General features: G+C 33.0%; 8 protein-coding genes and 1 pseudogene across 21 annotated transcripts in view; 6 read left to right on the top strand and 3 right to left on the bottom strand.

The window, feature by feature from the left end:
* LOC140984337 (uncharacterized) overlaps positions 1-18,900 on the top strand; it is a 41,011-nt gene extending 22,111 nt beyond the window's left edge. For 4 of the 11 annotated variants that reach the window (XM_073451669.1, XM_073451668.1, XM_073451663.1 and 1 more), the window contains exons 2-14: positions 8,947-9,066; positions 9,209-9,263; positions 9,653-9,741; positions 10,044-10,068; positions 10,147-10,185; positions 11,642-11,759; positions 15,464-15,591; positions 15,843-16,197; positions 16,589-16,689; positions 16,788-16,995; positions 17,082-17,876; positions 18,000-18,065; positions 18,283-18,900. In XM_073451669.1, the coding sequence (XP_073307770.1) occupies positions 8,983-9,066; positions 9,209-9,263; positions 9,653-9,741; positions 10,044-10,068; positions 10,147-10,185; positions 11,642-11,759; positions 15,464-15,591; positions 15,843-16,197; positions 16,589-16,689; positions 16,788-16,995; positions 17,082-17,876; positions 18,000-18,065; positions 18,283-18,595 (2,376 nt within the window). In that variant the 5' untranslated portion in view covers positions 8,947-8,982 and the 3' untranslated portion in view covers positions 18,596-18,900. The other 7 variants (XM_073451665.1, XM_073451667.1, XM_073451666.1 and 4 more) reach the window with 7 other exon arrangements.
* Positions 3,013-5,484, top strand: LOC140983795 (GTP-binding nuclear protein Ran1B). The gene is made up of 8 exons (XM_073450934.1): positions 3,013-3,169; positions 3,309-3,378; positions 3,839-3,895; positions 3,987-4,104; positions 4,453-4,542; positions 4,616-4,795; positions 4,906-4,983; positions 5,182-5,484. The coding sequence occupies exons 1-8, from the start codon at positions 3,167-3,169 to the stop codon at positions 5,249-5,251; spliced, it is 666 nt and encodes a 221-aa protein (XP_073307035.1). The 5' UTR covers positions 3,013-3,166; the 3' UTR covers positions 5,252-5,484.
* A 1,858-nt stretch (positions 18,901-20,758) lies between the features above and the next one.
* Positions 20,759-25,991, bottom strand: LOC140985170 (uncharacterized). Its single transcript, XM_073452938.1, has 10 exons — positions 25,956-25,991; positions 24,797-25,413; positions 23,547-24,289; positions 23,374-23,412; positions 23,104-23,290; positions 22,929-23,027; positions 22,424-22,490; positions 21,956-22,124; positions 21,212-21,834; positions 20,759-21,039 (listed from the first exon to the last, which is right to left on the bottom strand). The coding sequence occupies exons 2-9, from the start codon at positions 25,163-25,165 to the stop codon at positions 21,228-21,230; spliced, it is 2,280 nt and encodes a 759-aa protein (XP_073309039.1). The 5' UTR covers positions 25,166-25,413; positions 25,956-25,991; the 3' UTR covers positions 20,759-21,039; positions 21,212-21,227.
* A 7,074-nt stretch (positions 25,992-33,065) lies between these two features.
* Positions 33,066-33,953, top strand: LOC140983812 (ethylene-responsive transcription factor ERF017-like). Its single transcript, XM_073450963.1, has one exon. It carries the CDS (start codon positions 33,098-33,100, stop codon positions 33,929-33,931), a length of 834 nt encoding a protein of 277 aa, XP_073307064.1. The 5' UTR covers positions 33,066-33,097; the 3' UTR covers positions 33,932-33,953.
* Positions 33,954-43,990: 10,037 nt separating this feature from the next.
* Positions 43,991-47,482, top strand: LOC140984515 (3-ketoacyl-CoA synthase 10-like). Of its 2 annotated transcripts, XM_073451994.1 has the most exons (4): positions 43,991-44,583; positions 45,586-46,211; positions 46,376-46,941; positions 47,194-47,482. In XM_073451994.1, exons 1-4 carry the CDS (start codon positions 44,191-44,193, stop codon positions 47,199-47,201), a joined length of 1,593 nt encoding a protein of 530 aa, XP_073308095.1. In that variant the 5' UTR covers positions 43,991-44,190; the 3' UTR covers positions 47,202-47,482. The 2 variants fall into 2 exon arrangements, with proteins under 2 accessions (XP_073308095.1, XP_073308094.1); XM_073451993.1 differs by lacking the exon at positions 47,194-47,482 and having other exon boundaries at positions 46,376-47,162.
* Positions 47,483-48,094: 612 nt separating this feature from the next.
* On the bottom strand, positions 48,095-55,903 carry LOC140984517 (uncharacterized). The gene is made up of 3 exons (XM_073451995.1): positions 55,632-55,903; positions 48,826-51,872; positions 48,095-48,400 (listed from the first exon to the last, which is right to left on the bottom strand). The coding sequence occupies exons 2-3, from the start codon at positions 49,926-49,928 to the stop codon at positions 48,352-48,354; spliced, it is 1,152 nt and encodes a 383-aa protein (XP_073308096.1). The 5' UTR covers positions 49,929-51,872; positions 55,632-55,903; the 3' UTR covers positions 48,095-48,351.
* A 6,019-nt stretch (positions 55,904-61,922) lies between these two features.
* LOC140984972 (CBL-interacting serine/threonine-protein kinase 5-like) lies at positions 61,923-63,770 on the top strand (annotated as a pseudogene).
* Positions 63,771-65,964: 2,194 nt separating this feature from the next.
* LOC140983767 (probable WRKY transcription factor 40) lies at positions 65,965-67,774 on the top strand. 2 transcript variants are annotated; one of them, XM_073450897.1, is made up of 5 exons: positions 65,965-66,221; positions 66,340-66,405; positions 66,590-66,850; positions 67,083-67,199; positions 67,335-67,774. In XM_073450897.1, exons 1-5 carry the CDS (start codon positions 66,141-66,143, stop codon positions 67,689-67,691), a joined length of 882 nt encoding a protein of 293 aa, XP_073306998.1. In that variant the 5' UTR covers positions 65,965-66,140; the 3' UTR covers positions 67,692-67,774. The 2 variants fall into 2 exon arrangements, with proteins under 2 accessions (XP_073306998.1, XP_073306999.1); XM_073450898.1 differs by lacking the exon at positions 66,590-66,850.
* A 171-nt stretch (positions 67,775-67,945) lies between these two features.
* LOC140983766 (DNA-directed RNA polymerases IV and V subunit 2-like) overlaps positions 67,946-71,010 on the bottom strand; it is an 8,125-nt gene continuing 5,060 nt past the window's right edge. For both annotated transcript variants that reach the window (XM_073450896.1, XM_073450895.1), the window contains exons 5-8: positions 70,757-71,010; positions 69,287-70,234; positions 68,812-69,083; positions 67,946-68,711 (exon numbers count right to left, since the gene is read on the bottom strand). The exon at positions 70,757-71,010 is cut by the window's right edge and continues 44 nt beyond it. In XM_073450896.1, the coding sequence (XP_073306997.1) occupies positions 68,210-68,711; positions 68,812-69,083; positions 69,287-70,234; positions 70,757-71,010 (1,976 nt within the window). In that variant the 3' untranslated portion in view covers positions 67,946-68,209. The remainder of the gene's footprint in view (positions 68,712-68,811; positions 69,084-69,286; positions 70,235-70,756) is intronic.

Here is a 71,010-nt window from a genome sequence, read left to right on the forward strand (position 1 = left end):
AAAACAAAGCTCTCTATTTCTATATGGGGACATGCAATTTTACATGCTGCTGCATTAATTCGCATCAGACCAAGTGCATATCATAAATACTCCCAATTGCTGCTTGCATTTGGTAAAAAACCAGACATTTCTCATGTGAGAATTTTTGGATGTATGGTGTATGTGCCTATTGTACCACCACAACGAAAGAAAATGGGACCTCAAAGAAAGATTGGAATTTATATAGATTATGATAGTCCATCAATCATTCGATATCTTGAACCTCAGACAGACGATGTGTTCACAGCACGTTTTGCTGATTGTCATTTTAATGAGGAAATCTTCCCAATGTTAGGGGGAGAACAGAAACATACTGAAAAAGAAATTACATGGTATGTATCATCATTGTTACATCTGGATCCAAGAACAAAACAATGTGAAAAAGATGTACAACAAATTGTGCACTTGCAAAGAATAGCAAATCAAATACCAGATGCATTTACATATGCAAAAGGGGTTACTAAATCATATATACATGCTGTAAATGCTCATGCTCGAATTGAAATTCCAAAGAAACAAATTGAACAAAGTCATGATGTCGTAAAACGCCTGAAGCGTGGAAGGCCAGTCGGTTCCAAGGATAAAAATTCTCGAAAAAGAAAATTCATAGAGAAACACGATGATCACAAATAGAGAATCATGTTCTTGAAGAAACACATGATGATCACAAAATAGAGAATCATGTTCCTGAAGAAACACATGATGATGAAAATGTTCTGTCAGAACCACAAACAAACGAGAATCGTGAAATCTCTATCAATTATATTAATACTGGAAAAATATGGAACCGAAAAGATATAGAAGAAATTGATGATATATTTTCTTATAATGTGACAATTGACATTATAAATGATAATGAAGATCATGAACCAAAATCTTTTGGTGAATGTAAAAATCGGCAGGATTTGATAAAATGGAAAGATGCCATCCAGGTGGAATTGGATTCGCTAAATAAACGTAATGTTTTTGGACCTATAGTCCTTACACCTGAAGGTGTAAAACCTGTTGGATACAAATGTGTTTTTATTCGAAAACAAAATGAGAAAAATGAAACAGTAAGATATAAAGCTCGACTTGTTGCACAAGGTTTTTCTCAAAGGCCTGGAATTGATTATGAAGAAACGTATTATCTCGTGATGGATGCAATTACGTTTCGGTATTTGATTAGCTTGGCGGTATCTGAAAATTTATAAATGCGTCTTATGGATGTTATAGCTTACTTATATGGATTACTTGATAGTAATATATATATATAAATCCCTGAAGGATTTAAGATGCCTGAAGTACAAAGTTCAAAACTCAGAGAATGTTATTCTGTGAAATTACAAAGATCATTATACGGGTTAAAGCAATCTGGCCGAATGTGGTATAATCGGCTAAGTGATCACTTCATGAAAAAGGGATATGTAAATAATTCAATATGCCATTGTGTTTTCATTAAGAAAACAACATCCGGATGATTAATTATTGCTGTATAAGTTGATGATTTAAACATCATTGGAACGAATAATGAAATTCATGAAGTTGTGTCATACTTGAAGGAAGAATTTGAAATGAAAGATCTTGGAAAAACCAAGTATTGTCTGGGTTTACAAATTGAACAAAATATTTGTTTAATATTTGTTCACCAGAAAAATTATACAGAAAAGATCCTTAAACGTTTTAATATGGATATATAAATCAAATTTTTTAAGTACTCCAATGGTTGTTAGATCATTAAACATAGAAAAAGACCCATTCCGTCCATGTGAAGATGATGAAGATATTCTTGGTTCAGAAGTACCATATTTAAGTGCTATTGGTGCCCTTATGTATCTTAAAAATTGTACAAGGCCTGATATATCTTTCGTCGTAAATTTATTGGCAAGATTTAGCACATATCCAACAAAAAGACACTAGAACGGAATTAAACATATATTCCGTTATCTACGAGGAACGACAGACTTGAGACTTTTGTATTCAAAAGATGCTAATCCAAGTATAATTGGTTATGCCGATGCTGGATACTTATCTGATCCACACAAGGCACGTTCCCAAACTGGATATGTATTTACTCGTGGAGGCACTGCAATTTCTTGACGTTCACAGAAACAAACGCTCGTAACAACTTCATCAAATCATGCCGAGATTATTGCACTACATGAAGCAAGCCGTGAATGTGTGTGGTTAAAATCAATGACCCAACATATCCAAATCTCATGCGGATTATCATTCGACGAGAAGCCTGTGATACTATATGAAGATAATGCTGCATGTGTTGCTCAAATGAAAGAAGGATACATAAAAAGCGACAGAACTAAACATATTCCTCCTAAGTTCTTCGCATTCACCAAGGAGCTTGAGAAGAATAAATATATTGATGTTCGTCACATTCAATCAAGTGAAAACTCATCAGATCTCTTCACAAAGGCACTTCCTACGACAATATTCAGAAAGTATATATATAATATTGGGACGCACAATTTACGAAATTTGTGAAGAATTGTTCGTGTCAACATGAGGAGGAGTTTACGTGACTGCACTCTTTTTCCCTTACTATGGTTTTTATCCCAATGAGTTTTTCCTAGTAAGGTTTTTAACGAGCCAGTATAAAAACACATAATGAAGACAATCATTATGATCATCATCACAAGGGGAGTGTTGAAAATTAATATTTAAAACATGTGTATTGAATATTTAAATGTTGAATATTTGAATGTTGAAAATAAGAGTTGTAAATATTGAAAATTAGAGTGTGATGATATAGATAATGATGAATTTATTTTTGGATTATTTGTAAAGATTTTCTATAAATAGATTTCTCATTTGTAAAGAAAATCACAATTGAGTTGAGAGAAAAATATTATAAAATGTGTAGTTTGATAATATTGAGAGTTTAAAATTTTTACTTTTTTCCATAAATTTTTATTTTTTCATAACATTTTGATATTTATTTTGTATTTCAAAATCAGGGGGAGCCAGTAATGTGATAGTTACGTTAGCCCGTCCGATATTTGATCCAACGGTCCAGATAATCGCGTCGGCTCAAAGCTACTCAACTCAGCTCAAATTCAAAAACGCAAATCAATACGAAAATAATCAAAGCAAATCTCTCCATCTCTCTCTCGATTAAGGTTGCTATAACCAAATGGTAAGCATTCTGTTCCGTGATTTGATTTTGTTTTTTCGGATTTTAATTGTTATTTTCTTCGATTTTTTGTGTTTTCTTTTCTTTTCTTTTTTTTTTTTTTGATAAAATTACTATGTTTCTGGGTTTCTGGGTTTTTTAGGCGTTGCCGAATCAACAGACAGTAGATTACCCCAACTTCAAGCTTGTAATAGTTGGTGATGGTGGCACTGGTAATCTTTAATTCTGCTTTAAGTCTTAGAACTTGGAATTGTTGCTGAATTCGAAACTTTCTTCGCCACNCTCCTGTTTTTTTTTTTTTTTTTGCGGATTTTACTTTACATTTGCTTCGTTTAAGGTTGCAAGAAGTAAAGTTTTAATCTTCGCTTTTTTGAGGGCAAAGATAGATCCTTTTTTCATTTCAAAGCTTATTTACAATTTTTGTTTCCCCTTTTCTTGAGTCTGGTGGCTGGTTGAAACCAGAGATCAACGTCTTGGTTGGAAACATTGTATTTACTCCATTGCATTTAATTTGAGTGACATTTGATTGTTTTACTCGAAACCACACCCGAATTCTGATAGCATTTTTCATCTGTTGGAGCCTTTCTCTTTCTGAGTTCAACTTAGTTTTATTTTTAGACCCAAACACTGATAACATATAAACAAACAACTGAGTTACTTTTTTTGTTCCAGGAAAAACCACATTTGTGAAAAGGCATCTTACCGGTGAATTTGAGAAGAAATACGAGCGTAAGACTGTTTGTTGAGATCTTTACTTGAAAACTAGTTTTCTGGTTTTTTTAGTATGGATGTTTTATGAAGAGGTACTGTTTTTTTGCAGCCACCATTGGTGTTGAAGTTCATCCATTGGATTTCTTCACAAACTGTGGGAAAATTAGATTTTATTGTTGGGACACAGCCGGCCAGGAGAAATTTGGTGGCCTTAGGGATGGATACTAGTAAGTGATTTTTATTGGCACCTGTTATTTTGTTTATGGAAATCTCAATGCAGCAATGATTGATGTTCACTTATGGTGCTGAATTTTTGCCTGGCCTGTTCTCTGTTTGAAATACTGCTTCCACTCTTTAATTCTATGGGTTTGCATCTTCTGTAAAAGTGCTAGTTTTGTATGATATTTTCTGATACCATAAGTGAGCACCATTATAAACACAATAATATATTACACATTTTGTTAAGAATCTATCAGTGGATTGGTCTCTGTATATTGTTCATATGTATGCTAAGCTGGTATATTATGAACTGTTCTCCCACAAAAGTTATCTGATATTATTTTCAATCACTGCAGCATCCATGGACAATGTGCCATCATTATGTTTGACGTTACAGCTCGGTTGACCTATAAAAACGTCCCTACATGGCACCGTGATCTTTGCAGGTATGTGCATACTGTTAATATTTTTTTAACATCCTTGGAGTTAAGGTGTCTGAATCTTTTTTGCCAATTTCAGGGTTTGTGAAAATATCCCAATTGTGCTTTGTGGGAATAAGGTCGATGTCAAGAATAGGCAGGTAAAGGCAAAGCAGGTTACCTTCCACCGGAAGAAGAACTTGCAGTACTACGAAATATCAGCTAAGAGTAATTACAACTTCGAGAAGCCTTTCTTGTACCTTGCCAGGAAACTTGCTGGGTAAGTATGTTCACCACTATTAACATTTTCATGGTTACACTGTTTCTTCTTCTTCTTCTTCTTTTTTAATAGCGTTTTTGTGTCCATTCCAACTGTTTCTCTGGTTGCAGTGATGCTACTTTACATTTTGTGGAGTCTCCTGCTCTTGCTCCTCCTGAAGTACAAATTGATTTGGATGCGCAGCGACAGTAAGCCTCTGTTGACAGTAGAAATACTCACCATGCACACACATCCTATTTTACCAGGCACATGAAACACAACACAAACGGATGACATAAACAAGAGGAATGTGCTGACCTGCTTAACCTGTTCTTACCCATTGATCACAACCAATACATTGCATTTCCACTCCTTGTCTGCTGCCTTATTCCCCTTTGATTTTGCAGGCATGAAGCGGAGCTTGTTGCAGCTGCCAGTCAGCCGCTTCCTGATGATGATGATGAGAATTTTGACTAAAATATTTTTGGGAACTTCTAGTTCTTGAATACTATATGTTGATGTTGGATGACCATTCAGGGTTTGAGTTTTGGTCCCCTGCTTCTGGCTAGTATTTTTATCTAAATCTTATCTGTATGTTTAGGTCATATTGGATGTTTCTGTTTTCGTAGGCTTTGGGGATCTTACTTTCCCATTTCCATGTCTCCTCCAATTTGCTTCTGGAATCAATAGTTCATACTTGTGAGCTTTCATTTGGCGGTTGGATTTATATTTCTGTTGAATGGATAATGAAATTGAAATATGGTATTTCACAAAATAATAATAATAACTATTATTTGGCAGTTGCTTCTTTTTACGTTGATTAATGTTTATAAAACATCAATGCATTATGAGGTGGTTAGGCTCGCACACTTCGATCATTTTTAATTTTCATGGATGTTAATGTTTTTTAGTCCATTTTGGATTAAAAAAAATCATTTCCTCAAATTTTCACTACTTCGCTGGATAAGACAAGTATAATTTACAAATCAATATATATGTATATATTAAAAGAATGGTACGAGATAATATTATTTTAAACAATGAATCATGGTTGAACTAAAAAAAAATCAAATCATATTTCTTACAAAAAAAAGTTTGACATATTTTAAGCCCGCAAATCAAGACACTTAACATAACAAAATGATAATTTTATTGAGAAATTAGCCAAACTACAACACCAAATATCGATATAAATCCAACAATAAACTATACATCAAATCCTTGTATTTTTTTTTAAAAAAATACCAATATAAATCCAACAATCAAATATACACCAAATCCTTGCATTTTTTTAAAAATATACAAAAATTCTTTTGTTCATCCTAATTTTTCAGACCATCAATAACAAGCTTATCGTGAAATAATACTTCTTCGGCGTTTGTCTACGCTTTCGGCCACCAAAATTTCTACGTTTTTTCTAGATAATTGTCTTTTAATTCTAAAGTCCATGGTACTTCTTCACAATTTTGAAAATACTTCTTCGACATTTGTCTACTATGAATCACATTATTATCTTTCGTAAATGTAAATACAACAGAGTTTTGGAGATTTAGTGGCCATTTGAAAGGATTCCAAATAAACAATGAGAATATGAGATTCTTCGGCAATATGCAAACCTGACTGATACGTATGCATGAATCAATTAACTTAGCAATAGAGTTTGATCAATTCACTAGCAGAATCACAAGTCGCCAATTTACAGCTTAAGTAAGCGTCAATGTCGATGTATGTATACATGATGAAGATCATGAGTTGCATCATCAGAAGTGAGACCTCTATGATCAAGTATCTCGCCAATGTCGATGTATGTATACATGATGAAGATCATGAGTTGCATCATCAGAAGTGAGACCTCTATGATCAAGTATCTCGCCATGCAATCTAAAAGCCTCTATCAAATGTCCATCCCTGAAATATCCAGCAATTAATGTATTATAAATAAGTATGTGCGGTGATATGATCTTTTTCTTCGTCTCTTCCAGGATCTTGAGAGCATTTTCCACAAGTCTTTTGTTTCAAAGACTAGAACCGAGTGTGTGATAACATTCAGATGAATATTCTTGATTAGCATTTCTTGATAGAAATATGAAGCCATAATGATATTTTCTCATTTAGTAACCTTTTTATAAAAGCGATGTAAGTTTCCAAGCCACCTTTAATATCCTCTTTCTTCATTTTATCAAATAAGTCAAGTGACAACAGGTCGGCTTCAGGGTAGGTTGGCCAAATTTGAGATTCAACCCGCTTATCAATAGATCCGCCCACCATATAGTCTGAACCTTACCGCTTGTCAATTTTTTTTCCAAATGTAAAAGAAATTTTTTTAAAAATTAATTAATCATTAAATTTATTTTCAAAATTTATATCAATAATATTTAGTAACAAATTAAAATCTGCCATTTTTATGCAATTAAAAATTCATTAATAATTTTAAAAAAAATGAGTAATTACATGTTTTCATATTAATATATATTTATTTCAATTTTAAAATATTATAAAATAAAATGATGATTAAAATATTTATTATTAAATATAAGAAAAATCAAAATTATATTAACAATATATATATTTATTTTGTAAATATGTATGGTACGGGTCCGGATAAAATCAGGACCTGCCCCAAACTTGTTTAGTCAGACCTAAACATTTTTATTGGACAAATTTATTATGGAGTCTGGTTTCGATCCCATCCATTACCACCCTAGAAATGTATATAATTAGGGGTGAGTATTCGGTCTGTTCGGTTACCGACCGAACCGAATTAGCCATAATCGAACCGAATTTATCCATAATCGAACCGACAAAATTAATTTTCATAACCGATAAAAACTGAACCGAATTAAAATTGGTTAATTCGATCGGTGACCAAATTAACCGATTAGCTTTAAAAAAATTTGTGATTTAACTTTAATTATATATGTAATTTTTTTTGAACACTACAGTCTACACAAATGCATAAAAACATAAAATCACACATATCACAAATGTATAAGTTTTATTTGAACACAATTAATACATGTTTTTTTAATAAAATAACAAAAATGGACGGACGACGTCTCGACCGGTGATGAGAAATGGATGGGGCAGGAGGATGAAGTCAAGAGTACTGGAGAATAGAGAAGTGAGAACGAGAAAGTCAAAACATTTATAATTAGATTAGAATTGAGGTTGATTTTAAAATTAAAAATTTAAATATATATAAAAATTGACATATAAAAAAATTATTAAATAATAGTATTTATTATATCGGTCAATCGATTTCAAAATTTTGAAAACTGTAATCGAACCGATATAACTGAAATTTTTTATTTTGAAAATCAAATTTCCAAAATGGCCAAACCGAATTTTCGAATTGACTCAGTTCGATCGATTAATTCAATTTAACCGAAATCTTGGTAATCTCTGTACATAATATAATAATAATAATAAATTGAAAAAAGTTCCAAAAGAATCAACGAGGATGAAAAGATCATTTTACTACAAGTCTAGGTCTTTCTGAGGATTACGCGCACATCTCAGTGGAGGAGCAGCTCCTTCTTCTGCTGCAACGTTTCTAAGGTACTCGAAACCCTAACCTACAACTACTGCGTTTGATTTTATTCTTCGAGATTTGCTAATCTGGATTTGTTTATTCGTTCATTTGTTCCGTTTCATCCTCGCCTCGGGGGGAATTCGAGGTCCAAACCGTGTTGTCATTAGTATTTTAGCCGTCGGTTGTTCAAATTACCACTTTTGTATTTCGATTTACTTAATTCGTTTTTTGGTACTGATTTGGTTGGAGTGATAGTACGAGCTTTAGGTTTTCTTTTCAATCAATTGATTGGATACGTGCGCGCGCATATATATATTATTTGTTCTGTAATTAGCACTTGGTTGATAATCGTTATTGTAATTGGGGTTTTCCGTCTCAGTTACCGGTAAGGAATCTGGGTTGTTTTTATTTCAGTGTCCCTGTTGTTTCTTGGTATGGTATTTTGATAAGCTGGGCATATTGTTTCTTTGTAGAAGTTTTGAGGAATATGGTGGTTTGGTGTTAGATTAGATAATACATGGGGAATATCATCTACAATATGGGCTCTCAAGATCTGACAATGTCGAATAAGGATGCTTGTGTGTTTTTAAGAAAATTTTGGTAGATCTGCTAACTCGTTTTCTCTGTTGCACACCTGTAGACATTATTGATTTGGTTAAGTTTGCAAAGTTGGAACATGGAGAAAACAAATAAGAAAAGACCTCTAGTGTTTTTAGATGTCTCTATTGATGGAGACGTTTACGAGAGAATGGCGTTCGAGGTACTGTTGCTTTTTTAACTCAAAATATCTACAAGTCTGTGGATTTTCATTTCAAGTTTAAACTCCATCTTCAATCTTTCAATTCTTCACGCAAAAGAAAAGATGTTTTTAACCTCTGTCATTGTCTTCCGCTGGAATGCAGCTTTTCACTGATGTCGCTCCAAAGACAGCTGAAAACTTCCGCGCTCTTTGTACTGGTAAGCGTTCCCTTTTGTTTTGAATTTAACCTATTACGCCAATGATAATAGTTACTTATAAATCATCTGCAGTTTAATGTAGATATGATGCTCTATATTTTATCTCAATATATAGATATATTTTTCCCACTATTTACGTGCTTGTTAAATTTCTTTTGGGTTTTAGAAGGCTTACAATATTCTCTTTAGATGTTGAAAATCTGAATCCTAATTAGGTGGTTCTTTGTTCTGTTTTAGAAGGATGAGATAATCTTCTTGAATGTCCAAATCTGATAGTATGAATTAGTTTGATTAAAAAAGCTTTGATCTGTATGTGCATGGATATAAATCCTACCGTGATACGATCTACTAACCTTTTGATCTCACATGTTTCAAATAATTTGTTTCAGGAGAAAAAGGTATCAGCTCTAAAACTGGGAAGCCTCTCCATTACAAAGGAACCTTTTTGCATCGTATTGTCAAAGGATATGCAGCTCAGGTATGCTCACTTTTTTATTTGTCCTTTTAGTCTCAGGAATGACGAGCTTAATGCGATCATTCTGTGGTTGTGTAGTTTTGCCAAGTATAAGTTAGAAGTGGCCTTTATCTTTTAGCCAAATATGTTTGTTTATTATGTGACAGGGCTGAAGGTCATGACTGCCTTTCTTGTGATATTGTTTGAGGTTCTATTTTATGGGTTGTCCATTTTTAGAATACACTCTCCTAGCTTAAATAACTTGGCTTTGTCTATTAGTTTATTTTTTTCTGAAAATTGATTGACAGTCTATTAATGTTTTGCAGGGTGGGGACTTTCTTCGGCAAGATGGTATGTTCTCCGAGTGGATAGTTCAATGTTCCAGTTTCTCTTTTGGTTGTTAAAGTTGAATCTTGTTTCACTTTTCAGGCAATTTTGGAGAAAGTATATACGACGGAAGATTTCCAGGTGAAAAACTATACTTCTCTCATTATCTGTTTTGTTATGTTGTTTATATTTTGGGTTAGAATGAATGACCTTCTGCACACGTATATCTGTCATTCTTGAATCCAATTTGTGATTCATTCGATTATATTAAGTAAAAAAGACAAAAGCAGGCCCATTCATATATTTCTTTATTTTCATATTCTTTTTATCTTGAGAGCAAGTGGGTTTCCTTTTGTATTGCCTGTGAAGGTTGAGGCTGACTTTGATCTTATTCTCGCTGCATTGGAGCTTCAATTCAAATGATATTGACGAATGGTAGGGAATCTAAATGTCTTGCCTGCCTTATATGTCTTCTATATTTGTTTTGAATCGTGGTAAATTCACTTTTCTTTGGCATTCCTTTTATTTGTTTTTCACAAATTTGACAGCAAACCTTCAACCGTGGTTTATCTCAGTAATCATCGCCCCCTTTTACTCGTGCCTTACCTTTGAATATGATTTCTTGAATTTTTGGTGATGAATAGAGTTGGGTGTGATGAGCAATGTTGAATGTATGAATTCGAAGTAATGTAGCTTTTTCCGATCCCAATCAATGGGACTTTGGATAGTAAATTTTAATGTGTTTCTTTGCATTTTTTGATCTTTGTTATTGGTGAACTTGTCCAGCACTCCTTACCTGTAGGCTGTATGTTGAAGAATTTTTTCATTGTTGAGTCTAGCTTGAGGTGCTGAGGCATAACAAGCTTAGATGTTGGCCCTTGTTCGTTTAATGGTGAAGCAATTCCTTTTTGAATTATTCGGTAATTGATGTGACTTTTCTATTGATTGAGATGTGTTTCATTGTTATTTGTTAACCTCTTCGAAGTCTGTGTTTATAACATTATACGATGACAGGGAAGCTTATGCACAAATGACAAATATGTTGTTTGTGGAGTTTGATTGTTGTAAAGTTTAAGTTAGTTATCCCCACCATATCTTTCAGGGGTCAAAGATGTATTGCTGCTTTTTGCTGTCCTTATGACAGTTTTGTTAGACTACAATGCACACCATTTTCTCGAAAAGTTGGATTTGGTGTTACTCCGATGGGCATTTGAGGTCGATAACTAATGTCCTCTGTAATAATTATTGCTATTTTATTTGTAGGAAGGTGGAGCTCCAAAATTGACCGAATGATGCAGCATTTAACATTTAATCATTTATTTGTGTGAGAAATTCTAATGGAACATTCAATTGGTGTTAACAAATATGAGCCATTATGCATGGGATTGTTGCTCTGTTTTCTGTGGTTTAGTTTGACTGGAGAAAGTTAACAATGCACTGCAATCTGGTTTTGTTTTCATGCATGCATACGAGAAACTTGGAATTTGACTGCAGCTTGGGATTTGAGAAGCTAACGTCATAAGCATGTGAATTATTCTAACAGAGTTACTATTCTTGCTCGAATGTTTACAAAGTTGGAACTCTTTATATTTCCCAGATGAATTTCCGAAGCTGAAACATGATGGACCTGGTTTATTATCTATGGCAATTGCTGATCGTGAAGAACGTGGCTCACTGTTCAGTATCACCTTAAAAGCTGATCATCATCTTGACAGGTTTGTTTGTTTTCTCCATCTGTTAGCTCTTTGATTATTTATTTATTTTTTAATTTGCTACTATGGAAACTTGTTCATTTTTATTTTATGCCCGCTCTTGTGACGTGTCATTAAGAGATATCCTTTCACCTCCAGCGAAAGTGAGTCTTAGTTATTTCTTGAAGGATGTGAGGATACATGGAGTAAGGATAAGACCGATACCTCTAAGTTATTTGAACTCATGGAGCGAGGGAAGTACTCAGAGAGGCTAAAGGGAAGGGATGATGCGACAAGGAAACATGGTGGTGAAACAATGAGGTGCAACAAGCCATTTGAGAAAAGAAAAAAAAGGTTCAAGAACTGGCATGAAGTTAGAGACCGAGGATCGTATGAGCTATATAAACAAGCCAAGAGAATCAGTGTTAGAGCAATAGGAGACGCTAATAAAAGAGCTTATATGAATTGTATGATAGGTTAGGTACACAAGAAAGAGAGAAATATATTTTTAAAATAGCGAAAGCCAGGGATCGAAACATTAAAGACTTTAGCGATGTCAAGTGTATCAAGCATGAAGATTGTAAAGTTTTAACGCAAGATAAAACTATCCTAGATAGGTGGAGAGATTACTTTAAAAACTTACTTAATGGGAAAAGTACGGAGGATTTAAGCATGGTAGACATGAAATGCAAGAAGTAAGACACAGTGTTCCATCGTAGAGCTAGTGCTATGGAAGTAACAGAGGCACTGAAGATGATGAAACCGGGGAAGGGAGTTGGACCGGATGATATACCAATCGAGGTATGGAAGTGTCTAGGGGAAGTTGGGATCCAATGACTGACTAGACTCTTTAATAGGATTCTAGATACTAGGAAAATGTCAAAATCTCGGAGATAATATTGTAGTATCAATTTATAATTATAAAAGATATATACATGACTTCTCAAATTATAGAGGGATTAAGCTTATGAGTCATATGATGAAGCTGTGGGAGCGAGTGATAAAGAGGATACTTAGGAGTATCTTTATTGTATCAGATAACCAGTTTGGTTTTATGCCGGGTAGGTCTACAGTGGAAGCTATTTTTTAGACAAATGCAGAGAAATATAGAAAACAAGTGAAGAGCCTGCATATGGTATTTATCGACTTAGAGAAAGCGTATGATAGAGTGCCTAGAGAATTAATCTGGTGGGTACTTAGAAGGCAACATGTGTCTCGATGCTACATCGAGATCATTAAAGATATGTTATTAAGGTGCCGTAACTAGTGTTAAGTTTGTTGGAAGGATGTCATGTGAATTTCCTGTGGTTGTATGAATTCCTCAAGGATTTGTTTTAAGCCCTTACCTCGTTGCTTTGGTCATCTGACGGGATATATTCAAGATGAGGTACCTTCGTGTATGTTGCTTGCAGATGATAGTGTCCTGATAGATAGAACTAAATGTGTAAATAAAAAATTAGATAAATGGCATGAAGCTTTTGTGAGTAAAGGTTTTAGAACTTAATCGCTCAAAAACAGAATATTTATCTTGTAACTTTGTCCAGAATCTAGACTTATGTTATGATGGATGTATGGAAAAACACGCAAGACATAATTAGGAATGAAAGGATTGAGACCTATTTAGGTGTAGCACTCATAGAGGATAAGATTAAGGAGATACGTCTAACATGGTTTGGTCATGTGAAGAGGAGACCAAACATTGTCTCAATCTAACATATCTTAGATTGCCATGTTAAAGGAAGAAGTAGAATGAGGGGTATGACGTTGAAACTCGGATAAAGGTGATTAAGGAGGATATTTTAGATCTTGTTTTAAGAGATAGCATTTGGGAAATTCGCTTAGTTTGGAGAACTAACGTCCATGTAACCGACCCCGCAACTAGCGAGAATTTGTTATGATGATGATCTTTTTTACCTGTTGTGTCTTATTATTGCGATGCGTCGTTCAGAAATAAAGACCAGGTGCAGCGAAGCATGGCCCCTGGACCTGGGCCTCAACGCCTGGTTCTGTTAGACATGCACTTTACATGTTCTTTCACTTTACATGTTCTTTGGGAAAAAGGTTCACACCTTACATGCGCCATGGGAAAAGCTCAAGGTGCCTATGGGCTCCTTTTTGAGGGAGAAGATGCTTCAGTTTGTTTTGCCAAAATGAATAAATAAGTAAATAAAACATGGTTTTGAGGTGCTAAAAAATGAGATAAAATAAAAACCATATCACTCTCAACCTATTGTTACCAGTGCAACTTTCTTTTTAGTGAATCCACAAAGGCGCCAGTTACGAAAGCTCCATCTATTCCTCTCCCATTTCTAAAACTGCAATTGTGCTTCTGTGTTTTGTTTATAATTGAGCTTGGAATTCAGCAAGTTTTTGAGGTCTTATTTATGAGATTGGAATTTGGAACTCCATTAGTAGACCAATAGGACAACAATAGATAAGTGAGACGGCAAAGAGGAGAGAATAATTAATTTAGAGAATGGGGAAGGGTGATGTAAATAGGTGACAGAATAGTACCATATTTGAAGTGCTTCTAGACTCATATATACAATTATTTGAGTGTTCAGCAATGAAACAAAAAAATTGTGAAATAAATTTCGAACAAAGCACCACCTTTTTATCTTATTATTTTTTTGTATATTTTGTCAAAAATTGATATTTTATTCTGTTTTATATTTAGATGATTGAACTTTTGTTGATTGATTGATTCTAATTCCACTAGATAATTAATCTGATGTAAAATGCATATAGACAACAATTCATTAAATATTTGATTGTACTATGTTTAATGTTTTACTTAGTAAACATTCGATACTACACAACACATTTTCTTTTCAATCTGCATATTTAGGTATTGTTATCTTTCTGAGCCTTAGTTTAATAAAACACGTGCATTGACTTGCTCCTTTTTCCCAGGCCCTAGAACACCTTTGCACCTTGGGCTTTTAAAAATTTTGTTTTTAGTGCAGGTACTCTAATTTACTAGATTATAAGATTTAGCCACATTTATTACTTTGTTAGATGTTTTAAATGTAAAGTTATTTTTCCAATCCTTTTTTGTCTGCTTAGTTTATCTTTCCATTCCAAGCATAGTTGATAATGGGAACACCTAGACTCTGGGCAGCCAGGCGCTGCCATGAAGGGAGCGCTTAAGATGTTACACTGGTACTTCCCAGCAAGTTACAGCGGCTAATTTCTATTCTCTTGCTTTCTTCTGCAATATATTTCCAACAGCATATTTGATTTCTACTACAAATTCCCTTCTTTCTTTTTTCTTCTGCAATTTACTTGCTACTGCATATTTAATTTCTAAATCACTTCACATCCTTCGTAGCACTTTAATAACGCTACGCATTTACTAATGAACCTTCGATGTACATTATTATTTAGTATTTTGTGAAATTTATTTTCTGCAATGTTATAATTTAGTAATACTCACTTTATATATGTATATCATAAAAAACCATGTTTGGTGCACCTTACTTTGATATGGCCCATACCTTGCCTTGTGCCTCAGGCTCTACTACACCATGCGCCTTAAATTACTATGTCTCCTAGATTTGTTTCAACAGTACTGTTTTTGAACCAGTTATTTCAGCTATCTCTGCCCCTGTAGCATGAAATAGTCGAATTCCCTTTATGTGGTTGAATCTCCTTGGTTGCACATAGTTAAATGCTGATATTCAATTTTCTCCCTGGCCGTCAACATGTTGGTAATTTTTTATCTACAGGAAATGTATCGTTTTTGGTGAGCTTGTGGATGGGAATGATGTGTTGAAGAAGATTGAGAATGCTGGGGATGAAGATGGGAGACCTGCCGTTACTGTGAAAATTATTAATTCTGGAGAAATAAATGATGGTTTGTATCTAAAAACTTTTAATGGATATTCTTTGTGCCCGTGGAAAAATGTTCTGGAGTAACTATATTTATAACAATGTTGCTGTGTTATGTTGTATGAATTTTCTTTTGTCCCGTTGTTTTTGCCTTTTTCTTAGAACTATTGCGTTTGTAGTTGCCTTCGCAAGTGTCTCTCACTTTTCCCCCCTTTTTCCCATTGAATCGGTTCTTAATGCTTTCCTATGGTTTTCACATGTATTACATGCACACAGATAAAAGGAAAGGCAATAAATTGAAAATGGTGAAGGACGCCATGGAGGCAAACAATCACGAAGTAAGGCGCAAGGGGAAACACAAGAAATCTTCAAAAAGGAGGAAAAGGAGAAGACGTCATTATTCGTCCGAATCAGATAGTTCAACAGATACTGACTTGGAGTCTTCAGAATCTGATAGTGATTCTGACTCGGATGCATCCTCTTTAAGTGACACTAGCTCTTCTAGTGATGAAAAGCGTAAGAAGAGGAAGAGATCTAAGAGGGATAGACATAAACGTGGAAAGGGGAAGGATAGGCGACGTGAAAAACGACGCAGAAGACGAGATAAAAAATCTAAACGTAGAGCTAAAAGGTAGCAACTATATAGTCACATCATATTTTAGTTGTCTTCTGATATTTTGTTGATAGCGTATTATCAAATACTTCCCAGTTATTTGAATTTATATTTTAGTTGTCTGATATTTCATAGATGCTTAATCAAAATCTTCCCAGTTATTTGAGTTGAATGTGCCCAAGAAAGATATAATTTCTCTATTTGAGTTGAATATGTAATTCAGTTTGACTGCAAGTAACAATATTTCAGATTGCTGGTCAACATATTTGCGAAGACATGAAACTATATAATGTTGCTTCGTGAGTGCAGACAGATTATATCTGTGAATCTTGGCTCCACATGCTGGAGTAAACACTTTGGATTTCTGTGGTCTATAATTTAAAACTCGAATTTTGTTGTAATATTGTAGGGACAGTGTCTCTGATAGTGAAAGCAACAGTAAAAGTGGAAGTAGCTCTGAAGAAAACAATGATTCGGTTGGAGCTTTGGATAAGAAGCAGAAAAGTGCTGGTGCGATAGTTATTACTAATTATTTGACCTTTTCATTTCTTTTGTTGTCGTTTTTATTAGTTATGTTCTGCAATCTTCCTGTTGGCACCCCACCAAAGGAAATCAATCTTATCTTGTTGAGAATTGGGAAACTGCTACTGTAGATCATAGAAAGGGGGATGCAGCTGACATGTTCGATACGGAAGAGGGTGAATTCCCCATGGAGAATGGAGAACATCAAAACAATGGTGTTGGAATAGAAATGGGACCAGACAGAATTAATGACAGACACCCTGATGTAGTAGACGATGGTCCTGGAAATTCTAGGTGCATAAGCCCTTTCTATGGTATTACCTCCTTTTATTATTCTCTGTCTTCCAAGTTCCCAAGGTTTATTGCTAGTTGATGCATAGGAGCCGAAGCTTAAGTCCTAGAAGAGCCACGAGTAAGAGTATGAGCTTAAGTCCTCAGAGAAGTGCTGGAAGAAGTCCTAGTGTTGGTGCAAAGCATAAAAGGAACAGGAGCCCAGGTGTTAGCCGAAGTCCCCAGGTGCAGCAGATCTCTGGTAAGGGCAGAAGTACGAGTCCAGTTAGAAGTGGAAGCAGAAGTATGAGCCCAGTTAGAAGCCCCCCAAGAAGGCAGGACAGAAATGCAAGTGTGAGCCCCCCCGCTAGGTCTCAGTCGCCAAATAGTCGTAGTAGAAGTGCCACAGTTTCTCCTCCCAGAAGAAGAGTTGCGCGGAGCCCACTCAGAACTTCATCCAGGAGGTCATCATTGAGGTCGGCGAGTCGCAGTCCTGTGAGACCTGCTCGACGCAGTTTAAGCAGGAATTCAGGCAAACCTTCTCGAAGGAGTTTAAGCAGAAGTCCTGTTAGATCATCCCGGAGAAGTGTTAGCAGAAGCTCTGGTAGGGCACCCTCCAGAAGAAGCCCTAGTCGTAGTCCAGTGAGGGCACCTATCAGGACTAGGCGCCGAAGCTACTCAAGGAGTCCTGTAATTGCAGGCCGGAGGGCAAGATCACCCGTTTCTAATCGTGGTGGTAGTTCTTCAAGAAGCCCTTCTGCTGATGGATCACCCAAACGGATCAGAAGAGGTAGGGGTTTTAGTGATCGATACGCTTACGTACGGCGTTACAGGAGTCGCTCCCGCTCTCCTGATCGTTCTCCCATAAGGTCATATCGATATGATGGTAGAAATGATCGTGACCGGTAAGAAACAATCAGATCTCTCCTCCCCCTTGACTCAAGCTTCAAGTCCTGAATTCCATTTCCCAGAATTTCTTGATATTGTAGTTGGTAACTTATTGCCTCTATGTTTTTAATATTTGTTAGATATTCTAATTTTAGAAGATCCCCAAGGCGTTATCGGAGCCCACCTCGAGGAAGAACTCCTCCAAGGTACATGATATTTGTCTCCTACTCTTTTTTTGGTTTCCAGAATAATCTGGTTTCAAAATAGTCATAAGCTTTTTTAAGGATAAGTCGCAGCTTATGAAATTATTTTAACATTTCATTGATGCCTCTGAACTTGAAACTATCTCAAAATTATGTTGACTGTTCTTTCTTGCATTATACGTATATGCATTCAAGCTCATGCTTATATGGCATCATACAGATTTAGGGGAAGAAGAAGCAGGTCTCGTAGCCCCAGTGTGTCTCGTAGTCCAATACGCCACCGCAACCGGCGTTACAGCCGGAGTCCTGTTCGAAGCCGCTCTCCCGTGGAGAGGTATCGTGGGTCCCCACGTGGTGAGAGGCGAAGATCACCTTCACGTAGCCGAAGCCCATCTGCATCAGAATCCCCTCGTGATTCACAATCTCCCAAACGTGCTACAAAAGGGAACTCAAGGTCGTCATCTGGTAGCCCTCCCAGGAAGACAGGTTTGGTTTCTTATGGAGACGTGTCACCCGACTCTGGTCGTGAATAACCACATATCCACAATGATTATTATGGTAAAGTCTCTAGCTAGCCCAGTACTTTCAAACTTGTAGATCTTTTGTGAAATTTCCCTTCTCCGTTGATGTTCGCCCGTGCTAGAATGCTGGTATGAAATTTTATAGACGATTTCACTTGTGGTAACCGACACAGTCCTTGAATTAAACTTACGTAAGTGTTTGGGAGTGTTTTTAGTTGGTGGGAATCTGCCCTCGTTTGGAAATGTGCTACTCTCCTGATTGTTGTTTTTGGACCCATTTTATTTGTTACTAATATGATAAAGATATTTATCAAGTATACATTATTGGTTTCTTAGCTCCGAAAATATTAATTGATATACGCAAAAATATTGTGATTTTAAAATGCAAAATTTGGTTTATGCTTTTATAAATTTCATGGCCTGGTGGCCCTTACCTGCGCATCAAGGGCCTATAGCATTCGCCTCGGTTAACCATTGAGGGCCAAAGGGCCGCCACAATGTCTTACGTTAGGCGTACGTTGTTCAAGAGGTTAAGCTCCTTTTAAGGCTAAAAATGGATATATAAGACAATTTTCAATCAAATTAAATTAATAACTACCATTTTTTTTAAAAAAAAAGCTACCATGAATAGTAAGTAGCAAGCGAGTGAGTGTACGAGATTGCTCTTGTTCGAAAGTCCATTATTAGAGATACTTATATGCCAATGGTAACATTTCAATTTAAGACAATAAAAAATTCAAGTTAGTTCATATTTTGTTTGTGTGATAATTTGTTATCCTCATTTAGTTCATCGTTTCAATGATATATTTCATAGAAAACATATTTGATATAATTAATGTTCTTAATGTATGACCTAGAACGAAATAGTAAAATTAGAAAACACGTGACTTCAAATTTTGATAAAATAAAAAATACGGTAAAGCGGGTAGACATAAGTACATAAGGCAACCCAACATGACAACGGTTCGAAACAACTGATTCGACGACGGTTCTCAGTGTGTGGTTCATGAACCATTGGTTGCGGTTGCATTAAGAATGAATCACAACATAAAAGGAAATAAATTGAAATGATTACTTTTGAAGCGGGGTCGTGTCTAAATGCAGCTCAACTGTGAAAAGGGTAAAGAAAAATAAATTAAAATGATTACTTTTGAAGATTAAAATGATTGCCACGTTTTTCGGCATTACGGAAATAGGCACCCGTACTTGATTAACTTGAGCTCGATTTTCAGTCTTAGTGGCTGGCTTCCATGTTCAATGAACGAAAATTATCCCTTATGCTCCCAATTCATTTACACTGCAAAACAATGTCATTTTTTACGTTGTAACTTATTGTTCTTCAGGACGCTGATGAGGAACCAGATGGAAGCATCCAATGAAACTATTAGGCGCGCGGCATCACTGCCCATTTTGCGTTGTCATGGCACTGGTACATACATCTTCATGTGCTTTTACGATCGTAGTTGCCACTTTCATCTAATAGTTGCCGTTTACAACATGTCGGCATGCATATGGACTAAAGTAACAACTGAAACTTCAGTGTGGTTCAGCGGAAAACAAGATTCATAATGATTCTTATGTTAAAATTCATCTGATTGATGTGTAACACAATCTATTTCTTGGTTATTTTTGTATTTCAAGGGACGATGTTGTGGCTTATAAACACGGAGAAAATTCAGCTTCTACTTTAAATTCGGCTGGATTTCAAAATCTTATGTTTAGAACATACGAGGGGGTAACCATATACCCAAAAACTTTGCCCACAGCGCATTCCATGATTCAAATACTTCAACTTTTATTCATTTGTGTTTTCTTGTTCTTCCTATCAACTCAGGCTTGGGCATTACACAATTCCTGAAGAGATGGATGAAGTTTGGGAATATAGCATACAAATAGCACAAGTATGAAGCTACATTCTAATATCTTTTTGCTGTTTGTTTGGGATAAACGTCGCGGTGCATTCCATCAATATCTTGATGTCGTCTGAGGCTTTTGGACAAATTTTAGAACACACCAATTGGGGTTTTGAGTAATCACAATAACAATCATCCAAAGTTGATGATTTTTATGTTGGAATGCAATTTTGTTACGCTTTTTTTTTAGAAAAAAATTATTGTCATTCAATATAATCTTATCTTTTTGAAAAATGAAATTGTGATAAACTAATTAGTTTTATTGGTGAAAGGCAGTCGAATTTTCAAGATTTAAGGTCGTGCGACGCGATTATGCTTACATATGTTTTAATAAAATAACACGATGTTCTTTTAAAGATTGATCAAACTTCAATGCAAGAAAATAATTTCAAATCGTTGGTACTACTAGGTGGATCTTCTACTATATCATGTCTCCCATGACTTAAAAGACGGCTAAAGACTACTACCATTCTTTAAGATGTTAGGAAAAAACTGGACTTCGTCGAACCTTTGGCTTGTTATTATCGTCTTGTATGCGCCTATCTGCGTGTCTAGGCACACCATCATATTGTGCAAAAAATACGAACTTTTCAGACCTGGAGCAACTGATCATGCGAGCTCAAGATTGCTGCCAAAAATAGATAAACATATTTGAATAGAATAAACAAGATGATATATGTTACTCACTATTTTGAGCTCGAGTGTCAAGATTTACCTTGAAATGGTGTTGCTCATTTGTTGCCACCTCGATCTTGAGGATCTTTCATCTGCTGAACCGGGGATGCAGGAATCGATTTCGGCAAGCCTACTAGTGAGCTTGAACCAAATTCTTGAACGGGGTCACGAAGAGAAGATACTCGTTTCTTATTTTGGGAGCTTACTTTAACGGTATTGAGAGACATGGGAGGTTCCTCAAGTGTCTCTGGCTGGTTATCTTTCAAGATGTTACCTGACTCGCTCTCATAGGCAACCACTTGATCAAGTTTATTCCCTTTAAAATCAAGCAGAGGGGAGATTTGTGAACCGTGCCAATTTTGAGAACTCGCACAAGAATAATGACCACTTCCTGAGGGAAATGGAAGTGCTGAGCTATTTGTCCATTCCATATAGTTAGGTACTCCATAAATAGTATCTGTTTCCTCAGGTTTGTGACATGGTACTGGGAATTCGAATTCGTCCTTTGTTTCTGCATTACCAAGATCAGGTTCCTGATGAGACCAAAGTGGATCGAGAGTTTCGTTGGCTGGGACACTGTCATTGTTATCTAAGTGGAGATAAGGGTGAGACGACTCGAGGGATTCTAAAGACGTCCAAAATTTTGATTCGTCATCTTCTTGGCTGTGTACAGCAAAAAAGAAAAAAAAAGCGGGAAAAAAGTAGCAGTCATGACAGCAACTCAAGTTGTAGAAACAAGGAAATGGCAAGCGCTATCGTAATACTGGAAGGAAATATATCTTACTTCGAGTGCAAAAATGGCGGTGACTGCGGAGTCGAATTCTGATTGGTACCAAGATAAGCATTATGACTATCATTTGTAGGTGCCGGCATATTAAAGCTATCAAAAAAAGAGGAGTCTGTTCCTTGGTTATTCTCTTCTCCACTCAAGGGGCCCTTCCTAATGCTTTTTTCTGGGAGAAACATTTACCATCAAGATCAATTCGGGGGTGAAGGTTAGTAAATTATTTTTGGATGTAATGAAAAGAATAGACAGTTTGACTTCGATGAGCTTAATGATATCACAATTTCAGTAATATCAATTTGTTTCTAAAATATACTTTTGATTTTGCAAACACTCAGATAATCATTGTTCGGTCCCTTAAGTGCCATCACAAGTGAAGACACCATTTACATCAGCAAAGGCATTAGATAGACGAACTAAATTCAACTGAAATTATTTTTAACAATAAGATCTTAGCACGAAGCATACCTCCCTTTTGGCCATAGACATTTTGGCACCCTTCACAACGGCATCCATCAGAACATCCCACTTTCGACTTTTCAAAAAAAACAAAAACAAAAACAAAAACAAAAACAAAAACAAACTTCTTCATCATCAACATTTGGAAGACATTTACAGTTGAAGGAAAAAAGAAATCCCCTTATCCCTCTATTTCAAACTATAAAAAAATGTAGAACAAAAGAAATGTACACAAAACGAAAGAAGAAAGGCAACACGACATAATGCATCCATGAATCTCGCAAGACCGAGCATTTTTCACTGTATGAAAAACTATGGTTGGTGGGTAATAACATCACTTAAATCTTTTAAGTAGTACAATAGCTCAAGCGTTCTTTTATACCAATGTGCCTCTAGACAGCCACAGAGAAGAGTAGAGTACACCGACAGTCTCCTCCCAACAATTGTATTAACTTGCCCCATCAGAATAAACACACGACCTTCTAGTGCAGTTTATGGGACCGACATCACATACCTGATAACAGTCACAGTACTTTTTGAGACACATCGACTTCTTGCATTTGCATCCTCTTATGTGCCTTGCAGAAGATGGTGGCAAACGGGTTCCATCTTCCTGAATGAATTTTTAAGCATTCAATCAGTATATCACAAATATGCAGCATGATTGTAAATTATGATTGTATCCATACCCCATAACCACTTGCAGATGGCTCAATGCTATTCTGGACCACTTTAGGTGCAAATGCCAGAGGATTGCGAGCTTCAATTAATTCTCGTGCTTCATGAACTTCATCATCACATATTTTTAAGTTGAAGCAACCTTGGCAAGAACAAGCTTCCGTACAATAGAAACGAGCAGCAAAGCACTCGCAGTAACTGGAAGGAAACAGATTACAAATATGTATTGCAGAAACTTTTTATGAAAGAAAAGCCAAGTTTAAAAGGCGTGATATACTTACAGTTTCATGCATTTGGTCTTCTTACATTGGCAACTCATCCTGCAATTATCATCAAGACTAGACTCAGATATTTGTTTTCTTTAACATCGCAAACAATTTATTCCTGAAGGCGAACACAGAACATAAAACCGAAAGCATGGTGTATTCTACAATCTTTATGCAATATAACTCACTGGGTTTGCCTTCCCTTTTTGGGGTTCGGCCTGTGGAATGCTTCTCCATCCCCAACATTTTCAGCGTTGCGCTTATTTTTATCTGCTTGAGTTGATTGATCTTTCATTTGATTCAAGACAACAGATTTGTTTGATGACTTCATAAGGTAAGCAGACAGTAAACTTTTAAGGATTGAACCTTCTACAAGCTTGTCATCATCAGTGCTTTCCCTTAAAAGAGACTCGGCCACGGAGTTGAACAAAGGTTTCGACTCCTTCTCTTGCACTCTAGAACTAACCATCTGAGAAGATTTCATGTTCACGATCGCACCAGAATTGAAAAGGTTATTTAGTCGTAAACCTGAACTTGAAGGCTTGGTCATACTCATGATAGGAATAGGATCCAAATATTGTTCAGGATACGAAAAGGGTTGGATAGTGTTGAAGGGAGTTTGTTTTCTGGCCAATGATAGTGATCTCGCCCCTTCACCATCTGAATGAATCTGTGAATGCTGATTTGTTTTTAACTGGTGTAAACCTGAACTTGAAGGCTTGGCAATACTCATGGTAGGTGTAGGAAGAAGATATCGTTTAGGACACGGAATGAGTTGGATAGTGTTGAAGGGAGTTTGTTGTCTCGTTAATGATAGCGATCTTGCCACTTCGCCATCCAAATGAGTCTGAGAAAGCCAATTTGTTTCTAATTTGTTTTCAGCATCTTCAAACTGGAGATAGCTCCCACACATCTCATGTTGTTGAAAAGCCTATTAAGCATCGGGTGTAAGGTTGCACATTTGATGCAATACATAAAATTTTTTTACGTGAAAAACCAAGACCATCATAAACAAAAAATGGCGAAAGAATAGCTTGCAATCAAATCATTGACATAAGAAACCAAACTTTTCAGGAGATTAAAAAAAAAAAATCAATCCTTAATAGCAATGCATCCACCCAAGTAATACCAATGTTGAAATTTGACTGCTAAATGTCAAGTAATACCAATGTTGAAATTTGACTGCTAAATGTCAGTTAAAAAGTTTCCATAGGCTTCTTCATAAATTCTTAACTATTAAGATTTCAATTGGCGGAGCTTGCGGACAAGGAAATGCATACATGGTTAAAATATATCGTTCCAGAGTAAGGCAAAACAGGAACTAAAAAGAATGCAGGCAAAACATGAACTAAAAAGAATGCATAACATCCTAAACTACAGTAATTTCTAGACAAGTATCAAAAAACTAAAGAATAAAGTTGTTCTGATCAGCACTGACCTCAGTCATGGAATCTCCTGGATCCTGATTGATAAAAGCATGAGGTGCCAAAGTTGGCTTTTCTACAGTTACCCTGGTATTGTATTTATGTTCAAGTTTGAACACATTTTCCCTCCCCGCAACATCATATGGTGGTTGATCAATTTGAACACATTGTTTTCTAGCTGAATTGGGTGAATTATTTGGATTTAAAAAGTCCATGTTCACGTTATCTGCCAAGGAGTTGCCAGGATTTGCTGAGGGATTCTCTATTTGGTCATTCCCAGAGCCATTGACAAAAGGAAGACTATTATTGCAACCTTCATCCTGCTCAAATTTGGTTGCTCCCGATGGTTCAGTAAAATTTGTCCTACTTAATGTTAACACCATCCCAAAATTATTACTTGAATGATATCATTAACCATGCCACTGAAGAAGAAGACAGTCAAAAGATATTCAACAAAGAACAAATCCACTACACACCTTAGAAGAGGAGTCCTCTGGAAATTTTGTATGTCTGGTGGTGACATGAATTGATGGCCATGAGAATTGTTCCCGAAAAAACTGTGTCTATATTGAGGCACATTGAAAGTCGGTGCGGGACACAGGTCGATAGTTCTACTAATGATCGGTGAGTCCTGAGATCCAGGAAAAAAAACAGGCAAGAAATATACAATGGAGAAAATGTATATGACTTAAAACATCACAAATCTCTGTATCATCATATGTTTACTCCCAAATAAATAGAATAAGAGATTCCTCAGAAGATCATATCACAATTACAAAGTTGAATGAAACTGGAAGCTTATAAGCAAATGTACGAGAAGAAAGCAACCATCTCATTCTAATTTCAATAAAAAAAAAAATTTCACATAATACACTAAAACCAACTCAATACCATATTCGAAAAAATTAACGTCCGTAAAAAAATCCCCATATCTCGCACATGCATATCTGTACAAGCTAGAATACCTGAACCAAGAATGTTCATAAATCACAAAACCAAATTTCCAAGAAACATGAACATAACCACAAAATCCACCACACCAAATTCAGAAAACGATAAAAAAAAAACCCGAAGACGAAACCAATATCTGGCACACGCACGCATCCCACAATCAGAGAGAAATATACACGACCAACACAAGAAAAACAGCATGCATGGGACGAGTGAAAGTACCTGGGTTGGATCGGCGGAATCTTCGGGAGATTCGGTAGAGTCCATCTTCAGTGAATTCAGTCTTTGTAGGCTACATAATCTCTTTATATAGATCACTACCTCTCTCCATCACACAGTCCATGCAAGTTATTCTTCTTCTTTTTTTTTTGTTAAAATAAATTAAATAATTAATTTGACACCAAAATCACAAATTTATTAAAAAAATTTCATTTTCGAAAAAACTCAATTATAATAAATATTTATCTCAAAGCTCAAAAAAATAAATAAACTAATAAATAACAGTATTTTTCGTATCGGGATCATAATTCGTAAGTTATATTTTAATATATTTAATTGTTATTAAATAAAGCTCAAGAATATAGAAATATTTTATTTTATTTATCAAGTTAAGAAATATGTCAATATTAATTACTAATATATATATTATATATAAAATAAAATATATACATTGGTGGTTTTGGAAAATATATGGCGGGAAAATTTTGAGCTTAGGGATAATAATTGTGTACATCAACACGGTTTTTGATTTTTTTTGTAATCTAAATCTGTTAAACTATACCGTCAACATCTATTCCCCACCCCGGATTAATAAAAAGAAGCACAGGTAAAATCATACTTTTGCTCTAGTATATTCGTTTCTTTGTATTAATTTTGAACTTTTATATTGTCAAATTTCAGTTTCGATTTGTTATGTTTGTTTTTGTAATTTTTTATTTTTTTCCTGATGTGACGCTGATATGTGTCGTACCATATCTGCACTCACGATAAATTAAAAGACACATGAATGAGTTTGTAGCTTATCTCACACGAATGTCTTAAGTTTGAAACAAGATATCAGATTCGAGACTCAATTATAACAATATTTTCTCTCAACTAAAAAAAACTGAAATTGACTAAAATAACAACGAAGCAAACATGCATGCAAAATTGTAATTTTCCAAAAAAGCATGTCAAATTTAAGGTTATGTTTTTACATGTTTGGCTTTGAGAGCTGAAGTCTTATTGTCAAGAGAATCCTCCAACACCATCAGTTCTTTATAGTTCAAACTTGTGATATATATCTTCTCCTTTCAGATGCCTAAACATAATTTTAATAAATAAAATTTAAATAAAGTCGAAGATGAATATGATCTCAATAACCTTCTTGATTCTGTTGATTTCATTGTCCATTTGCTATATATATATATATATATATATGCATTTATTTGAAAATTAAATAATTTGCAAACTCAAATACAAGTCAAGTCAACATGTAAAATTAATCATAAGATGGCTTAAATCATCTCATCAAATTAAACAAGAATGTATTCCATCTAGAGTTTTAATAACTTCTGTAAATGATAGATTTTTGTGGAGTTGATAGATTTTTATTGATTTTATAGAATATTGATTTTTGTGGAATTGATAGATTTTTATTGATTTTATAGAATATTACAGAATTATATAAAAAAATTTATTTGGATTCTTGCAAATTTTTTGAAAGATTTTTACTGATATTTTAAGTTTTTTAATGAGATTCTATAGATTTTATAACTTAAACGATGTTGAATATGATAATAGTTTTAAAATTATAGTATATCGACAAAAATGACATATCTATGTATCCTAATATGTTTATTTTAAATTATAATAATCAAAATATAATTTTTAAATCAGCAAGCATCAAGCAAACATATCATAAGTATCAAGAAAATCGTTACCGTTGTTAGCTGAGAACAAAAGAAATTTTATTTAAGAAAAAGCCAAATTATATTAATATTATTAATACATAAAAACCAGTGTTCTAAAAAACACGCTTAAGCTTGAAGCTCGACAAAAACGCCCCGCTTCGGAGAAAACGGAAAAAAGCGGTCAAACTATAGTTTGACCGAATTAAGCTTGATTAAGAAATTTAATTAAGCGTGCTTAAGTACAATTAATCGTATCTGTTTATTTTTAAATTTTTTTATTTTGAAGGTATGTCTTTTTATTTTAAAATAATGAATTATGTTTATAATTTAGATGTTTATTTTTAAATTTTAATTATGATTAAGCATGTCCGACAATGATTTGACAAATATTTAGGATTTTTTAATGTGGTCTAGTTGCAAAAATAAATAAATATTGTAATTTTGAGATTTTTATGTTTTTATAAATATGAGAATTAATGCATCAGACTTAAATTTATCATATCTATGTATTATTTTATCTATTTATTGGTTTGAGATAATTACAATTACAATAAAGATAAAAAACGCTTTTTCACGCTTAAGCTTGTGTTAATCTCGCTTAAGCTTTAAAAGCTTGGAGCTCGACATCCTCGCTTCGGGGCGCTTTACGCTTTTTAGAACATTGATAAAAACACGATTAAACACCGTAATATTTTTCATCACAAATTATTCTTATTTCACCAACTAAAGAAGATGTAAATACTAGGTTACATTTTCATATATATTCTAACATAAAAAACAATATTAATTTTTTAGTACAGCATAAAATAAAATAAAAAAAATTTACTGGCTATGATTTTAAATAAATTATCAACAAATGAGAAATAAAATGCGATACCAAACATTTCAGTTTTTCATGTAATTAACATAAATAAACTTTAAAAAATATAAAATGATTAAATATTACTTACTGTGATACAATATTTTAATAAAAATAATTTTATTTAATAGTGTGTAAAAATGATATTTTTAAAAAGTAAACGTAAATAAAAATTTAAAGAGAAGAATCAAAAAATGATTTAATGGAAAAGAGAAGATTTTTTTAATAGAAATTAAACATAAGTTATATATCAATTTATATTATTATTTTTTCATTATTTTATTTTTTTTAATATAATTTTAAGAAATAATAAACTGAGAGGACGGTCTACTTGTGAGATTTGGAGAGGTAAAAAAGATGATTTATAGGTATTTTTAATTAGAAATCTCTACAAATCTTTGGCATGTGGTGGAGAACTTTTAACTTTTCATAGTAGTACCTAAGGTTTCAAAATTTGTACTAAAAAATTTCACATAAGTCATTAAAAATTTATTGACATTTTAGATATCTACAGGCTTTTATAGAGTTTTTAAAAGTCAAGTTTGAATAAATGCATGACTTTTTAAAACTCTACGAAATTCATGTTGAATACCACTACACTTCTGTACAGTATATAAAAGTCTAAATTAATTAAATATATCTAGATTGAATATCGACCATAATGCTCGAATTTTTTTCGGATCATTAGCTGTCCCGTGGTATTTATACATATATTTTTTCTCCTCATATCTAATTTTTACAACAATCTTGACTAAATCTTTACTCCCTATAAAATGACTTGGGAGCTAGATACCTATTTTCAAATCACTAGCTATACATAAAGTTAACTAATTGTAAAATCTTGAAGTTCCCTTGGTATTTTTTTACTATATTTCAACCTTAGAACCAGAGAGCAAAAATAAGTTGGATAAAGGAGCTCAAACTTTATCCAAGATCTATATATCAGCTAGGGCATTTTCAAAACATTAAATTTCCTTTAAATGTGCTAAGAATCTGAAGTGACACTCGTAGGTTGTTTCCTTAATCTTGCAACATAAAGATTTGCCATTTTTTTTACCAGATCTGTCAACAGATGTAACATTTCTTGCAGTTCATTAATTCTTGTGTTCTTTCATGGTTAAATTATTAAAACATGGTTTTGAAAATTAGAGAAATTATAAAAGATCAGAACAAATTCAGATCTAGCTAGAAAAAGGAAAATCTCCTAATATATACGTACTTGTAATGCATCAAAGTGTCGAGAAACTTCACATTAATTTCATCTAAAACCATAATTAATTCCTTGATTTTCGAAAATCTAATTAATATATAAATATATATAATTAGTTTGCCTCATGTTTAGCATCCCAAAGTCTTTTCCCAGAGAGTTTATGATACTGATCCAAAACGTCAACAAATCTTCAGATCAAGAATCAAGACAACCCTAATCACAATTTCCTCGGATGCCCTAGAAAGAACAAAATAAATACCTTAAAAAATTAACACCAGCCATAAATATATTTATTTCTCTTTCTTTCTTAATTTTTGGAGAAAACTACGAACTAAAGACACGACGGTCGACGAACATACGTTGTAGAAGGGCTGCAAAATTCATGCATCTTGCAAGAATTAGCAAATATTATGACAGAAACTTGAGCATCACAGAGAACACTAATCTCCTTGCCCTTCTTCATGGACCCATTTCTTCTTTTCGAGTAGGTAACAGTGACCTGTCTGTTGCTAAAGTTCTCGATCCTCTTGATCTCAATCTTGCCTCTTCCCATGTTCTATTATCAACAAAAGAAAAGCAAAAATCGCAGAGGAAAAATTTCTCTGTAAAACAACGAAAAGAATGGTTTGTAGATGAACAGAGTTGCGCCAAAATATTAGAGGGTACGGTGGTGTTATGGCATTTTCCTTACAAGGTTTGAGAGACAAGAAACTTTAGTTAAAGGTTCAGGTATTGATATTTGCAAGCCAACTGAGACAAATTTGGTTTGATCCTTAAAGTTGCAGCATCTAATTACCCATTGGTTTCTTTTGTAATAAAATTAGTGTATTTTAATGATCTTTTGCATGTTGCAAAAAGATTCTACCATGGTTACATGAATTATAATATATATATTTATCCCCAATCAAATACACACACACAAATATATTGTTTTAAAAAAACGTTAATATAATTACATCATTTTTTAAAAACAAAAAATCACACATATCCAAACAATAGCTACAAAATATTAAATAATAAAAAAATTATTTACCTTCAATGGAGTGTCCGAATTGGTGGAGTAGGCAGTGACGGAGCCAGAAATATGGCTCTGTCCGGACTAAAATTTTAAACTCTAGAATCTTTTAATGTTTTAAATTGATTTATTCGGGCTAATATCATATTATTCCAAAATTACACAAAATTTACATATAAAGTTTTTTTTAAAAAAAATTGGACCATCCGGGCCATGCATGTGGCTCCGCCACTGGGAGTAGATGAGTGTTTAATCCGTGATCAAGAATTTGATTCTCCATGCCAATAACTTCTCAGGTGAGCAAGCCTTATATAATTTATCTAACTAGCGTGGTTACTAACAACTCCATTAAGAGGTTAGGGGGAGCTACCCCTTAATTTTTAGCATGAAATTACCAAATATCCTTAGTGTTTTAAAATTTTATGAATAAATTATTATTATTATTATTAGTGAAACAATCAAATATCTTTCGAACCTCTCCACCACTAACCAGCATCCCACTTTCGAAGAGGAAAAAGGAATTATTTTCTTCCTATTACCAAATTGAGATTTTATTCTCACAACATTTATGTAAATTAAAACCCTAATTAATTTTTTATTATGAAAATATCTTGGTTGTTTTAGGATTTTGTTATATGTTTGTTGATTATAGTTATTCAGTTTTACTATTTATCTCTTCAATTTATTGAATTTTTTTTAATGAAAATATCTTGGTTGTTTTAGGATTTTGTTATATATTTGTTGATTATAGTTATTCAGTTTTAATATTTATCTCTTCAATTGATTGAATTTTTTTTCAAAAAAATTAGTTGATATGTTTAGATATTTTAAAAGAAAAGAGATAGAATTTGTGATATGGGCTATCTGCCCGTCCCTCCCACAAAATTTTCGGATCTGTCTGTAAGCGTAATTTATAAACTATTGTGTTATTCTAAGAGTTTACTCAGTCTACACCGAATAATACCAGTTGGAAGTTTCATCTAAAAAAACAATTATTTTCAATTTATTTTAAAGTCGTAGGTACGTCCAATAACACTTTATCCTACAAGTATCATGTCCAATAACACATATCCCATGTCCAACGTATGTAATACCACGGTTTAAAAGAGAGAGTGTCTATTGTAAACAAAAAGCTCTGACCATTGACCAAATGTCAACAAAATTGGCTGCTAAAATTTTACCTAATTTTTATGTACGTTGATGACTTTTTAAAATTTTACCACATATAATTTTGACTGAAGAATCTGAACATGAACTCGAAAATAGTAAAATATCAACAACAAAGTCCATATTAAAAAATATATATAAAGTCAATGTAATTATTTATATGTAATAAACAAATAAAATTTAGTCAACGAGACTGAGACACCTAGCTCTAATAAGAACTTTCAACATATAAAAGTAGTGCAGGACGACTTTAAAACTTTTTGTTATGTCTGAAAACATTTAAGCTCTTTATTTAATTAATACACAATATATATTATATAATATAATTAGAATTGTGGTGAATATATATATATATATATATATATATATATATATATGACTAAATATTACTTTTTAACCACTTACACTGGAGAAATGCCGGTCCAGTATTTTCAGCCGTTGATGGGATACCGCCCGCAACTCCAAGAGTCAAAACCCAGATTGATTAATAAAGTGGGTAATGATAGTGATAGAGGTGGACCAATTTATTTTTTATCCTTATTTAATTTCTTCTATTTAAACACACATTTCAATTTACAAAATCGAATCCAGCCGCAATATCAAGAATAATTAAATATTTTTGGACCATATCTGATCTCGACATTTTCGAACATGTTTGTGAATTATTTCAAAGTATATTTCTTTTAATATATAATGATTTTTATCTATATATACCATTAAAATTCAGCTTTCTAAAATACGTACCCTTCTTTTATTTTAATATTATGTTATTTTTCCTGAAATAATTATTAAAAACTGAAGTGTTATGATGAATAAAATAATATATTTAAAATATCAAAAATTCATTTTTTTAATATTTATACACGCTTTAATAAAATATCAAAAATTGTGAGCGGGGTTGCGCTAACTATGAATCAAATATTTTGCGTTCGAATAAAAGTATGAACATGTTCAAATTCGTGAACCATTTAAACATATATGCTACGTATTCATGAAATCTTCCTCAAATTTAATACTAAAAAATCTGGAGATTGACTTGAAAAGGACCACGAGATCCCTCGTGTTCATTAAAGCCCGACCCTACGGCGTCGTCATGTTCCTATCGGCAATGATGCGATGGATTCTGATTCCACTGTTCGGCCCACTCGCTAGCTAGCTAAATCTACGCTCATTTGGACTTTACCCTCTCCTTTGTTTCAACACGCTGAAACTTCACTTTTGATGTATGAATCATCAATCAATTTTTCATCAGCCGTGGGGATTCATGGACTGTGCATGCGTCTGTATATATATACGTACACACCAATTCTCTCTGTCGTCATTCAAGGAACTGAAACCTTTTTTGTGTTAACCTTAAATTCTTTCCTTTTTCTTTTGATTCTTGATTTACCCTCATCCGAAAAAACAAAAATGGTTAAAACGGGAGATTCATCTTCTTCCCGTAATGGGCCGAGGGTTAACGAGGTGGAGTTCAAGTACACGGGTGTGCGGAAGCGGAAGTGGGGGAAATATGTGTCGGAGATACGGCTTCCCAACAGCAGGGAGAGGATATGGCTCGGCTCGTACGACACGGCGGAGAAGGCGGCGAGGGCGTTCGACGCCGCCCTGTTTTGCCTTCGGGGACCTAATGCTAAGTTCAACTTCCCTGATGACCCGCCGAATATCCCCGGCGGCACTTCGCTGTCACCTGCTGAAATTCTTGTCGTTTCGCAGCAGTATGGCAATAGCAACTGTTCGGGCCTGCCAACTGGTGGAGATGCTGAGTTTCAGGCTCAAGTTATGGCTGATCAGGAGATGGAAGGGACTTCACCGTCGTCGAATTCGGAAGGAGATGGACCTATGAATTCGATCGATTGGTCTTTTCTTGATATGCTGAACTCATCAGATGAAAATGGTGGCAGCGGAACTTGGGGCCATGTTTCAGATTTCGAGCTTTTTCATGAGCCCCGTGATGATGTTTACTTGCCGCCGCATATCGCTACCGGAAATGATGACGACGACTACTATGACAACTATGGAAATGAAAATGAGCCATCTTTTCTTTGGAATTTTTGAGGAACATATACAAGTTAATTTCGTTGGGACGAGACAATAAAATTTTAAAATTATGCATAAACACACACATATATTTTGAAATTTTCATATTTCGTAAATAATGCATATTTTTTTGACATAATTTTGAAATTTTCATATTTCGTAAATTATGCATAAACACACACATATATTTTGAAATTTTCATATTTCGTAAATAATGCATATTTTTACAGCGAAACATATGTTGAAATAATAAAAATTTGAAATAAAATTAGTTAACTCAACAAAAAATAATGATAATAGTATTATAAATTTTGACAATTCTTGTTAATTAACATATGTAACTAATTTGAAAAAAAACATATTTTTTTAATTTTAAAAAAAGATTTGGACTACTAAAATTTTTCTCATATCTTTTTTATCATATTGTTTTATTTTATTATTTGTCATATTCTCTCAATAATGCATATATTTTATTATAATATTCAATTATTACAATTTTTTTTGACAATCAATGATTTGCAATTTTTTATTTACCATGTTAATGTTTGATTATTATTCTCTTTAATGTAAATTGACAACAATTTCTACTGGATGCTTTTACTTTCCTAGTCACCTTTAATTTATTAGACACTTATACTTGATAACATATAAACTACACATTATTATTAGGGGTGAGCAAAATTTCGGTTAAACCGAATTAACCGACCGAATCGAGTCAATTCGAAAATTTGGTTTTCAAATTCAAAAAATTCGGTTATATCGGTTAATTCAGTTCGGTTAAGATTTTCAAAATTTTGAAATCGACTAATCGAATTAACCGATAAAATAAATAATATTATTTAATACATTTTTATTATTTATCAATTTTAATATATTTTTTAATTTTTACTTTTTAATTTTAAAATCGGCCCTAATTCTAAAGAAAAATTTGTGATGTATGTGATTTTATGTTTTTATGCATTTGTGTAGACTGTAATGTTAAAAAAATTACATATATAATTAAAGTTAAATCACAAATTTTTTTAAAAACTTATCGGTTAATTCGGTCACCAACCGAATTAACCGATTTTATTTTGGTTCGATTTTCATCGGTTATGAAAATTAATTCGGTCGGTTCGGTTATTGCTAAATATTTCGGTTCGATCTTATTATATTAATTCGGTTCGGTTGGTAACAAAACTGACCGAATGCTCACCCCTAATTATTACAATAATCTATCATTATATAAAAAGTACTGATGGATTGATTTAAAAAAATATTGATTAAATGTTGTCATTTATTTACAATTTATAATAATAATATTTTTGACAATAAATCATCTTTTTACTGACTCTTATGACACTTATTTTAATATTTCATATCAACTCATAAGTATAATTAGCACAATCAAATTACTAATTATGTCATATTGATATTACCTACAGAAAAATAATATATTTAATTTTTCTAATTATTTAAATATCTTAACAGGAACATTTGTGTACCCTTATCTTGAGAAAAATTCATTGCATTTATAAAGTTTGAACGGTAAATATAACTTTATAATATACATTTAATTTGAAAACCGAATTCATTATATGACAAACACTTCTTTCATTTCTATTTTTTTGTGTAACCCAAAAGAATTAATATTTTTTCTCTTTTATCTTCTCCAACTCACTGTAAAAAGTTATAAAAAAAATATTTATATCTAGAAAAATATTTTTATTTATTGTTTTTCTTGTGTATATATTTTGTTATATGTAAACATATATTCTACTTCATTGTCTTAAATGTTATATATCTTTACATTATAATTTGTGTACATTGAAGATGAATAAGTTCATTTTGTAGTTTTTTATTACCTGGACTTAGGTTGATATATTAATATGTGATATACATAAATATAAGAATTTTTAAATTCAATTTATTCACAATGATTTTTCATAACAAAAACCAACTCAAAATAATAAAATTTAGGATTCATAATTATTTTAAATATGATATAAAAATAATATGTGGAGACTTTTTTTGACATTTTAGTTACAAAATACAGAGATAAATGCATGTAGGTGCATTATTTCATTGTGGCAATTATAACTTTATTTAAATATATTATTTCACTCAAGGATCAAAATTTGTTTATTTCTTATTTTGATTATCGACAAATCCAATATTTCATTTAAATATTTTTGTTAATAATATTTACATGAGTTTTATTGTATATTTATCCAATTTAAAAGGGATAAATTATAATTCAATATATAATAATATTTGAAAACTGTAGAATGCTTCTAAATTTAAAAATCGAGTAACATGTAAGGGATTGATTCAAAACTAAAAGTTGATGCAACCTGTTTCTTCTAGCTTTACAAACGAATAATATAGGATCGAGCGTTTGTCGATTTACCAAAAGCTATAATTGATGGTAACTATGCAAGTCAAATCTTTAATTAAATCATACAACAGCTCAAACGCCTACCCATCGTGGATAATTATTGCACCAAACAATCTATCTCCTAATAATTGCACCAATTGCAATGAATGAAAATCAAAGTCGCGATCTTGACTCTGATACCAATTGTAGCCTCAAGCGTTTACTGTTTTATTAAAACCTGTAGATTATATATGGTAACAGTGCAAATCAAATATTTTAAATAGTACAACAGTTCAAGCACAACATTTTAATTACTCTACACAACACGATCAATTATTGCACTCAACAAATAAGTTTATGAAAATAACCTTTTACTATATCATATGAATTTATAAGACATTTAAGTAGAATATATACTTGATATTCTACATAAGTAGTATGAAAAAAAATCATTTTTCATTTATTTGAAAATTTATATTTTAAAATAAAAAAATCAGAATATATGTCAAAGTACATCATTTTCTGATTCCGAATAACGATCACATTATTATTACGTTACAATGATAAATAAATTATTATCTTTGGTTTATCATCATAGTATTTAACTCAATAAACACATTTTTGAATGTAGGATGTTAAATTTAATATTGACATTAGATAATTATAGTATTAATTCTAACATTCTTTTTTTATTCTTCTCAAGATATTAATTTTTATATCTTCAAATATATTAATCTATTTATTATTTTATACAAAGTATAATAATTATTTGGTTAATTGATCACATTTAAGGTTAGATGTTTAGAAAAAATTCTAATATATCTTTAAAGACCAATAGATAATGAAATTAAATTTGAAATCAAGAGAAAAATTAAGAAAATGTAGAACACTACAGTGCATAAACTTTCGCTTTGTACAGTGACAAAGCATAAGGTAAGACCAAGTGAGATACTAATATATATGAGTCTTATTCAACTTAGTCCCATTATAATATTTTTATTAACCCACTTCGTTTTTATTTAACTAACTTTGCAGTGTAACTCATTCAAACATTAACTTTTTATTTTTTTAGTACATAGTGGCCTCCACTCTCACCGATTTCAATCTTTAGAAGTCGTCATTAGTAGTTTTTGGTAATAGACAATTATTTAGTTATTATTTTCTGTCTTTTGATTAATTGTGTAATTTTTTATGTTCTACCTAATTCATTTTTAGAATTTTTATTGCATTTTTATAATCATGATTAGAAATGTTGCACGCAAAAAACAATATAAAATTAATATATTTTAAAATGTTAATATTAAAATGTCGAATAAATGTATTAAATCATTATTTAAGAACTGTTAGAAAAAAAATATACATCATAATTCAGATTTAAAGATTAACATACAAATAAAGAATTGCGATAAATATCTTATAAAATAAATGGTGTTAGCCCAAAAAGATTAAATATGATTATTGTAAAGGAATCTTTCTTAATTAATTAAAAAAATTTCAGCAAATGCGCTGAATTAATTAGAATGTTTTCAATATAGTATGTCGATAAATGTTTTTCCATATGAGTTAGTGATTGAGTCCTTATGAACATTTAAAAAAATGTGTCTTTAGTTATTGTAACGGTTTCTTATAATTTAAAATATTAAATGAAACAAAATATCAAGATAAAAAATTAATTAAGAAATTCAAGAATATGTGATTACTCAATTAGTTTAATTGACACGCTCTTTAGTTTGCTGATTTAATAGATGTTAAATCCACAATCACTGAGTTTGACAAGAATTCTTGTAGAATAAAATACAATTAAAATAAATTATTTGATTGTATATGTAATAAAATTTTGTATATTTCATATATGTATGATTTATTTCATTTATAAGGTTGAAATTCTATATATTATGATATAAGATTTGTTATGCATCTTAACATCGATAAATTCATTAAAAATTTATTGGTTTATATTTTAATTCTTGTTACCACATAATTTTGGTTTCGCCCCAGACTTTGTGTATTCGTTTGCTTGAATCTAATGTTCCACATTTTGCTAAGACTCAGAACATGTCAAACATGAAAGTAGATATTAATTTAAAGATATGATAATACTTATTTATTTTAATAAATGTGTTTATTATTCACGATACTGATAAAAATAACTTAAAAATAATATGTTGATGAACATATTATCAGGAATCCAAAAACACATTTCAAATGTCAACTTTGACACTTGATTTTCAGTGACTACCAAAATATCTGAACAACCCACAATTTATGGACAAGATACTAACATCTTAATTTTAAAATCAATATGATATTCTCCTTTTTACATGAGGAATTCGTAATTGAAAATCGACAATATTAGATATATAGATATTTAATATAAACCCGTGTGAGCTCATTTAGGCCCACCTTTAAATGGGTTGACTAAATTTCAACCCAACACATTTAAATTGTTTGGTGGTGTGGGCCAATAGACGGACTCAACTCAAATTGATGAGTCTAATCACAACGATCCTTTACCTTGTTTTATTCAAATAATTTATAAATATAAACCGCCAAAAAATATTGGTTGAATTTTTTTTTATTTAAACACATAAATTCTAGCCAGCGGTTATAAGTAAAGAGATTTAAAAATTAGAAACTTTTTTTTTATATAAAAATGGTATATTATAATAAATTTTTTTACCATATTTTATTAAAGTAATTTTAAATATAAACCTTTGCAAAAAATATTTTTTTAACTCATAAGTTATAGCCAACGTCAGAAAAAAATAAAATAAAATAACGAGCACATGAAAAAAATATAATAAGACATAAAAAAAAATTCACAATTCAACAATGAACTATTTCTAAACTTTAATTAATTGAATTGACATAATGAAAAGATAAATAAAAAAAACTAAATCATTGGATTAAAAATAATATATAGTAATGTGGGTAGACAACAATAAAAGCAAGCAATTAATAGTAACATCATAATTTTAAAATCAAGATGATAATCTTCCTTTTATACGAGGAATTCGTGATTGAAAAGCGATAATAGTATATATATTGATATTTAATACAAACTCGCTCGGACTCATTTAGTTCCACCTTTAAATAAGTTGACAAAATTTCAACCCAACACACTTAAATTATTTGGCGATGTGGGCCAAAGAGACGAACTCAACCCAAATTGACGGGTCTAATCGCAACGATCTTTTACCGTGTTTTATTCAAATAATTTATAAATATAAACTATAAAAATGTTGGTTCAAATTTTTTTTATTTAAACACATAAATTCTAGCCAACTGTAACAATTAAAGAGATTTAAAAATTAGAATTTTTTTTATAAAAATGGTATATCACAATAAAGTTTTTAACCATATTTTATTAAAAAAATTTTCTTTTGCAAAAAATATTTTTTAAAACTAATAAGTTATAGCCAAAGTCACCAAAATAAATAATGAGGACATGATAAAAAAAATTAATAAACATGATAAAAAAAATTAATTAGACACCAAAGAAAATTCATAATTCAACAATGAATTATTTTTAAATTTTAATTAATTTAATTGAAGTAAGAAAAAATAAATAAAAAAAATCTAAATCATTTGATTAAAAATAACATATTATAATGTGAGTAGACATAAAATAGATCAAATACTAATTTACATAATAAAAAATAAACAAATAAATCTAAATTGATAATGTGAGTAGACAACATTAAAAACAAGCAATTAATAAGTTAGACAACATTAAAAACAAGTAATTAATAAAACAAGTAATTAATAAGGAGATAAATGGAAATTCACATATAAAGTCACATATTTATATGTATAATAGAATAATAGATATATATATATATATATTTGGACAATATTTAAATTGTTAGTTTTTTTTATAGATATATTTACCTTGTTTATTCAAGATTCTAGCTGGACTGCCTTTCGGTTCAAGTCTCAAGCTACTTCCAAGATTCAAGTTAGCTTGCTCAAGCTAGCTCCGATCCATTTGATCTCCAGCTGGTATACTTGCAGATTAAGTTACCTTTCTCACCTACCAAGCCAGATTTGTCAGAAGATCCATTTGATCAACCATGTACAATAGTCGATGTCTTCCAGTTATTCAAAAATATCACATCAATTTTTCTCTATTATGAATAAACTTTAACAGAAGCCGTTAGTTATCATATTTAGATAGAAGTCAAGGTTTATTAATTGTAGCGTACTATGAAACAAAAATAGATAAAAGGCATGTTGCTTCTGCGTCGGTTAAAGATTTCTGTTGATCGTTAAAGAAATTTGAGCATTGCATGCACTAGTTCAACTGATAAAGGGAAATCTCTTCTTCATCAAATATTGACTGAAATATCCAATGTTACTAAGAAACAAGATTTCGAGCACTCTAATTTGAATATATTCTAGCTGCCCACTTCTGCACATTCTTCAAGAAATATTTAATCACCAAAGATCATTATGTGCTACACAATAACTCAAGTTGTTCCTGACAAGCTATGTGTTCGACTGTTGTGATATATGTTGAATCTATATATTCGCAACATCTTGTGTTTGTATTTGTTTAGTTTGAGACTAGGAGTTTCGGTGAATAAGTTTTAGATGAATTGGATTGTTACAAACTGTTGTAATATCTACTAATTGCACCAAAAAAAAAAAAAAGTACCAAATAAATTACATAATATGATTGGGGATAAAATGTTTTTTTTCTTTTTTGAAAACGATAATTTAGCCAAACATGGGGCATATAGATGAAATGTGAGCTAATACTATAATTTAGAATTTGGGACCAGATCAACCTTTTTTTAATGACTATGTTTTGCCATATACTTGTCAGCCGTTGAATGCAACTTTCAAACATATTGAATATACATACAAATTCTATGGACGGAGATATGTATATATATGAGTGTGTGGATGAGAGGCTGTTAGCATATATACTAGTAAAGATGCACATGTGTTGCATATGTTATTATTATTTTTAATTTGATCAAATAATATTAAAGAATTAACACGAAATTATTTTCATTTAAAAGAGTTGTTTGATTTAAAAAAAAGTTTTAATTAGATTTTTTTTATGTAAAATATGAAGTTACTTGAAGAGGTTTTTAGTTGGATAAGAAGGGTAATATAAAATTAAATATTTTGGTGTCCTCTAAAGTAGTTACTCTAAGGGTCTCACACTTAATAATATAGTGTGTATATATATATTACAAGAGTTAATTTGTCACCGTCCAAATGACAAGCAGCTTACAAATATGAACTCAATCTCTTGAATAATATTGCCAAACTTATAATAATAAAATTCCAAATCAAGCTTCCTCGTATTTTGATTTTCGTTTGTTTTGGAACCACACTTGTTTTTATATATGGGAAAGGCTCCAAATAAGTACTTTATTCCATGTCCAAAAAAAAATGTCAAGCAACCACTAATCGTACGACCACCAATTAATTCACCGGCCACTTCCTTCAATCGGGGAAATTCTAAGACCAGTTGGGGGTACTGATAATGGTTGATTTTCATGGACCTCAAACAATGGCAAATATCGCATCGGGTGTGTTTCATCCGGTGCAGCATAGAATTTCCTCTTTAATTGCCAATAATATTACAACTACGATTAGAGAAACACTAACGCACAAAATTATGTGCGTGCATATATATATATACACACACATTCGTCGAGACATGTGATTATTCGTGCGCATAGATTTTTCGACTGAATTAATTATTTTTTTAGAAATTTTTAATCATTTCTTGTTATTAAAATTAAAAATGATAGATAACATAGTTTTATGTAAGTTTAAAATTAAAGATAAGGATAGAAAAAAAGATTTTAAAACATTTTGGAATTTTTTTCGAAAGGAAATATTATTGAAATTGAAATATGAGATATGGTAGTTACGAATTTCCCGGAATTGATTTGATAGCACGTACATTCTTTTAAATTTTTCTAAAAAAATACTTTAAATGATTTGAGAGGGGCATTTTTGTCAAATGAGTTTTATTAAACCCACCAGGTCGGATCAGGGTGATTAAACTGAGCACATCTGGTCTTCCATTTCTCAACAAGTTTTTAATGGACCTGGTCCATAATGTGATTCTTCGTGGGCCTAAGGCACTAAATGGGTTCGGCCCAAATTCACTTGGCGAATCCGCTGGGCAACCTATCATCTCATCTGTCGAGCCAATTTACTATTATTTTATATGTTTAATTAAATCCAACTTTTTTCAAATTATATTATTAAAAAAAATTAAATTTGCTTTTTCGAAAAATCAATTTGAAAAAGTGTTAGTAATAGTTTAAATTAAATGCCACCCACCATTGTAATCACATGCACGTGGGGATAATAAAACTAGCTTTGGTTAGTATCGGTGAAAATATAATTAATATTTAATAATGCCAGCTCTTAGCCATTCTTCCACTAGTTTTACATCAAAGTTTTCTATTTTAGATTTTAAATTAATTTTTGGGTATTAGGTTGAAATCGTGCTAGATGGGGATTTTTTACGAACACTTGTATTATTTATTCATAAGAATCGAACTCGAGATTTTGTAGAACGAATATCAAATTACTTGCCATTTTGATATCTAATAAATGTGTATGTTAGCAAATAAGAATAATAATATGGATATGCTTCGTTTCAATTAAGAATGATATAGTTACGTTGTTATAGAAAAACCTAAGCTTTAATGTTAAGCTTTATCCAATTAGTCATTTAGGTTTTAGGTCAATGACTTTCATTTTCTAAAAGGAAGATAGCTAGCTTTCATTGTTTTGGACCATCTTTTTAATTTCCACGAAATCTAATATATGCATATTTTTATTAGCTAAAACCATTAATTTGTGATTTTAATTCAACTAAATGTTGTCTTTAAATCATAATATTTCAATAATTCAACAATCAATCGGCCATTAAATATGAGAAAGAAAACTAACTTTATTACAACGCATATAATAACATTATTATTCATTATAAAAGTCACCTGGCCATTTTTTGGTAGATGTAGTGTGAAACGATCTCACATATTTTTATCTATGAGATCGGTCGATCATATCCATTTTAATAATAAAAAATAATATTTTTTCATGAGTAATCCAAATAAGATATATGTATCATAAAATTGATCTGTGAGACGTTTCACATGAATTTTTGTTTGTTTTTTATGTGTTGTAAGTACAATAATAATGTGCAGTTGCGTTACTTGATCTTGCATGATTGTTCATCTGTCACTCTATGGATAACTAATTCTATGATTAACTCAAGGTAAACATACGATAGTTTAGTGAACTGGTCTGCAAATCATGTCAGTCGGATAAACTATATTTGACAAATCTTATACGACAAACTAGATCAAGAAAGTGTTAGCAGTCGGAATCAAACTCATGGCCTTTTGGTCTCGTTCTCACTTATTTCACCAATTCAAACAATCACGAGAAGCTTCACATGTATAATCTTCATTCTTATCTTACATTTATATATTAGATGTTATTTACATTAATGTTCTAATAAATGATTAAGTACATCATATCATATAAAAATTTCATTTACAAATTACCATATAAAAACTTCCATTTCTTTCATATTTCATCAGTTTCTCCTATAAAAGTATAAAACTATGGCTAGTATTGAGACCAAGTCATGCATAATTTTATGTTCGGATATATATATATATATATATATATATATATATAATGTAATGTAGGCCAATTAGGGTTAGATTTGAAATGGGTTCATAATTTTGCCAGCAAAGAAAAGAAGAAGAGATGCCAGCAGGCTCAAAACTTTCTAACTACTCACAGTAAATGCAAGAATTAAGGAAAACCATCCAACTGCCAAAAACCTACGCATTTACTCTCGATCCATTTCCCATACAACTATGTTTTCAAACTATATATCATCCTCAATCTTCAACAAGCAGTAGCGTGAATGATCATGGCCAGAGCCGAACAGCACTTGTTGTCGACCGAAATAGTGAACCGGGCCATCGATTCCTCCGTCAGGGTGAGGCGGCGGCTGCCAGAGTTCGTGAACTCGGTGAACCTCAAGTACGTGAAGCTAGGATACCACTACTTGATCAACCATGGAGTTTACCTGGCCACCATCCCGTTGATGTTGCTGGTGTTCGGTGCGGAAGTGGGGAGCCTCAGCACGGAGGGTCTGTGGCAGAAGGTCTGGGAAAGCACCGTGAAGTACGATCTCGCCGCCGTGGTGGGCTTTGTGGCGCTGTCCGTGTTCACCCTCTGTGTGTACTTCATGACTCGCCCACGGGCCGTATATCTTGTTGATTTTGCTTGCTACAAACCTCAAGATGATTTGAAGGTATATAATAATTATTTATTTCTATTTAATTAATTTTATAGTTTTTTGAAAAATTATATTAATTATTCCACCACGAGTTCATTAGAAGCTTAATTACATGTTAATTAATGGGATGAAATATTAAGATTCCTTGTAATTAAAGTGAACCACAGTTAATATGTATGCTAGCAAATCCTGGATTTTCGAATTGAGTAGAAGTGGTCGGAAACAAATTACATATCTTTTTTAAAAAAATTATTATTTATTTTGTGAATTTTTTAAAGCTTTTATATTTTAATTAAAAATAAAATAAATTATAAAAAAATTAACAAAAAGTAAAGAAGTGGTTGGGGAAAGATTTTTAATTTTTTATTTTTAAAAAATTATTTATCATCGTTACACCGTTAAATATACTCTTAAAAGGATAATATCTTGTTCGAGAGTGTAAATAATTATACCAATCGGATTTTTAATTTTTTTTAGATTTATATCTAAGTTTATCTTCAGCTGATTATTTAGCGAGTTGAGTTAGTTTATAAACGATTGTCTCACAAATCTTTATTCGTGTATGAGACGGATGAATCATGTTTATATTTACAATAAAAATTAATATATTTGACATAAAAAATAATATTTTTTCGTGGATGATCCATATAGAATATTCGTTTCACAAAATTGACCGGGTCTCACATGAGTTTTTATGTAAATAAAATTAAAATCTTCTAAAACAACTACTTAATTATTTCGTTTTACCAATCATAAGAAAATAAAAAAAATTATGTATCAATTGATAACAATACAATCGTTAGATAAAAAAGGTTCTTAAATATATTCTGGTGAAGTATGAGATGAGACGATAAATTGAAAAATTAGAGATGCTCTAACTCAAATTTATCGTAAAAAATTGAATCATCGAATGTGAGATGATATAAAGATGTTGAATTTGATTGAACGCGAAAGGTGCCTTTATATATAGTTATTTATATGATAACGTTAGCATGAATGTAGTATGCCTGCATGCAGGTGAAAAAGGATCAATTCATAGAACTTGCAAGAAATTCAGGAAAATTTGATGAAGAAAGCCTCGAATTCCAGAAGCGAATCCTCCACTCCTCCGGCATCGGGGATGAGACCTACGTCCCCAAATCCATCGGCTCGCCGGAGAACACCGTCACCATGAAAGAAGGCCGAGCAGAAGCATCCACCGTCATGTTTGGCGCTATAGATGAGCTCTTCGAGAAGACTAAAGTCCGGTCGAAAGACATCGGCGTCCTGGTCGTCAATTGCAGCATCTTCAACCCCACGCCATCTCTCTCCGCCATGATCATCAACCACTACAAGCTGAGGGGAAACATTCTGAGCTTCAATTTGGGGGGCATGGGCTGCAGCGCGGGGATCATTGCCCTGGACTTGGCGCTTGACATGCTTATGGCCAATCCTAATAATTATGCTCTGGTGGTGAGTACGGAGATGGTGGCGTACAACTGGTATCCTGGGAACGATAGATCGATGCTGATCTCTAATTGTTACTTAAGAATGGGTTGCTCCGCCGTGCTCCTCTCCAATCGCCGCCGTGACTACCGCCGTTCGAAGTACCGGCTGGAGCATATAGTTCGCACCCATAAGGGAGCTGACGATCGGAGCTTCGGGTATGCATTTATCCCTTCGTTTTTATTGGTTTGAGTATTTGAATGCCACTATTACGTATCCTTGCTAAGGCGTATTTTATCTTCATACTGTTGTGTGCTTGTACGTAGTTTGATTTTGATTTTGATTTTTATATAGCTATCATCATTCACTCCCTTCTTTTCAGGAGCATCCGGCAAGAAGAAGACAGCCAGAGATTCAGAGGTATAAAAATCAGCAAAGACTTGATCGAAATAGGAGCAGATGCCCTCAAAGCCAACATCACCACGCTCGGCCCTCTCGTGCTCCCGTTCTCGGAGCAGCTCCTCTTCTTCTCCACCCTAATCTGGAGGATCCTATCCCCCAACAGTGAAAATTCCAAGCCCACGAAACCATACATCCCTGACTACAAGCTTGCGTTCGAGCACTTCTGTGTGCACGCCGCGAGCAAGACTGTGCTGGACGAGCTGCAAAGGAACTTGGGACTCAGCGACCAGAATCTCGAGGCATCTCGTGCTGTGTTGCACAGGTTTGGTAACACATCGAGCAGTAGCATTTGGTACGAGCTGGCGTACCTGGAGGCGAAGGGACAAGTGAAGGGTGGCGACCGTGTATGGCAACTCGCGTTCGGGTCGGGTTTGAAATGTAACAGTGCTGTCTGGAAGTCCCTGAGAGGGATCAAGAAGCCTGTGAGGAATCCATGGATGGATTGTATTGATAGGTATCCTCAGGCTGGTTTGATCCCTTCCCTTGGTAAGAAATTTTTGGCCAATTTCAAGAGTTGAGTGGATCTCCGTCTTGGATTGGTTGATTTGATTGTTGCATTTGTTTTAGGTGCCAATCACAGGATAGTATCACCACCGAAGTGGTGGGCATTTGTTCTGTTATTTACTAATTGCTTGAAATCTTTGTCAAACTTTGAGATTACTTTTCCAGACATTGGTGACTGTAAATTTGTTGAGATTTGGTCTGCATTTTCATATGTTTTTGTGTTTGTCTTTACAGGTACATGACGAGCAATGGGTTACCCACAAATTTGAGATTTTACGTACAAATAACATTTAGTAGCTACTTTTAAGTTTGTGTGTGGTTTGGAAAAATAGAAATACAAAATTGCAGATTATAATATGATCTTGAAATTGATGGGGCGAAGATGAAATATATGATGATTGAGAGGTGAATTATCATTATACATACATTCTAGTTGTACAGTATTTCCCTCGATTTAGTTTTCTGGATGGATAGATGAAATATATAATAGCAAGGAACGAAACAAGATTAAATATCGTGTTCAAATCTTAAATAATTATTTTTTGAGTGTGTATTTCAAATTCTTCTTTTAACACGTAGTCATTTTAGATCTTGTTCTGATATACTTTTTCTCGAATCTAAATCCTTCCATCCTATAGCAACTTGAAATCTTCCTCCAAATTAAGGTAATTAGATGTGAAGTCTCCATCAAAGCAAGGTTGCCCTTCGAATTTGATATATGAGACTTGAGAAAGGATTTGAGAAGATAGTTTCAAATGATGTTTCATATTTGGTGTATTCGAAATCTGCCACAGTTATTATTAAATTGTTCGACTTGGAATAAACTCGTTTTTAAATAACACTGAATTTCGTTCGGCCAAAAAATCAAAGAAATTGAAACAATGGATTCAAATCCATCAAACCACGTCCAACACAAGAGATTCCAGCAATTTCACTTGCAAAAAGTGGAAAACATGAATATTTTGTAGCAAATGCTCACTGAAGCAAAACACACTCTTCCCTACACCACAAGCAAAGCTCAATTAATAACATATTTATCACACAATACCAAATGGGAATAGGAATGAACATGAAAGTTAATGGAAAAGGCTCGAGTATGAGAACATACAACACAATAAACAAACAAATTCAATGAATAAAACTTAATTTTAAGAAAACCACACAAAATTTTGAGAGTTATTTTCATTACAGGAAAACGAGAATCGCCCCGACAGACAACATCAACTAAAGTTACAGGAGAGATAAAGGGATAAAACAATTTCCTCTCCATATGCAAATTTATTGTTTTGCTTGTTCACTACATACAAGCAAGTATTATTCAAGGAGAGCAAAAATTTTCATCGTCATCACACGTTAGTCTCGATACGGAACTAGTTTTCGGATATATCTTTTTCAGGATAACCAGTCGTCATCCATTCCTTCAATTTCCTCAATGTCCATGCTGCATTGTCACAAAGAAAGAAATTGGAAAGACATTTAAATTGTAAGATATCTTAACTGATAATAAAAGAAAAGGAATACAAAAAATGGCAGGAGCTATCAGGTATAAACCAGAAAATTTTACACTACAGTATTATACAAATTCTCTGGTCATATCAAACAATGAAAAATCGAGGGGCAAAATTTTTTTAGGACGTCCCTATAAAAAGAGGAATTTTACAGGAAATAATTTAGTAATACTTAGTAAATAGATTTTGGAATCAAACTGTGCCTGGCCTAAACAGGAGCTGGGCAAGAACCTTTATGACGCGATCAACCTTATGTGTCCATAATCCATATCCAACCGATCCAAAATGAAAACAAATGAAAGATAATTCCAACAAATTTCAGGTGACTATTAAATTATTTCTCAAGATTAATTCTTACCATGGCAAAGCAGGATCTTGCAAGTATTCATCTGAGCAACAATCGTTCAGATTGTGCAAGCAGCTCTCGTTTGCATTCAGCCAGGCAGGATATTCCATAACTTCATCATCTGGCTTACTTTCCTCCAAGAACTTGAGCCACCAAGCAGAAGTCACCAAATTCATAGTATCATTCCATTCCATCTGGTACTGCTCCCCAATCGATCTAATCTCTGCCATCTCCTTGTCATCCATAGCTGGATGCAAGCCAGAATCACCAAATTCGGTCACCTCAGCCGCGACCACAGAAGGTGGCACCGCCATGCTTGGAATTTCCTCAGTGGCAGGGGAAGAAGAGGTTGATGCGGAAGAAGAGGAGTAAACTGATGAAGATTTGCTTATACCATTACAAGGGGTCTCCAAAATGTTGAAATCTTGAAGATTGAGGTTGAGACCTAGCGTTTGGCTTGGTAGGACAAAATTGAGATTTTCTTGAAGAAGTAATGGAGATGCAATTGCTGAAACAGGCCAAGAATAAGGGGAACACAAGCCTTGTGAGTAAGATAAATGGCCTAGATTCTTGATCGGAAAATTGCTGGAAGTAAAAGAATTTGAAGCATAAATTCTAGGATTCCTCCTAGACATTAATTTGGCCTCCCTTCCTAAAGAAAGTTGCTTAGATAAGGGCCCCAATGGCGGCATTTCAGGCCCTGATCCGAACTGTTGCTGATGTTGTTTTTCATTTGCTTGTTTCATTGCCGCTCTATGGAATTTAAGAGCGGTAACAATTTCTCTTCGCGCTTCAGCCATATTTAGCAGCCTTTCTTGGTAAGGCCTACTTGTGTGAAGCCTTCTCCTCACTTGTTTTTTATGCTGTTGTGGAGATTTTTCTTGTTTGTGATTAGAGAATCCATCACCAATTCCAGAATTTTGGTTGCTGGAAACCCCTTCTCCCTCTGAATTCTCAACCACCTTATTATTCAATGAATCTTTGGTTCTTGAAGAGGTTAATTCCTTAACAAGGGTACGAATGTAAGCACCAGACAGATGGGGTTCTTTCAAATTTTCAAGACTATCTGCCTCCAAGAATCCATTTTTCGATTTTGGAGAAAATTTTCCCCTCATTTTCTGTGCTAAATTTGGTTTTCTAGTAAATAAGTTTAGATGGAAATGAAGGGTAGGAAAGTGGAAAAGAGGTGGTTCTGAAAATAATTTTGTGCACTTTATATGGGGGGCCAAAGAACAGAATGCAGAGACGGTAGAGGTCAAGATGAAAGAAGTGCTCGTGGCGGTGACATGATCTAGGGTTTTTAAACTCTTTTGGAGTTTTCCCTGTTTTGGAAAGCTACCAGGTTTTTAACTCCCCCTTTTACTGCCAGTAGGTGGAGATTTCACAATTCAATTTGCCCTCTTTGGTTTTACGTTAAAAAGAATCTCTATACTCGATTGTTATGACGATAATGAAGACTTGTAATCGAACAAACTGTGATAGATAGATAAGAGAGATCTATCCGGTGGAATTCAACTAATTATAACCATGAATTGCCTAATCAACATGGGTCACAAAATTTATATTAGCCCACCATATCATTCACTCATTTAAGTTGTATAAGAATAAGATGGGTAAACATGACTCCCAGGTACAATCCCAAGCATTCCATCATATTACTATCTTAAGGCAACCCCAGGAACACAAACTATCTGGTCTTATGCAATCAGGTAAACATTCGGTTCTTAATTCTTGAACGAAGCTTAAATTTGTAACAAGTTTTAATTTTTGTATACACACGTCAGGCTGGTCCATAAATAAGCCAATTTACATAGGATGCCTAGTCTTTTCCATTGAAAGCATTTGGCAAGTCCTAAAGTTGGCTTTATCCTTATCTTTGTTGCTTACATGATCACAACAAACCGACCCCAATATTTTAGTTAGCTCATCTGCTCTATTTCTCAAGAGCCTATACTAAGGCAAAGGATAAGGGAAATCTGGGAGTATGAAAAAAATAATGCCCTAGAACATCCAAATAAGTTTTACAAATTATATAGTTGCAAAGCATTTGGAGGATAACATGAACATTACAAAACCCACTAGATCAGAGTCAGTTCCATGTGTGTAAAATAAAGGCTGTGACTGCATCTGGATTCATCTAGGGGACGACGTAGGAGGGAAGGTCATCCTCCCTCTGTATTACTCGGACTATAAAAAAAAAATGTAAACAATAAAATTATGAAGGTTCTGTTATATTTTATTTTCATTACTTTCGTTTGAAACTTGCCTAGAATGTGTCTTGATCCTTTAAACACTCCAAACATGTGTTTTACGATCAAGGTGCAAGCTTATTTGAAGAATTGAGCCTTGACACGACTCTCGCGCAAGCCCAGTGTTTCACGATCAAGGTGCATGCCTATTATCTACCCGTATCTTTTCAATTCAAGGCTTTTTCAGTAATTTACATCTTGTATATCGTTAATGTTTACTCAAACAATATCTTGAATAATTAATTTCACGTATATGATTTTGATAAATTCAATTTTGTGGTATACACCATATGCAAAGGGACTAGGCTGTGAAAATTCCAGCACAAAGTGGTTACAGAAACTGCCGGAATTTTTTTTAATAGTGCACTTGCTGATATATGTATACATTTCAATTCTCAGACATGTACCATTAAGTACATCTTGTATATATGTTTTATAATGCCATGATTATTTACACATAAATATAATATTCGCTGCATCATACATTGTCGCTTTCTCTACAAAAGAACAGGGAAAAAATTTATTATTTTGTTTAGCATATAAATGATTTGATTCTCCAACATTGCATATTTTAAAATTTTAAATTCCGCAACATTGTTATAGTCAGATCAACATAGAACTTAGACCTATAAAATATAGAACATTATAACACGTAATATGTAACATTTTATAATAAAAACACAGCCTGAAAAAAGAGACTGGCGCTCCATACCTTACTCTCCATGCTTTAAATTTCAAGCTCCTTTTTTGCTAAACAGCTTTCAGCTCATTGGCTTATGAGTGCCTTGCACACACTTTTTCAGCAGCAGGCTGTAGCGAAATCATGTTCCCACATGAGAAAAAGTATTCATATTTACAGAATCAAAGTGAGATTAACCTTTTGTCTAAAAGTTGACACTCCGAAATTAATGCTAACTAATAAAGTTCCAAACCAGTTATCATTTCTTACATGAACTAGAGACACTACTATGTCTTGTGTATCTCCTAGCTATTTAATTTGCGTTCAACTATAGTTCACTATAAGTGAATTTTGATCTCCCTCATTTTCTTGTAGTAAATTACCTTGAGTGAAATAAACTCATGTTAGGTGCACTATTAGTTTGAACTGAATATCAGGTAAAAGTCGAGACAATAGTTATACTTAATGTCCTTGAGAAGATATTCCATCGTTGATCGTAGTTATGGAATTCGACAATTGTCTTCCAGACTTGCTTGTATTAGTAGCACTACAAACTATAAGAACTGCGAACTTAAAGCATTTAAGAACTCTCTCTATAGATACGACAAAGGAAAATGAGTGAAGAAGATAAGTGAAAACAATATTATGCAATGGTATGGTTTTGAAGAATCATGGGGATCTATATAGTTTTCAGGAGATATCAATTCATGAAACGTTACAATTTCTAGACCCAATTCAATCTACTTCGTTCAACCCACATCACACTAATCCATGAAGTTACACGACATTCAAGACTTTTGGATCATATCGGATAGATTGAGACTTAGACCTAATTCAACCCAAAAAACTAGGTCAAGAAGGAGAATTGTCCAAAACTATCCTTCATGCTCAGGAACGAACAACTGAAACGTGAAGCTTACAAGAAATTATCGGGTGACTCGTAGAGCAGTCTCACACATAACGGCGAATCTTGGTTCAGATACCACGTTAGAATTGGGACTTGGACATAATTCAACCCCAAAAGTTAGCTAATGGGGAAGGATTGTCCAAATCCATAAATACAACTCTCAAAGACTTAATTCAGCCGGCGTGAGATATTTAATACACCCCTTTATGCCCAAGAATGAACAATTGAAGCATGAAGTTTTACATTATCGGGTGACTTATAGGACAGTCCAACACATAATAATAGATCTGAGTCAAGATCGGAACATGTCTCTGATAATATGTTATATTGATATTTAGATCTAACTCAACTACAAAAGCTAGCTCAAGGAGAGGATTGTCCAAGTCCGTATATACAACAACTAAGGACTTAATCCAGTCAATGTTGGACATTTGACAAACCTCCTCATGGCAAGGAATGAAGTTTACAATAAATTATCGGGTGGCTCATAAGACAGTTCAACATATAGCGTTGAGTCTTGACTCTGATACCACATTATAATTGGGATTTGGATCTAACTGAACTAAAAAAATTAACTTAAGAGAGAATGATTGTCCAAATTTATATATAACTTCCAAAAACTTAATCCAAGATATTTAACGGATAACAATTCAACAATTATGATTGCACTCATCTGTGAACGTGTCTCTTTGCAATGCCAGACCATCAATTCAATCCAATCACACCCCTCAATGGCATCTATGCAAAGGTGTTATGCCATGTGGATGTTAACTGCACCACTATGCCGCATCATCAAGCCATACATGATGTTATGTCACATAGAAAAGTTTGCAAAATCATGGAGACTAAATACCACGTCTTTGAACCAGTTCAAACCATATTTCTCCAAAACATCATCGAGAGTAAAAAAAAGGACTCCTCAACTCCTCATGATAATGCTTGCGAGGGGCATGCACGTCCTAGGGCTCGGGTTAGCTACACATATACTTGTAGACTGTTGAAATCGCTAGATAAAATGATCACTATTGGAAACTTCACTTGATCACTCCTTCCTTGCTATCTCACTTTTCGCTTTGGGAATGGTGTGGCTTTAACCAACCAAAGTCTATTCAAGCAGCTCACTCCGGCCATAAATGTCTCGTTTATCCAAAACTGGTTAATAAGAAATTAAATATATTAAACTTGTCTACATGTGATGCAGATTAATTTTACTCGGTTTGTTTCCATTTTTGTTAAACAGAATTTATTTTAGTTATTAATCAAAACAAGGTCAAGCAGTATTCGAATATATTCGAATTTTTTTCAAGCTAAACTTGAGCTCACATAATCTTGTTCGATGGTTCGCAATTTGCCCACAAACTTTAGTTATTTATATAATATATTATATATTAAACAAATATATTTTGAAAATTTCGATTAATAATTATAATAGCTTCAAACATGTTAAAATATTTTAAGCTGAATTCGAACTCAAGCTCTAATTTGAATCAAATTTGAGCTAAATTTTTAATATATTTGAGCTTTGAATCGAGCTCGAACGCGAATATATCTAATTCGAATTGAATTCAAGCTTTAAATTTTCTTAATATTTGGTCTGATTCGATTCACTTCCACCTCTATGCTAGACTCGTTATAATTCAACAACTCGATACCAATGACACACCTTCATATTTTTATTTTGATATTATTATTATTATTATTATTATTATTATTATATTATGGGGAGTAGAGAACTTTTTGCTATCACAAATGATGAAAACCAGATTTATTCTCTGTTGAGTGTGGTTTATAGTTAGAGTTGAGCTTGTGTCGACCCGCAACCCGCCACAATCCAGATTCTTTACAGAAATCTCTTGAACAAATTTATTCGATCATTCGGTGGGGCTGATTGGCTCGCAACTCATCAGTTAGCGTGGCGAGTCAATCCAACGAGCTCAACCTATTTTGACAGCTTTGTGTATAGGCCTACCTCACTCGTGAGATGGCATCGTGCTATCATTTTGGCCACACTTAACATTGTTAATCATTTGCACATAGCATGACCATCATAAGGATTAAAAAAAGGACTAATTCATCGAATAGCCTATGGCTTCTGACTCGGCTAATATGATCTGTCCAATCAACTGCATAAAGAGAGACTGCTCAGAAGCAGAGTTCCCAGTGATTCAATCCAACTATAAAATTACTTGTCACATAATTTTTTTCATAATAATTTACTATTTCAACCACCTTCGAGTATGTTTTATTTTGAATTGACACTAATATATGTCAGTTAAAAGTGTATAGTTAGAAATTCAAGTTATGAAGTAAGCATCTATTAACTAGTTTTAATCAGTAATTTAATTTTTCATAAAAATGGAATTAATCTCTTAAAGCTCTTAAAATAAACTTGCTTACACGTATAATCATGAAATTGAATCTATTATCCACAAAAATTAATTACAAGATATTAGTACCAAGGTTCTAATAATCACGAATATTTATAAAACATTTTCAATCAAAAAAAAAATGAAATCTTGCAAATGAAATTAAGCATCGTCTCAAGCGAGCTATTTAGAACACTGTTCCTACAACTTGTTTGAAATCGAGGGGACAATCAAGAGAGAGTACTCCAAATTTGTCCATTTTAGGGAACATTTCATCTCATATACTTCGACATAAGTTGTTTAAAACACCCGTGAAGATAAGTTTAGAGACACAAATTCATTACATATTAGAATCAAATAGAAAAAGAAGATAAAATGATATTGCTCTACCAAAATCCAATTTCCCAGATTCACAGATTTGAGGCATGTGGTGTAAATAGTTAGACTAATGGTACATTAATTATCAAGAACCAACACAAAAAACATATCAAGATACAAAATGTTGAAATTGTTGAATAAAAAATCAAACATTAAAAAAAAGTAAAATAACTGAGGTAAAATCATGAACAATCATTGATAATAAATAAATTAATAATGGAAATGGATAGGAAACATGCCTGGATGCATCCAAACACAAAGCGTCATCCTGAAGCGGCGGCAACTTCCACCAATCCCCTTCGCCCTCCCGCAGATGTCTCAGATTGGTTCGCCAAATCGCATTTTTCCATTAAATTTTCCGCATCATATTTATTTAAAAATCAGCTTCGATTTCGTGCCAGTAGCATCGAGAAAACGAATTTATTGAGTGATTACAAAGCAAAAAAATTCATCCAGATATGCAATATGGGAGATTTTGAGATATAAGAGAAAGTAACAGCTACCTGCGCATTTGGCCAGTCATTTTTTTTAGTATCATAAAATATTAATATTTTTTAAATATTTAAGCATATAATTATAAAATAGTAAATCTTGACAAGCACTTATATTCAATTTAAAATAAAATTTTTTAGTGAAAATTTTAAAATTTTAATTTAATTTATGCATATTGCATTTTTTTAATCTCATGAATATGGATCCGTAAAACCGTCTTATATAAAACATACTCAAAACAAATAGTCGTCATACAAGTATTCCACGTAGTAGATGAAGTAAGGTGAATTTATAAAATTTGTGATTTTGGAAATAAAAATATAAATAATATAAAATGTAATGTAGATATACTATACTTCAACTTCTATTTTTTTTTAGATAAATCATAATTGACTATATACATCAACCACGATGAATAAGAACCTCACTCCAAAACACAAGTGAAGAATTAGACAGAGCAAATTGCCCAAGGCCATGGTCACCTTATTCGCGCATTTATTAACACTATAATTTTATTTTTTGTCTCCACCAGATTTAGGAATATCTAAAATATCATCAATAAGAAAATCTTGAAGATTAAACAGATCCGAAAAAGAGTTAACCGCAATGTCGCAGTCCCATAACACCCACACATTGTTATATGAAATATGATATGCAAGATATGTTATTTCGAGGATAATGTGTATTGTTGATGAGTGATTTATGTAATTTTTAACTTGAAGGTGATAATAGATTCAATCAGATGTTGGATAGAGTGTAATGTTTATTTTGACATTTTAAATGAATATATATTTTTCAAAATCGAATTTTGAACTCCTACATTTCCTTTATTAAAAGGTCTTTTTAGTCGAAAATATAATTTGAGTGAAGTGAAATATATTTTACAATTTTTTTTTCCTGGCGGATATATTAAAAATTTTAATTTACTTTTAAATTAAAATATATATTTTTATATATAAATAACTCTTTTACAGTGAGTGAGAAACAGGGGAAGAAGTGGTCCCTTTTTATTTAATAATAATAATTGCGGTAAATTAAATAGGGTTCAATTTCTCAAGTCTAGATTTTGACCCTTTTTAATAGTTCGTAGAATCCCCACCTAGCAGAGACCGGCTTTAGCCCAATGGTCTCATCTAGCAGCTTAAGTTGGCTTTCTTTTCGAGTTCAATCTCCATCTCCAACGTGCGTTGTAAAAAAAAAAAAAAAAAATCCCCACCTAGCCAGTAATGAATGAACCAACCGATCCTATATATTAACTTAAACGCAATTTATATAATTTCACTTTAAAAAATCATAATTTAAAATATATTTGTTATTTTTTTGCAATCGTCCAAAAATATTGCTGACAATTTTATTTTATCATATTTGTATTATATTATTAAAGTTAACACAAAAAATCTTGTGAGACGATCTCACAGATCAATTTTGTAGGTCGAATATCATATTTGAGTCATTCATAAAAAAATATTACTTTTTATGCTAAGAGTATTATTTTTATTATGAATATCAGTAAGGTTGACCCGTCTCACAGATAAAGATTCGTGAGACCGTCTCACAAGAGACCTATTCTAAAATTGAAGGAGTTTAGAGTAACTAAATTTGATGTCATTGTATTTTTTTTATAAACCAAAAGTACTATTTTTCTTAAATTAAAAAATATTCTATTTTTATTTAATAAAAATTTCATTACTCATTAAATAAAAAAATTATCATAAAAACGTTGTTAAATTTTAAAGTTTAATATAATATCTTGAAATTCAAAAAAAAAACTCAATTATTTAACATCAATTGTAGGAAATGTTTTATAAGTTTTGAGAAGGAATATTTATGAATTGGTAGCTTTTCAATTTTTTTTCCCTAAAATTTAAGAAGAAATAATAAATAATAATCTTGAATCACCCAAAAGATAACTTCAAAATTATATTAAATTAGAAAGATAAATTTATATAGCTCAATCTCTTCGATCAAAATGCAACTTGGTGAATTTGTTAATTTAAACTAATAATTAAAAAAATAGGTGAAAAAATATAATTTTTTTATATAAATAATAATAAAATAAAAGTTGGGACCATATACAAATAAATGTCCGTTAATTGTTCGGTCACTGTCCGCTTTTAGTGACCCATTGGGACCATCTCATGCTTATAGTTTGCCCCCACCTACCTCACAATTCATGCACCCCCTTTCTCATAAAATAATATTTTATTTTATTTTATTTTTTTTAAAAAAAATATGAGTATTTTTGGCTATAGATGCTTCTTTCACCCAAAAATAAAATTTATGGCTTTTTTTTAAAAAAAAATATCTTAAAAAATACTCCAAAATTGACCTATGTTTCTCAAGATCTTCATTTAGTATTGAAATTAAAAAAATAAAAATAAAAACTTTTCCAATTGGGGCACTTAATAGTTGAAATCAGACTGGACCAAATAGAAGCCCAATTTGTGATCCAGCCCGATTCTCATAAATGACCCGTGATAAGATCCAGATTGGAGCTGTATCGACTCTTTACTTTCACAGGATACAAGTTGATGATTCTTTATGACAATGGGGTGTTGATACCTAAAACATTTTATATGAACAAGAACTTTGCTGGATTACTTGGCCAGCCAGAATGAACTTCCCATGTGCCCGAATTTTCGAGCTACTCTTATGTGCATGGATCGTGTTATCGCGATCATCCGAGCCATGGCTAGCCTATTTCGTTATGTAATTTCATCTACGACTCAATCGACGAGGAGCATCCAAGAATAATCAAGAAAAACTCCTGATGTTATTCTTACCTGTCTACAAGCTGTTGCTTGATGGAGTAGAATCGATCATGGTCAAAAAAACATATCTTGTGGTCCAATAATCACCGGTAATTGCTCCTATTTCTATGTCGACATATAATTGTTTCGTAACATATAATTTACGTGAGAATAAAGTCATGCGACCGATAACATTTTTTTGCAATTTTATTTGGCATTTCTCAACATCAATTGATGACTACGAAACTTTATCTCAAACAATAATCTTTTCATCTTCTATATTTAGGCTTATGTATATTTTCACAAAAATTTAAAAAATTATTGGAAAAGTAAATTTTACATTGAAAATTCTTATTTTTTCCGTTGACGTGAGAACCCGCAGCCATTATCTTCGTTAAGCATTAAGTAAACCCTCTGACTAACACAATAACCTGCAAATAAAAGTGATATTAATGAATATTGATAAATTGATAAATGAATAAAAAGTGATATTAAATATAAATATCGGACTATTATTTGGGAAAAATGAGAAATAAAATATTGTTTTTATATTTGAGAATTTGAAATAACCATTTTGTCTCAAGGTAGGTGACAGAAATTTCTATTCAATTGAACAACTATCAAGAAATCAGCAAATTCCAAGTGTGACATTTTTAATCCACACATTGCGTCTAATTTTCATCGTCATCCTTTGAAATAATATTTAATGGAAAAAAATCGTTGGGCTATATAACAGGTGTAACCTAACCCACATTTCCCAATTAACAAGCAATGCTACTTGAAGTCCAAGTTTCGGGAGCCATCTACATAGTTCCAAGAAGAATAGGAATATATAATAAAAAATCGATTATTTAAATAATACAAAAAATTTTGTGATACAATTTGATGAGTCGATTTTATGTGACGAATATTCTATTTAGATCATTTATGAAAAAAAATATTACTTTTAATGTAAAAAATATTACTTATTATTATAAATATGGGCAGAGTTGACTCATCTTATGAATAAATATCTGTGAGACCGTCTCACAAGAGACCTACAGTAATTTAATACTATAACAATTTATTTATTAAACACCACTAACTTTTGACTTCAATTTTCATTTTATGGCACTCCAAACATAATTATACAATATGTGACGTAATATGCTTAAAAATTTTCTTTCGACAACATAATAATATAATAGATATAGGACAAAATAGTGCAACCAACACACTTTTTTATATCAGTGTATCGGAGAGTATAATCATTTCACAACAATTAACTTGAATACGGTAACAAACTATACTTTCTTTATCTACTATCAACATGTCCAACAAACACATCTGGTCTTTCACATCTATTATGTCTCAGCACTAGTCCTGTAACGTGTCCAACAGAACAGCTCTCGAAGGATGAGCATACAACAAATATCATCGTAATACATAACATTTATATTAAACAATGACACAAGATATAACTGAAATCATAACATGAATACTTATTGACTCATTCATACTATCCACGATAGATAACATCAAGAATACGTCACTCTCTTATTAATGCGCCAAAAAAATCAACAAACGTCGCTCCCCTAATACAGCGTCGATAATAACATCAAATCATTGCTCGATCGACGGCATCCAACACATCAACATGAGTAATAAACAAAAACTTATATATAATATCATATCACATATTCTAAGTGATTTACCATTGTTATACGAAATATTATTTATCAATACTAAACAATAACATATGCTCGTACATTAACATGTACGTGATAATCCAGTATATTGTTGGATAAAATGTTAACAACGGTAGCGTAGAAATGGATTCGTAAAGATAAAGTATTAACCGAAACAAGTGTGCTTTTTACAGTATGACTTTCGTGTAAAAAAAAAAAAGCAAAACCAAACCGAGGCCTGTAGCTTGTATAGTTTCCTTAAAACAGATCCGTCCCCTCCGATATGTGCTTCGAGGTTCTAACGGACGTAACACTTATAAAAAAAATATTACTTTTAATGTCAAAAATATTACTTATTATTAAAAAAATGAGCGGAGTTGACCTATCTTATAAATAAATATCCGTGAGACCGTCTCACAAGAGACCTATTAAAAAAGTAATTCTAGTAAAAATTTAATACTATAATAATTTATTTATCAAACATCACTCACTTTTGATTTCAGTTTTCATTTTGTGGCACTTCAAACATAATCACCTCATTTTTAATGGGGACAATTTAGATCTAAATATAAAAATTTATCTATTATGTGTATATTTTAAAAAATTAGAGAGTGAATCAGTAAATTGCATATAATTTTTTTAAAATGTAATTGGCTCTCCGTGCAATCAGTTAGTTGATTAATCCAAAAATGTCAAATTAAGCAATGAAAAGTCAAATTTTATTCTGATATCATCAAGTTTGGTATTTTATTATAATCAATCGGTTTTCAAGTCATTTATATGTATATTTTTGTTACTATTATTATATTAATACAAAATTAAATTTGAAATTATTGCTAAATTATTTAAATATACTTTGTAATTTTCTGTAAATTTAAAAAAATTAAAATAATTTTACCTTTGATTTGGTAAACTTAGTTGAACTCTCAAATTTTCAATAATTAAATTAAATGAAATTAAGATGACCGTACTGCGCCTCACGATATATATTAATATTTGATGAAGTCTTTTTCTTTGGCTGATAATCATCATACTATTTTGACGAGTCAAACAGAACTGTTCCATATAATATGATTATATTTTTATTTTGTCAAATAGTCTGACTCAGCATAGAGTAAGCTTCAGAAAATGACACCTTATTTAATATAATTTAGTTGTTATTGATATTATTATTATATTTATTTTTGACATGTAATTTTTGTTGTTTCTTAAAGTTCATGAATGACATGATGTGCATGTAAACAGTTTTGATACGTTGTATATCTATTTTGTCATCAGTGTGATAACACGTATTTTTTTAGATGTGATGAAACATATTCAAATTATATATATAATAGATGAGTGACATCTCATTAATAAAAATAAAAATAACAACATATATATATATATATATCTTATTTAAATAACGAATTTCTACCAACATTAAACACAGCATCCTCTCAAAATAATCATGAGATGACATTAATATTTGATATTTAATTTGCTCGTGACTTCGAAGTACCATAACTTAGATAATGTTATCCATAACTTCGATTTATTATATTTTATTTTGGAAATAACAATATTTAATTCACAACCAAGAGCTACAAGTATCCTTCGAACTCCACTCCTATTCCACACACTTACGTGTCTTTTGTGCGTGTATTTAGCACACATTTATGGTATTTGATCTCCTGTTAATTTCTTGATTAATTCTCTTGAATTTCCTAGATCCGACAATCATTTTTTTCGATATCGAAATCAAGAATTTAGAACTGAATTACTGATCCCAGTTCAAGAATTTTTGATTCATATTGTTGTTAGCTCAATGGGTGAGGACAAGAAAATACTGTTTGAGAAATATGAAATGGGAAAGCTTTTAGGACAAGGTAATGTTTTAAGACAAGAGCTGCAATAATAATAATGTTTAAAACGTAGCTAGTGCTTTAAAAATAACTATGAGAATTTTTTGTTAGATCGATATCTCACCATTTATATGATTCGAACTCGAAATTTTTCTCCATTATTTTCGATATACACAACATGCAGACGTCTGGATTTCAAAATTTTCACATATGTAACTTATGATTCCATATTTTCTATCACTGACAGGTACATTTGCTAAAGTTTACAACGGAAAAAACCTAACCACCAACGAGTGCGTGGCGATTAAGGTTATCAAGAAAGACGAGGTTATACGAAGTGAAAGAATGATGGAGCAGATCAAGAGGGAGATTTCAGTCATGCGTTTAGTGCGCCACCCAAACATCGCTGAACTCAAAGAAGTAATGGCCACGAAATCCAAGATCTTCATAATCATGGAGTATGTTCGAGGTGGCGAGCTGTTCGCTAAGGTGGCGCGCGGCCGGCTCAAGGAGGATGCGGCCAAGAAGTACTTTCAGCAGCTGATCAGCGCTGTCGATTTCTGCTCCTCGATGAGAATGAGGATCTGAAAATATCCGATTTCGGGTTGTCGGCCTTGTACGAACATCGTTGTAAAGATGGTCTTCTTCACACGCAATGTGGGACGCCGGCGTACATCGCACCGGAGGTTTTGAAGACGAAAGGATACGACGGAGCCAAGACCGATCTATGGTCGTGCGGCGTCATATTATACGTTCTATTGGCGGGTTTTCTTCCATTTCAAGATGAGAATCTTTCTATCATGTATAAGAAGATCTTTCGAGCCGGTTACGAGTTTCCGCCATGGTTTTCTACGGATTCAAAAAGGATTATATCCAAGTTATTGGTTGCGGACCCTGGTAGAAGGATCGGGATCCAAGGTATAATGAGGACGCACTGGTTTAGAAAAGGGTTCACGAGACCTAATGCCTTCTCCATGCAAGAGTCTATCTTCGAAAAATGCGATGAAGAGGAGAAATTTATGCACGAAACGATCAAAAAGTCCCCGTCCTCGCCGGCTTTCCTCAACGCTTTTCAGTTAATTTCCTCGATGTCTACGGGATTAGACCTGTCGAGCATGTTCGAGGACAAGCGGAAGGTGGGGTCAACATTTGCGTCGAGATGTTCGGCCAAGGTTATCATGGGAAAGATGGAGACAGTGGCGAAGAAGCTAGGGTTTAAGGTTGCGAGGGTGAAGGATTTCAAGCTGAGGTTGTTAGGGACAACCGAAGGTCGAAAGGGGCGACTATCTCTAACCGCCGAGGTTTTTAAGGTGGCTCCGGAGGTGACGGTGGTCGAGCTTTCGAAGTCTTTGGGTGACACGTTGGAGTACACTAAGTTTCGTGAAGATGAATTTAGGCCGGCTTTGAAGGACATTGTTTGGACATGGCAAGGTGACCCTTTATTTAGTGAAGAATGTTCTAAGCAATAATTTTCAATTTTTATTTATTTTATTTTTCAAGTAATTATTAATTAACACCCATTTTAGGGTAACAAATTAATGTATTTAAATTAATATGCCTTCCCCTTGAATTGCTGCTATATACGGGATTTTTTTCTTCTTCTTTTGATGTAATGGATTGAGGGTTAATTATAAGTCCACGGCATGATTTGTATATAGTAATGCTTAAATAAATGTAACTCTTTTGACTTTGTAAATTTTAACCACAAACAAGAAGTATATATGCACAACAAATTATATTTATTAAAATAATATATGTTTGTTATAATTAGCTAGTAACTCGTTATGTAAATAGATATAGATCATGTAGTGAGGTCGGTTGTTCGGTCAGGCCCGATGGATTAAGGCCCAAGTGATCGGGCCCAACATTGTCTTGATGGCCCAACGTCATGGAATCAAATACGTCTATTTCGATAATTAGATATCTACGATTTCAGTTAATGTCTAAAATAAAAAGTAATTTCTGACGTAGTGGCTTATCTAATGTTCGTTCCTTCAGTGCTTGCGTCGAAGCGTACATGCATAGTGGGTGACGACATCGGATTGACTGTCCATTCATTACCAAACAAATTACTTTAAATGCGCTTGACTTCTTTCTTTAGTACAGACATGCAGCACACGGTTCCAACGCGGATGTATATCTATATTATATATCGATATAAATAAAAAAAAAATTTAATCATAAATAATTAGATAAAATAATAAAATAAGAACTCGCAAATTTTTTATTTCTTGTCATTGAATTAAACAGTAAGTATATGTAAAACGATTTCACGGATTTATATCAACAAGATGGATTGACTCGGTCAATACCTAAAATGAAAACTAATATTTTTGATATAAAAAGTAATATTTTTGATGGATCGAATCAGATATGATTTTTTTCCTTATAAAATTGACACGTAATACAGTCTCATATGAGTTGTGCGTTAATCATAATATAAGTTAGAATCGAGACTATTAGCTAATGAAAGAGTAGGTCTCTTGTGAGACGGTATCACGACTCTTTATCTGTGAGACGTGTGAACCCTACCGATATTCAAAATAAAATGTAATACTCTTATCATAAAAAGTAATACTTTTTCATAGATGACCCAAATAAGAGACACGTCTCACAAAATAAGACTCGTGAGACCGTCTCACACAAGTTTTTGCCCTAATGAAAAATGGAAAAAATATTGATATTGCAAATAATAAAATTATTTATATATAAATATTATTAAATTAACATGAAACACATTTTTGCCAAAAGTAATGGCATAAATAAAATCCATATATAATATGATATGGAGTTTATTTTGTTAATTCATTTTACAACACAACACATAGCCTAAAATAAATACTTTAAATTGTTTGGTTAATGAGATGAGATAAACATAATATGAGAAAAATTAATAAATTGAAAGACTTGTATAACTCTAATTATTTTAGAACTCGAACAAAATATTAGATGAAATTATATATGATATTAGGAAAAAAAAATCAACGTTTTTATATTTTGCACTAAATGAGGTTCTTTATTATTATTATTATTATTATTATTATTATTATTATTATTATTATTATTGTGAATTGTAGTACCTAATCCATGATATTGTCGGAAAGTCCACCACAATAGTGTTTAAAAACTACAAAAGTCCGACTTTTATTTTACAATCAGTTAGTTATTAGTCATTCTTAATAATTATATTTCATAAAAAATTATATATCTAATTCAAGTGATGGATGTTAATAAAATGATTTCTTCCATTCAAAATGGCATGTTTAATGTACGACGTTGTTAGGGAAAATTGTAATTTTAATTATATCACAGAACTTTTCAAAGTTTGATCTTTCTTCAGTCTGAAACTATTAAATTCATCTTATATGATTTATTTGACATTGATACTATCATGTATGACACATGTTACGCGAATAAACCTCATATATATATATGATTAGTTTTAAGCCAAAAATTTTCTTTGTTCTTTCTAAAAAACTAAATTATAGTCGAAGTAATCTTCTGATTTCACATCTCAAAATAGCATATAATATCGGTCTATTACATATTATACAATTTCTTCGAAAAATATAGAATTCTTATCAGATAAGGTTTCCACCTTAGCCAAAATACAAATACAAATACATATTGTAGAACGTGGACATCTTCGAGAGAACAGATCAATCGTCCGGAGAAATTACTGGAAATTTTCCCCAATAATATATATATATAATTATTAAGCCTTAGATAGAATTAAAAAGACTTGACTTTAGCTTCGAGAATTGTAAAATGTCTAAGTCTATAAATATTAATTATTCCTATTTACTTTCAGATTTTCAATTCATTTGTTCAATATATCCCCAAGAGAAACATTTGAATTGTTCATCTTAGATCTATTCACAAGATCTTCTTGCAAAGAGCTGAGCTCTAGCTGTGGTTACCCTTCAAATCGATACCGAGCCAAATCGATCGATCGATCGAGTCGAGATAATTTCTTGCTTATTGTTATTGATAGAATGGAGAAGGGTAACTTGTTAAATGGGAACTGTTTTATCGACCTCAACGCAAACCCCATGCAGAACCCTAATGAATATTCGGTACGCAATATAATTATAATTGGCAAAAAAATAAAAAGATATATTTTTAAATTTTTTTCATTTGATTTTCGTAATGGGAATGTTAAAAATGTATGAATTTAATTATTTTTTCCATCAGAATTCGGAGTTTGAAGATGATTTTAATGGTGATCATGAGAAAGGATTGTCATTGAAAGATATTGAGGTATGTACTCTCATCATATTATATGCTGCAAATTAAATTATATTTTCTGTTCGTGTAATGTTTTGTATTATGTAATATAATCTCTATATTATGATTAAATTTCTTAATTATTTATTTACTAAGTATGTATATGTATATTGGTTTGTAATATTAATTTCACGCACATAAACTAAAACTGATTCAGGAGTTGAATCGATTAAAATCTGAAAACAAGAAGCTGAATGATATGGTTGCGAATTTCGTCAAAAATCAAAACGATTCGAAGCGAAAGCAAACTAATTCTGAGGAGGAGTTTTCGAGAAAGAGGAAGCTCGACGATTCGAATTTTGTCAAAAAGAAATGTTATAATCATGAAGCTTGTTGCGAAGAATGTTGGCCAAAAGGGATCAGACCAAATGCTTCAAAAAAGGTTTTAGTGAGCGTTGATCCCTCGGACATGAGCCTAGTAAGAATATTTTGATGCTAAATTAAACTTTGTTATATCCAACATTAAAATTTGCATTTGTGGATAATTCTTAAAAACATTTTAAAAAGATATGAGTGAATTTGTTTGATTTATTTTCATTGAGAGCGAGTACACTCGGCATGAACTCGTGATCTTTTATAACTAAAAAAAATGAAATATTTTGCCAGAAATTTCAACTGCATTTTGCAAAATTGGTAACTTTTTTTTACAGGTAGTGAAGGATGGGTATCAATGGAGAAAATATGGGCAAAAGGTGACAAGAGATAATCCATCTCCAAGGGCCTATTATAAGTGCTCTTTTGCCCCCATTTGCTCAGTCAAGAAGAAGGTGAATTTATATAAATTTTTTTTAAATTTATGAAATTACAATCTAATTTAATTTTGTGTGTATTTAGTCATGACATTCAATTTCACTTGAATTTTAATTGAGATATTGCTTTCGGAAATTACTGTGTACTTGTAGGTGCAGAGAAGTGTAGATGATCCATCCCTTCTGGTTGTTACATACGAAGGCAAACACAACCACCACCACCACCACCACCACCACCACTCTTCCTCTCCATCTGAGACAGACGGAGTTTCATCTCCAGGCTCGATTTCTGGCGACTACGCGACAGTCCCTACAGCAAGTCCTGATTTGAGAGATCCTATAATCCACAGTCAAATGCAGAGGGCTATAGTAAATTGTGAGAGCAAGGAAATCCAAGAATTTTTTGTGGATCAAATGGCTTATTCTTTGACAAGAATTCCAGGTTTCACTGCTGCACTTGTTTCAGCAATATCAGGAAGGATATTAGACGAGGAAATACCAGAGCCATGATTAGAAATGTTACAAATTCATGGGTTGGTTTTATAGTAAATGGAATGATTTTTAATTTTGGAATAAAAAATTCATTATGCATATGGCATCTGCTAGTATACATTATGATATCGAATCATGCAAAATATACATTAGTATCCTAATAAAAGAATACAGATTTGAAAGGTAAACAATACAAAAAGGAGTATGTAACAAGGCGAGCGTCCAGATACGTGATATAAACTACCTGAACGTACTCATGCAGATTTTGATACTAAAAGAAATGAAACGGGAATCGAATTTAAAGAGCAAGGCCGCGAAAACGCAGTCACGTTAAATACATATTGTTCACCATTTCATGCAAGGAAAAGACATCCCTGAGAAACATTAAGCGAGACAATTTTTCTTCTAGATGCAATGAAGCTATAACGTAAAGCGTTCCTAAGAAACATACAGCAGGAAAAAGTGAATCTTGAAACCCAGATTAAGATAATCAGACAAAGGATACTACCAGTAGCTTTTTAAGAAACTAGGTGGCCTCAGCACAACTCGGTATCAAACTTGAGAGAGATTCCCATACTGAACAGCTCCTGACAGAGAAGCTTCGCTCCATATGGGACGTTGACCCTCACTACATCTTCCACCGACTCACAGAACCGACAATAGGGACCACGAATCTTCCGGCCACCAAAAACTGGGCGCTGAATTACGTTGGCCACGTTCTTACAGCTGCGGCAGATGTGGATCTGAGAGGAATCACTCAGGGTGAAGAGGCGCTCGTGTAAATTTGCAGCTGCACCATGAGCTAATAGACAGTCGCGTTCCATCTCACCGAATTTTATCCCACCAAATCGCTTCCTATCCGCAACTGGCTGGCGGGTAAGTGGATGGACTGGCCCTGTATTCCTAAATTTCACTTTATCTTCGGCCATGTGAGTGAGGCGCTGGTAGAAAGTTGGGCCCATAAAAATCAGGGAACGAACTGCTTCTCCAGTCCGACCATCATAAACTCTTTCATGCCCCCATCTTGAAAATCCAAGCCTGCAAGTTAAATGTTCTTAGATATATCCAAACATATAAATTGATTAACATAAAATGTTACGTGGGACAGACACCGATTCTCCTACATATCGGATGATACCTATGAAGTTGAGCTGTAATATCTTCAACTGATGGTGTTGAAAATGGGGTGGCATGTTTTAGTGCACCCCCCAGGGCAATCCCCTTGCCCAAGGCGGACTCTAAAAGTTGACCAGGAGTTTGTCGGGAGGGAAATGCGTGAGGATTTATCACAATGTCTGGGACTATTCCTTGTTTCGTAAAAGGGAAGTTTTCTTGCGACTCCAGAAACCCAAGAACACCCTTCTGTCCATGCATACTCGAGAACTTGTCACCAAGACATGGAGAACGAACCTGCACAGTCATCCTTACGCCATAACTACCATGATAATACTAGTGTATAACGAAATTTTAGAGAATGCAAACAAGAACGAAATGGCCAAATAGGTCTGTGACAAATTGGAGTAGCACTAGGTTGTATTCACAAACGTGGAGACATGACAGCAAAAACACATCAAATGCAATCCAATAGTGGCATAATTGTGGCGAATTCTCACCTGTCCTAGAGATACAACGGCAAAGTTCTTTCCATCATCATTAGCAGAAAGAACGACTTTGTGAACCATCCCTCTTTCAGTGTGTCGCAGCTTAATACTGTGATCAACCCCCGATTCAGAATGCTTTCCTATGACTATGTCGCCTGTTTGGAGGTTGGCACCAATGAAGGGAAGGCCATCATCGTCAAGGCTGTCTACCCGTCCAATTTTACTCTGTGTTTTCCCAAAGCTTATACAATCCTCAGGCTTAAGCTTTTTCCCTAATCCTTCGGAGCTCTCAACCTCTGTCTTGTAGCTTCTAATATGTTCAGATCGAAACATTCCACGCTCCAGGGATGAACGATTCATCACAATCGAGTCCTCCTGGTTGTATCCCAGATGGACATTAACAGACACGATCGCGCACTGGCCATTAGAGAACTCGGGGTGTGGGATCATTCCCCTTTGCTGATGAGAATATGATGATTTTCCGAGACAATCAGAAAGCATCGTCCGGAAAAGTGGCCTCTGGGGGTAATACAGCTGATGAGAATTAGTATCAACTCTGGCATTCGGATTTGTCGTAGAAAATCCAATTGCTTGCTGAGAGTGCTTCTCAGACTGGTAGAGAACTCTTTTTGCGTGATCGTGGTTCGTGAAAGGGATAATTCCACAGCTTATCCCTAACAAGAACGAACAATCTAACTCACAGTGTGTATATTTCACAGGTAGCCTAGATTTTTCAGTGGTGAAAAGGTATCTAATTCCCCATGCAGTCTGGCAATCTTCTTCTTCTTCTGGTCCAATTAGTTCTATTATTCCATTATCTAATAGAGTTTGAAATGTATAATCTCCTTTTACTTCTTTAATCTTCTTTAGATTTCGAACAACTAAAAGAGGCCGGAGTATCCTTCCGGAATCAGCAAATATGCGCACTTCACAATGATGCTCATCTCTCTTAATTTCAACCTACAAGAGGACAGAGCATGAAAAGTTTGCTAACAGAACCTGACAAATGAAAGCATGTTGCCAGACAGTCAGCATCACATCAAATGATATCATGCTACAGAAGAAAATGGGGGAAAGAAAGGAAAACGAGTTTCCTTATTTATTAGGACACTACAACCTGCAATTAAAGCAGTAACAACTTTCGATTAAATATAATATATGCAAACATGATATTTGTTTAACTTGAAACACCTCATGTGTGACAGGTACCAATCAGGTAACAGCAACCATAAAAATTAATGCATGGTAAAATAGTCCCGTTTAGCAATCATATTTACTTTATTACGAATTAAGTGAATTAAATGCAAAGAATAAATTGGAATCAAATTTGAAATCACAAACCAAACAAGGCACTGAAGACAATTTTTATCCAAGTTCCTGCATGTAATGAGATTTGCTGACATGTTGTGGCATGCCAATTTCAGCCGATTTTCCACTTAAAGTTTCCAAGGAATACAAAATAAGTATAGAATGTAGATGAACCTGATGAGGCACTTCCATCCTGCGACGTTTACGTCTTAGCTTAACAACAAATGGCGCAGAATTTTCAACCACTCCAACCCAATCTCCATCTAACAAAACCTTTTGCTTCCCTTTGAGCGATGTTGAAGTATCATCAACCAAATTTTCCATTCCACACTGGCGTAATTTTCGAAGAAGACCATCCTTTTCCAATACATTAGTGCTGACAAGACCCAAGCTTGCTAGATTCTTAACTAGTCCACAATTTTCTCCAT

This window comes from Primulina huaijiensis, chromosome 9 (assembly GCF_012295235.1).
Source record: "Primulina huaijiensis isolate GDHJ02 chromosome 9, ASM1229523v2, whole genome shotgun sequence".
Lineage (NCBI taxonomy): Eukaryota > Viridiplantae > Streptophyta > Magnoliopsida > Lamiales > Gesneriaceae > Primulina > Primulina huaijiensis.

What these genes read in the sequence shown, in the direction of transcription:
- LOC140983795 (XM_073450934.1), top strand. An exon ending in ATTTGAGAAGAAATACGAGC is followed by an intron (nt 3,896 to 3,986) that starts GTAAGACTGTTT and finishes GTTTTTTTGCAG; the next exon opens with CCACCATTGGTGTTGAAGTT. An exon ending in CTTGCCAGGAAACTTGCTGG is followed by an intron (nt 4,796 to 4,905) that starts GTAAGTATGTTC and finishes CTCTGGTTGCAG; the next exon opens with TGATGCTACTTTACATTTTG.
- LOC140985170 (XM_073452938.1), bottom strand. Translation starts at nt 25,165, where the DNA reads ATGGTGTTAACATTAAGTAGGACAAATTTTACTGAACCATCGGGAGCA. An exon ending in AAGACCAAATGCATGAAACT is followed by an intron (nt 23,291 to 23,373) that starts GTAAGTATATCA and finishes GTTTCCTTCCAG; the next exon opens with TTACTGCGAGTGCTTTGCTG. An exon ending in TGTCTATGGCCAAAAGGGAG is followed by an intron (nt 22,125 to 22,423) that starts GTATGCTTCGTG and finishes TGTTTCTCCCAG; the next exon opens with AAAAAAGCATTAGGAAGGGC.
- LOC140983812 (XM_073450963.1), top strand. Translation starts at nt 33,098, where the DNA reads ATGTATGAATCATCAATCAATTTTTCATCAGCCGTGGGGATTCATGGA.
- LOC140984515 (XM_073451993.1), top strand. Translation starts at nt 44,191, where the DNA reads ATGATCATGGCCAGAGCCGAACAGCACTTGTTGTCGACCGAAATAGTG. An exon ending in AACCTCAAGATGATTTGAAG is followed by an intron (nt 44,584 to 45,585) that starts GTATATAATAAT and finishes GCCTGCATGCAG; the next exon opens with GTGAAAAAGGATCAATTCAT. An exon ending in GCTGACGATCGGAGCTTCGG is followed by an intron (nt 46,212 to 46,375) that starts GTATGCATTTAT and finishes CCTTCTTTTCAG; the next exon opens with GAGCATCCGGCAAGAAGAAG.
- LOC140984517 (XM_073451995.1), bottom strand. Translation starts at nt 49,928, where the DNA reads ATGAGGGGAAAATTTTCTCCAAAATCGAAAAATGGATTCTTGGAGGCA. An exon ending in CAAGATCCTGCTTTGCCATG is followed by an intron (nt 48,401 to 48,825) that starts GTAAGAATTAAT and finishes GTGACAATGCAG; the next exon opens with CATGGACATTGAGGAAATTG.
- LOC140983767 (XM_073450897.1), top strand. Translation starts at nt 66,141, where the DNA reads ATGGAGAAGGGTAACTTGTTAAATGGGAACTGTTTTATCGACCTCAAC. An exon ending in ATCCCTCGGACATGAGCCTA is followed by an intron (nt 66,851 to 67,082) that starts GTAAGAATATTT and finishes TTTTTTTTACAG; the next exon opens with GTAGTGAAGGATGGGTATCA. An exon ending in TTTGCTCAGTCAAGAAGAAG is followed by an intron (nt 67,200 to 67,334) that starts GTGAATTTATAT and finishes GTGTACTTGTAG; the next exon opens with GTGCAGAGAAGTGTAGATGA.